This window comes from Gossypium hirsutum, chromosome A10 (genome assembly GCF_007990345.1).
Source record: "Gossypium hirsutum isolate 1008001.06 chromosome A10, Gossypium_hirsutum_v2.1, whole genome shotgun sequence".
Taxonomy (NCBI): Eukaryota; Viridiplantae; Streptophyta; class Magnoliopsida; order Malvales; family Malvaceae; genus Gossypium; species Gossypium hirsutum.
Window position 1 is genome coordinate 101,219,079 of NC_053433.1, and position 72,089 is coordinate 101,291,167.

A 72,089-nucleotide genomic window follows, 5' to 3' on the forward strand; every position below is an offset into this window, starting at 1 on the left:
GCTATGTGATGGAGATGATACTCGGCCATGGGTGTTGTCTTCTTGGTTGGTGTTTGATGTTATGGTGATGAGGCATGAAGATGATTGAATTTGAGTGCTTAATAAAAAGGATTGAATGTGAGTGTGTGTGAGAATTTGATAAGGATGGGTCTTAACAACTTCATGAAGTATTCGGCCATGGTGCTAAAATGTTGTATTGTGTTTAAACTTAGAGTTTTTAGTTATATGGATGTGTCTTGTTGTATGAGTGCTTGAACAAACTATGATTAAATGGATGCATAGATTCAAAGTGGGAAGAATTGGCTATTATGCTTGATACTAATGCCGAATATGGGAATGTTGTACTTGAAAAAAATGTAGGTGAACATGACAAGTGTATTCGGCTTAGGGCATAAGGATATGAAAATTTTGGGTATTTATTTTTGATTGTGTGTGCATGACTATGGATAGTTGGCTGCAAAAATATTATAAATACATGGTGTATGTTAAATTTATTAAGCTACAAAACATTATACATGTTCGGCCAAAGTAAATTATTTGAGTAAAGTGTATCTTGATGGTACATTTCGGCTAGTATAAAATGTATATGGATGTCGTATGACTATGTTTGATTTGGGAAGTAAATTGTTTGATTTAGCCCAAGAGCCTAGAGGATCAAAGTTGGATAAGGGGAAGGAAAAAGTGATTGAATAGCCGTCGAAATCGTTCGACAACATCCGAGGTAAGTCTTTGAGTAATGGAACTTAGTTTATGATTTGATTAAGTTATGACGTATAAGCATAACAAATAAACAGTGATATAATGATTTTACTTGAATTATATGTAGAGATAATTAGTTTATACCTATGATGGGTAGCCGAATGTGCATAGAGATCATGTCATAAAGCAAATCAATTTATGCTCTTTGTATGTGGCTATTGAGCCGAAATTGGGAATGATTGATAAGTGTCTTGTGTTTGAGTTCTAATGATGAAAATGAAATATAGATGTGATATGATTTATTGATATATGTGCATGAATATTCGGATGACAACCGGGCTAAGTACCGAAGGCATTTGTGCGAGTTACTATATCCGGGCTAAGTCCCGAAGGCATTTGTGCGAGTTACTATATCCGGGCTAAGTCCCAAAGGCAGTTGAACGAGTAGCTATATCCGGCTAAATCCCGAAGGTACTTGGTTTGGGAATGAGCGATCTTGCTGTAATAATTTCAATTAATACGCTCGTAAAATCCCAACGATGAGGTATGTTTCGTATACGCATTGGAATAGTTGATTCCTTTTAAATAGTATTCGCTCAATTGATTAATAAGCTTCCAGCCTTTTGTTTAGTTGATCCCTTATGTATGAATATAAGGGTTGGAAATGTGAAGTAGGTATGATTTTGAGAATATGTGTATATGAAACTATCTGTTTAGTCATATGAATGCTATACTTCAGTTGTGCCTAATTTCATTGCTCAAAACTTACTAAGCATTAAATGCTTATCCCGTTTCTTTGATTCTCTGTTTTATAGATTTTGATTCGTCAGCTATCGGACGCGGGAGTGTCAAAGTCAAAGTCGCCCACACTATCAAAGCCCTTTTGGTACTCTTTTAGTTGAACTCTAATAATGGCATGTATAGGGCTGCCCTTTTGTTGTTAGTCAAGTACTTTGGTATTGTATATATTTGGATAGCCATGCGAAAATGGCTTATATATTTTGAGCATAGCGTTATAATCATTTTGTATATATATGGTTATTGAGAGGTGTGGAAATGCTTGGCAATGATTAGCCATTGGAATGGTTAATCACGATCATATTTTTGTGCTATGTTTGTTAAAGGGCTAGTTGAATCATGGAAATTATGAAATAGGTAAAGTCTACCTTAAAAACAGATACCGACAGCAGCAGTGATGTGAATTTGAAAAATCACTAAAAATAGTAGGAATGGAATTAAATTGTGAATAAATTATATAATCGAACCTTGATGAGTATATTTTCATATGGAAGAAACGAAACGATCATATGAGTCGTAATTTAAGGGATGTTTAAGTTTTCGTGAAACAGGGCCAGAGTGATTTCTGGATCCCCTGATCTGACTTTGGAAATTCACTATAAATTAACCAGAGATAATTAGAAGTCATTCCCTATATGTACAGATTCCTATTCGAGTCTAGTTTCATTAGAAACAAACGGCATAAGTATTGAACACCTGTACAGGGAGATATCTAAGTCGTAATGCATGAAGGTTAGAGTAGTCGAACCCTGAAACAGGGGAGAATTTAACTAATAAACTGTACTAATTTGCTTAACCAAAAATTCTAGAAAAAAATTTGTAGATAGATATATGAATCTAGTTTCAGGAAAAATTTACGGAATCGGTTTTCGAGCTTTGGAACTCGAGATATGATTTTTAAAGTGACTATGATGCAGTTAACCAGCATGTCTAGAAATTTAAAAATGAACTGTGTAAGTAAATGAAATAAGTCCGTAAATACCTCGTGTTCGACTTCGGCAACGGTCTCGGGTATGGGGCGTTACAATTTATATATGTACAGCCAAGCTATCTCAAATTGCACACCAAGTGTCACTTTTAGCCGATGCTATTTCGAACCGCACACTAAGTGTCATTTTAGCCTTTAAGTCGTTAATCATAACAATACTCACGCATAGACAATTTATACAATACCAAGCATTAAAAGCATAAATTTAACAATGCTTAATACATACGAACTTACCTCGATCGTCAAAACGTTGAAATGGATCGACTAGTCCGAAACTCTGTTTTTCCCTCGATATAGACTCGTACGAGGCTTAACTTGATCTAATCAATCAAATTCAGCTATTTCAATTCATATTCTATTCATTTTAACTCAGTTTCATATTTTGGTAAAATTACTATTTTACCCCTACACTTTTGACTTTTTTACAAATTAGTCCCTAAGCTCGTAAAATGCAAATTTAGTCAATTTCATCATAGCCCAAGCTATCCGAATTTCATACATGCTCATATTAGCTCATATTTTTCATTTATTCACACTTTTACCACACAATTTATTATATTTCATAATTTAGTCCAAAATTGACATTTTTGCTAAAATTCACTTAACAAAACTCAATAATCTACCATCAAAGATTTATTTTCTATCATTAAACATCAAGATACTCAAATATTCAAAAATGGCATCATCCAAATACTTTAACAATTTTGAAATCTGAGGTACGGGCTAGCTAGAACACAAAGCAACGATCTCAAAAACGTAAAAATTATTAAAAACCGAGACGAAATGGACTTACATGCATGAACAACCATGGCCGAACCTTCAAAGCTTTGAGAACACTATTTTCTTTCTCACATTCAGCTATTGATGAAGATGATAGCATGTAATTTGGCTTTTATTTTATTTTATTTTATTATAATTACCAAATACCATATTTAACCTTAATATACATTAATAATTTCCATTATACCAAGCCATGGAATTCCACTATCAACAATTATGGAATAATTACCACTTAAGGACTCCCACTATTTAATTCCATAGCCATTTAATATCTTTAACTTATAGAACACAACTTTTACGCTTTGCGCGATTTAGTCCTTTTTGCTTAATTAACTATCGAAACGATAAAATTTTTCAACGAAACTTTAATATCATTTATTGCCACTCCGTAAATATTTATAAAAATATTTACGACTGGTTTATAGAAACGAGGTCTCGATACCTCAATTTCTAAACCCACTTAACCTTAAGGTCATACCACTTGAACTTAATAAATCGCTTATAAAAAAAATCACAATATCAAAAACCTTTTTTAAACTCACAATTAACTCGTAAATATTAAATATAATATTTACAAACCTACTTGTCGGATTTGGTGGCCTCGAAACCACTGTTCCGATTAACCCTAAAAATAGGCAGTTACAGGTAATTCGGGTAATTCCTTTAGAAACATATCTGTAAACTCACAAATCACTGGTACCAATTCAATTTTCGACTCAGACACTTGAGTATTCAGCACAAAAGCAAGATAAGCCTCATACCCTTTTCTCAAATATCTCGCTGCCAACATGGATGATATCACCACAGGCAAGTTATCCGTTCTATTCGATTCAACCTGAAGAACATCCCCGCTTTCACACTTCAACTCAATAACTTTTCTTCCACAGTCCACTAAAACACTATGAGAAGTCATCCAATCCATCCCAAGGATTACATCAAATTCATTAAACGACAATAACATCAAGTTAGCTGGAAAATAGTGACCTCTAATTGTCAAAGGACAATTTCTACACACTTGGTCAACTAACACATGTCTACCTAAAGGGTTCAACACTTTTATCACAAATTCTGTAGACTCTACTAGCATGTTCATACAAGGTATCAATTCCATAAAAATATAAGAGTGGGTAGACCCTGGATCAATTAAAGCAACAACAGGTATATCATGGATAGAAAAGGTACCCGTGATCACATCAGGAGACTCTGCCTCTTCACGGGCACGTATCGCATAGGTCCTTGCAGGTGCTCTGCCCTCGGACCTCACTGCAACATCTCTTGGTGTACCTCTACTGCTAGCTCCACTTCCAGGGTTCTTATGTGGTCTACCCCTTGAAGGAGCACTATTCACCCTCACATCTTGCTTTTTCTCTTTATCTTCTAATTCGGGATAGTTTCGGATGAAGTGGTCTAGTGATCCACATTTGAAGCAACCCCTATCGTTCCCTCGGCACTCGCCAAAATGATGCCTACCACATTGTGAACAGCCTGGCCTATTTGGCCGAGCACTACCAACACTAGTGATAGAAGTGGTTTGAGCTTTAGACGCCGTGTGCTGTCTGTTCTTGCTCTTGTTCGAGAACCCCACTGACGCATTGGATCGGGTAGGAAACTTTCCCGATTTCTTAGATGAGGTCAACTGTGATTTCCCCATCGATCTTTTCCTTGAGTCTCGGGACTCGATGTCAGCTTTTCTCTTCTCTTTGGCTCATTCCTCGGCCTTACATGCCCTATCCATGAGCACCACAAATTCTTTTATCTCCAAGATGCCAACTAATAAATGGATGTCTTCGTTCAAACCATCTTCAAACCTCTTGCACATAATGGCTTCTGTAGATACGCACTCTCGCGCATACTTGCTGAGTCTCACAAACTCACGCTCGTATTCAGTCACCGTCCTACATCCTTACTTCAGCTCTAAAAACTCTTTCCTTTTCTGGTCTATAAACCTCTGGCTAATATACTTCTTTCGAAACTCTTCCTGAAAGAATTCTCATGTTACCCACTCTCTCGATACGAATGACACGAGAGTATTTCACCACTGATAAGCCAAATCTCGTAGGAGTGACACTATGCACTTCATACACTCCTCCAACGTGCACGATAATTCATCGAATACCCTGATGGTATTTTCCAACCAAAACTCGACCCTTTCGGGGTCATCATCAATATTTTCCCGAAATTCTTCGGCCCCATGCTTACGGATTCTATCTACTAGAGGTTTCTCTCTCCTAGCTATCTCTACTCATTGACGAGCTATATGAACAGTTAAGGAATTGGGGGAGGTGGGAGAGGTGAAGTATTCGGATTCACATGAATGAACTCCGAATACCACTCGTCCATCATGTGGAGGTAAGCTTCCCTAGCTCTTCCGCCCTGACTCATCATCACGGGCCCACTATTTACTGGCGCGATCTATTCAGTAAGAGCCGGTGCATTACTCTCCACGTCATCCGCCGTAGTTACGTCAGGATCCATTTACTATATAAATAAAAACACAAGTTATCTCATCAGGAATCGTCACACTATCAATATACAGTTATGGCATGTATAGCTAGACTTGAACTCATGCTAGGTTAGTCCTAGAATCGACTAAACCATAGTTCTGATACTATTAAATGTAACACCCAACACTCGATCCCTACGCCGGGATGAAATACGAGGCATTACCACACTTAAACACATGCATACCAATGTTCAAAGTCACCAAGACTTGCTCAAAATTTAAAACTTTTTCGAATTATGTCCAAACTTCTTTAACATGAGCTTACGAGAGCCCAAACATCCATTGGAAACCACTTCGAACCAACTTGGGTCCTTAAACCGATTAAATAAAAATAACTCTTGAAACAGGGCACATGCCCGTGTGGAAGCGCAACACGCCCGTGTGGTATTATAACATGGCCGTGCTAATGGCCCGTGTGACACACACGGCTTAAGCATCTAGGGACACACCTGTGTCCCATGCCCATGTGAATTAAATTCTAAATTCGAACCTACAGGGGTTTTCACATGGCCTGACACACGCCTGTGTCTATGGCCCGTGTCCCTCACACGGCCATGACATGCTCGTGTATTATCCCGTGTCTAAAAACCTTGACATTCTATTTCTAACTTCAGCACCCAATTTGGGGCATACGGCTAATGCACACGCCCATAGCTAGAGGTCGTGTCCTCCACATGGCTGAGACACATGGCCATGTCTCTACTCGTGTGTTTACTACCATGTATTCTGACTTGCAAATTTTATGTGCAGGGGACACACGGCCGAACGACATGCCCATGGGACTGACCATGTGTCTTCCCGTGTGGACAATATAAGGCTATTGCCACCTTGAAACAAAATCTAACACCAACCAACCCATCAAAGATTAACTTAATATGATTTCTCGACCAAATAACCATAGTTAAGATCCATATACATTACATATATTCAACCATGCCAACAATTTCACATTCATGAAAGGCTAGCTTGCATTCACATAATAACTTTCAATATTAGCCATTTTCCATGGCCTTATACAAAATGAATCAAATGCTAAAGTAAGCCAACATATTGGCCAATTAACAATGACACAAAACTCAAAAGTCAGAGTCCTATACATGCCATAATCAAAATAAAAGATCTAATTATACCAAGTGCTTTGATTGATAGTGTGATCGATGCCTCTGACGTCCAATGATCCACGAGCTAATTAGGAGACACTATAAGAAAATGGAAAGAAACGGGGTAAGCATAAAGCTTAGTAAGTTGCATGATAATAAACAACAACTACTTATCATAAAGCACTATGCTCATAACCTTTCATAGTTTATTCATGAGTACCATAAATAAATGTAAGTACAACTTACTCATCACTATCCAATACAACTCATATTGCATACATTGAGCCCATATCTCATACGTTTCAATTAGGTATCTATACCACTCATCACATGATGATAACTTTTCTCATTTTGATATATATCATAAACCTTTTGTTGAACCATTTGGAATACTACCGAATACTCAATAGCCCTAACATGGGTTCATATGCCGACGCCATGTCCCAGACATGGTCTTACACTAGCTTTTATATAGCGAGACCGATGCCATGTCCCAAACAGGTCTTACACTGGCTCTCATCTATCGGTCTTGATGCCATGTCACAGACAGGTCTTACACTAACGCAGCACAAGCTGATGCCATATTCCAGACAGGTCTTACACTAGCTTGTATATCGTGAGGTCAATGCATGTCCTAGACATGTCTTACACTAGCTCTCGTCTCAATGCCGATGCATGGCCCAGACATGTCTTACACTGGCTTAAATATCTTGAGGCCGATGCATGTCCTAGACATGTCTTACACTGGCTCTCATGCTGTGGCTAATGCATGTCCAAGACATTTCTTACACTAGCACACATATCACCCATTATCACGGTACAAATATCCTAGTTTATTCCAAATGTTCAACGAAAGTCTTTACTAAGTAAATTTCTCAACATGTATTCTCATATTCAAAATCAAGACAATTTAGGCCATATCAACTAAATTATACATCATAAAGATATATTTGTATTATTAACATACAACTTACCTCGGTATTCAAAATATGGCGACTATTTTGGCTTAGTCCACTAGCTTTGTTTTTCCTCGGTCTAGGCCCAAATTTTGTAATTCTTGATCTATAATGATGAAAATTCACACATTTAATCATTTTGTTAACCTAGGTACTCAACAAATCATAATTGGGCAAAATAACCATTTTGCCCTTAGACTTTCACAAAATGACCATTTTACCCCTAGACCCGAAAATTAATTTTTATCGAATTTCCTTGTTAGCCAAGCCTAACTGGCCATTTATTGCTCTTATGAAAACCCCAAATTCCTAATATTTCACAACATTATTATTTATTTTACAAACTTTACAAAATGGTCCTATTAGGGTTTTCATGAGAAGTCCCTTCACAAAAGTTGCTTATTTCACAACCATGATTCATTTTCTTCCATAAAATTTAAGAAAACAACATGAACACTCTCATGATAAAACCTTAGACTTTCAACCATTTTACAAAATAGTCCCCTCATTTGAAAGCTTATGCAATAAGGGTACTAAAAATACAAAAATCATCAAGAAAGACCATCAAAATCACTTACTTGAGAGAGTTACAAGTTGCTGAAATTTTCAAGCTTTCAAACCCCAACAATGGCTGAATTTTCAGTGGAGAAGAAATGGTGAAAAGGGATGATATCATCTTTCTTTTATTTTATTTCTATTTTAGTCAAATAAGCTACCAAAACCCTACTAATTTGACTTTTTGACCATTCTTGTCCCTATGGCAGGCCAAAAACTATTTTTAGGGTCTATTTGCCCTTTAAATACCCCCAATTTTGGTTCTCTAGCTATTTGACACCCTTAGCTATCAAAATAGGACTTTTGCACTTTATACAATTTAGTACTTTTTCGCGATTAAGCCCTCAAACGCTAAAATTAATTCACCAAAATTTTCATGCACCTTTATAATCATATTATCACACATAAAATAATTTTAAAATAATTTCTATGGCTTTGGGATAGTGGTTTCATAGCCACTATTCTGACTAGCCCCAAAATCGGGCTGTTACACTATCCATCTCCTAATTTGGTAGATTTTTTAGCATTTGAACTCGATTATATGTTGCATGTACTTAGGAGTGGTCATGTTATCTTAAAATGTTAATCTTGATTTGAGGCATTAGTTGCAAATGAACTTTAGTTATAATAAAAAATTGTGTATGTTCATAAATTTGGTGTTACATTGTGTTGGATGTGGTTGGCATTTATAATTGCATAGTTGAGCATAAATAACTAAATGAAATGAATGGTTGAATGGAAAGAAATGGTATAAGTAGGTTGTTAAAAATTTGGTGCCAAATGTGGCATATTGGTTTAGATGTTTGGAAAATGTTTAATTGTGAGTTTTGGTATTACTTGGGTCACGCGGCCAGTCACACGTCCATGTGTCTAGCCCGTGGTTGAAACTGACTTGGCCACACGGCCTAACACATGCCCGTGTGGGCGACCGTGTGGATTGCCCAGGCTCATTTCAAACTGGCCCTCAAGCAACACGGCAGAGACACACGCCCGTGTCCCTGCCCGTGTGGGAAAAAATATGCCATTTGCAAGGCCAAATTGCCACCCATTATGGGTCCCCCTAAAAACATCAAAAACCACATTATTTTATACCAAATTCTCAACCATTTTACAACCAAAACATACATCATTTATACCAAATCATTATCAACATATTTCATGCTTGAAACACATACCAAATCATATCATTCCATAAGCAAAAAACATACCAAATTATATCATTCCATAAGCCAAAAGCATACCAAATTATATGATTTATAACCTTAATATCCATCATTCAATCTCATGCCATAATCTTACCTTTTCTCCAAATAAGTACAATTCAAAAACTTACCAATTTGACCAATTTCTTTGGCCATTCATGAACACATCAAACATACCATCATTGCATCACATATCATATACCAAAATCAAACCATAAATTCAACCATAATTAAGCCACATCACATGACTAAATATACACTTCACAAAATATATTCAACTGCCTCTAGCCTATACATGCCATACTTCAATATATACATTTTCAAAAGGTACCAAATTAAGGTTTGATAGTGTGGTGACAATCCTCGATGATTCCTGAGCCCCCGATAGCTACGATATCTATAAAACAATGCAAACACACACAAAGTAAAATTTCAAAAGCTTAGTAAGGCATATACAAATAAACTTATCATAAAATACAATTATAATTTAATTCATTTGCATGAATCATGGCATATCATAATGATAAGTTCACATTTCTCATTTAGCTCAAAGGCTTATAATCATTTACTCATATATGCATAATTCACTTATACTTAACATATTTCATTTTCACATCATACTTATTCAATAAGTTCATATATATACATATGCTTTGTACTTACCTTATTCTCAAGCATACTGTACATTTCAAACGTACCTGAATCGGATACATATTCACATAGTCATTCATTTCTCGGAATGCCCATTGAACCATTCGGAATCATAAGGATACTCTAATAACTCAAAAAGCTCGTACAATGCCAACGTCCCAGACGTGGTCTTACATGTAATCAAATATCGATGCCATTGTCCAGACAGGGGTCTTACACAAAATCAAATACGATGCCAACATCCCAGACGTGGTCTTACACGTAAATCATAAGTCGATGCCAATGTCACAGATGTGGTCTTACACGATAACATATATCGGATCCTATGTCATGACATATGTATCCTAACTATTCTTAAGGTTCGTACGGGGCTTTTCGGGCATCAGAACTTTGTCGATACTTTCTCGAATTTCTCATATTTAGCTCTCATATTATCATTCATCAAAATACAATGCCATATATATATATGATTAAATAAGCTCAAACACATTTATTTGTATATCGACTTACCTCGTACAAATTCGAATAAACATAATCGGCTACTCGACGACTTTCGACTTTCCCCAATCTAATTCTGTTTTTTCGAATAAACATAATCGGCTACTCGACGACTTTCGACTTTCCCCAATCTAATTCTGTTTTCTTTAGTTCTTGATCTATATAAATTCAAATTTAACTCTTTTATTCACCAAATCATTCAAATCAATCTACAAATACACATTTAGGGCATTTTACAAATTAGCCCTCATATTTACACATTTTGACAATTTAGTCCCTATTTCACAAAATACACATAATTTGCATATACTTATGCATAGCCGAATATTCATAACACTCATACAAGTCCTCATATTTCATTTATTTTACATTTTAGTCCTTTAAAATATCATTTTCACAATTTAGCCCAGATTACTCAATTTCATCAAAAATTCAAAAACAAAACTTAGTAATCTAAAACATATCTTTCATTTACTAACATCAAACTTCACAAAGCTCACAATTTCATCAATGACATATTTCAAAATCATCAATAAAATCAGAAATTAGAGCATGGGCTTGACAGATTACTAAGCAACGATTACAAAAATGTAAAAAATCATCAAAAACCGATCAAATTTCATACCTTAATCACCGAAATAAGTTGCCGAACCCTAACTTGAATTTTTATTCTTCTTTTTCTCTAATATTCGGCCATGAATGATAGAAAATAAGATGGTTTTAACTTTGGTTTTAACTAATATAACGTTAACATGCATTTTACCAATTTAACTTTATTATAAACATTATAAAATCATATATATTAAGGCCATTTATGTCCATTATCAAAACCAATGGTTTAATATCAACATAAGGCCTCTCAATTAATAAGCCATGTCATTTCAACACTTTTAACAAATAGCATACAACTTTTACATTTTATACGATTAGGTCTTTTTTATCAAATTGAGCACACAAACGATTAAATTTTCATACGAAACTTTCACACATGCTAATTCACATACAATAGGCACGAAAAATAATATTAAAATATTTTTCTGACTCGAATTTGTGGTCCCAAAACTACTATTCCGACTAGGGTCTAAACTGGACTATTACACATAGACTGGTCCTAATCACATAATTAATTCCTATTGGTATACCAATTGTATCCTAGTCATTTTACCAAGTTTACTAAGGCAATGCACATGATCTTTCCATGATGTACATAACATTTCTCATATATTAGTGCACATATATGTGCATTTGATAAACAAATCACATAATCATTTCACATTAATTCTCATATATCATATTTCACATATATGTGATGATGAGCATTTGAATATTTTCATTTGAGGCATTAACTTATTCTTTAAGCACTTCAATTACCATTACTCACATTTCATTTTTTTTCAATCTTATATTCACATATTCACATTCTTTATTCTTATCAATGTTTCAACAGTTTGTCAAATAATATGATTTTCATATTTCAATACACACTATCTCTCATCTCAATTCACATATACAATTTAATATTTATGTCATTCAATTCAAAATTATACAATCAATTTAAACAACTTAACATGGTTGTCTAGTTGTATACTAGTAACTAAACCATTTATATCTCAATCTACAAAATTTAAAATCAAGATCAATTGATATTTTGGAAACTATATTTAAATATTCAATACCCTTTTTTCCCATAAAAAATTTAAATTTTATTACCAAGTACATAAGTACCATCAAAAAATCGACTCAAAAGTTGTTGTGTGGCAGCTCGAGTCTTCTTCACTGAAATTTGATTTTTGTCTTAACTTATAAATTAGGCTCCTCTTTCATTTTCTCCATTTGAACCTACTAATTAATATTTTTTAGCATATAAAGGTCTTCTAATTCAATTTCTATAGTTTTTGACAAATTTTTAAAGATGTACCATTGTTGTTGTTATATATTCTTTTAATGAAATTTGTTTCACAACTAAAGTTTAAATTATTAACATTTTCATTCAATTGTTTTTAAACTAAATCAAATATCATTTTATATAACTTAAGTTTCACACAACATAACTTAATTTACAAAGCATCAATTTTTACAATTTTGTTCAATTCACTTTGCTTTATTGCTTCATATTAGCAATTTATTTTTAACAACATTTTACATATTAATATAGTTATTTAAAGTGTAATAGTCATTTCCACCTGGCCATTTCTATTAATTGAAGCTAATTAATAATACCTATTATAAGGTAAGGAAAATTCCATGAGTACTTACTTATTTGGATGAACAAAATAAGACAAAGTTCTATTTTTCCTTTTCAAATCTATAACTTTTCCTTTTTCTTTGCTTGAAACTTTCTTTGCCATTACTTTCTCTGTAACACCCATGCCCAACCTGAATCACTGAGCCCGGATCTTGGGTATTATATCACGATACTTAAATTTTCAAAACAGACAACGCGTACTTTTGATTTTAAAGCATATTTCTTATTTATTTTGTAAAAGGTCTCATTATTAAAGAAAAGTATTTAAAATAAAATATTACATCAAACTTATCATAATTTAATTACAACATAAAATTTTACTAAAGACTAACTCTAAAATGTGTAATCCTACTATACACTACTTTTCCAAATTGAACACTGTATGCATAATAGCCCAATTTTCCCCTTCCTTGGCGCATTTCTATCGTTGTCCTCTTGGCATAATCATTTACAACAATACCTAAAACATAAACATAAAATTTGTAAGTTATACAAACTTAGTGAGTTTAAGTACAAAATACCTTTAAACTTTTCTTTTTGAATTCTGTAGTCTGACTCTTTGGATAACCATTTTTGTCTTTGGCAGATACTTTCACAGCTTCAGATATATATACTTTATATATACTTACACGCCACTTCCCATTCTTTACTTATTATCTCTCACTTGACCCTTTGGTTATCTCTAGATCTTACCAGACAGTACAATCTCTTCTATTATCATCAAACAACTTTCAATGTTTATTCCATTGGTACTATTCTCTTGGTAGATCTACTCAGAGATCTTTCATTTGGTGAATACCCTTACTAAGTTTGATAAGCATATCATATCTTGTCTTAGGCCAATGAATAATCATACCGATGAAAATTATTCTAGATTATTTAGAAGAATTCCAACACATCCTTGTTACAGAAACCAGAATAAACCAAGATGACAAACAACTCAAATTCCATAAGATTTCAGAAAGAGTCATGATACCATTCAGATATGATGGATACCAGATACTTAAGTTTCAGCACTACGTAACACAAATGAACTTAGGTTGACAAATGTGTATATCTTTCTTGACTACAAATATGCTCATATTCTAGACTAATAAATTACCATGGTGGATACTCCTTTTAAACATACAGATAGAAACTTCTTTTCAAGAGACTTCCTTTAAGACTTATTCGATTACATCATGAAACTAATTCAACCAAATTAACTTCAGACGTATAATACACTTACCATATACTTTTTTGTTAAAGAATTTTCAAAACTTATCCAGAACTTACCATAAGGGTGGGTAATCACATTTTATCAAACAGATATCATTAAATACTCCATTATGATGATACAGGACTTGCCTCAAAGGCTTAGCAGATCACGCCACACAGTCAAACATACAAAATCATGTGTTTATTTTCCTGGAAAACTTCCATAGAAGGTGCCATGGGTTTCTCCCTCATGGATTTGAAATTAACTTCATGTTGTGATCTGTCAGTTCGATATACACATTACCAAAGGCATCACCATGGATATTCATACAGTCATATATTTCCATAGGTCTCAGCCACACGGGCTTACACATTCTTATGTTGTGATCTATCAGCTTAGCCTTCATCTTATTGGAGGCTACAGCATGAGTGTTTTCATATCATACATTGCTATGGGTCTCAACCATATTGTCTTACACTTTTTGTAATGCCCCAAAATACATGTATATGTACCTGTATTAATTTGACATAAGTGTGTATCTACTTCAGTGGTTAAGTGTTCTAGGTGTGTGTGTGTGAGGTCCTAAGTTCAAGCCACAACTTGGGTAAATTTTGGTATTTTAATGAATAAATCCTAAACTTGGTCCATTAGGCTTATATTTTATTGATTGTAAAAATATGTCAGAATGGGCCTGCTGGTCTGGTGGTTAAGTGGAATGTTAAGTTGCTTAAGGTCTTGTGTTTGAAACCCTGTGTGGGAAAAATAGGGATAATTTTTGCTCCCTGTTCGGAAAGAGTTGGTTTTGACCAGGGTTCTAAGTAGTAGTGGTATGGTGGAGGACTGCTGGAGCGATTCCAAAAGGAAAATAAGGGATTTGAGATATCCCAATTGTTGGGGTAGCAAATTTTGACCCTTCCCTTTCCACTCTCTGATTTTCTGACGCCTTTTCCTTTTCTTTTTCTCTCTAGTAGCTGCCATTTTTCCCCTTTCTTTTATCTCTTTTTGCTACCGTTTTGGTACTGACATTTTAGCCATTCCCTACTCACATTTTTCCTTAATCCATTTTTTCTTCTAATTCTTTTCCTTTTTCACAAATTGCACGTTCGGTAAGTGTGTAAGTAGTGTTTTGGTTTTGGGACTGTAGAATCGTTGTTTAATGAGTTTAGTTCATGTTTAAGAGGAGGCGGTGAGGCTGGAAGTCACGCTTTTTTAACCTAAATCGGGATTGAGTTCTGTTGTTATCGGTAAGCCGTTTATGTGTTTTTGGAATTCTCTGTTTCAATTTGGTTTTAATACGTATCAAGTGTTTAATCTGGTATTTGTCGGTCATTAATAGGTTTTGGAGTGTTCGGGGTTATCTTAGCTTTGAATTGATACCAGTTGTGTACCCGAACACACAGAAAACAAGAATCGACGAAAGCCAAAAAACTAAACTGTCGACACCACACGGATGTGTGGTCACCTGTGTGGTAGGTCGTGTGGCAGTACACGATCGTGTGGTCAATGAACTAGGCCGTGCGCACGTGACACGGGTGCATGACACAGCCGTGTGATGGGCGGAGAAGCCGTGTACAAGACACAGGCTCGATCAATTAGGCCGTGTGGGCTACACAGGCGTGTGAGCCCACATAGGTGAACTACACGGGTTTGTGGGATTCTGGTCTAGGTCGTGTGACCCATACGGCTAAGGCCAATTTGGGCTGTGTGGGCTACACAGGCGTGTGGGCCCATACCGGTAGGCCACATGAGCTTGTGAGCTTATTTTTTTAAAATGATCTGCAAGGTTACACGAGTCGCCCAAGTCGACTGTGGACCTACTATAGGGTCGGTAAGCGTTACTTAGACCCCTAAACGAGTATTTTGACTGTCTAATTTCGGTACTAAGCATGAACTGTGATATCTGAATTGATTGTATGATCTGATAAATTGCATATTAGCATGTCATATTGTATGTTGCATTGCATCGGGATTGGGTTGATGTTTTGAAGAAAGTATTCTGAAAGGCTCTTAAGCCTGAGATCTAGCAGCTCAGCTGCAATTAGCTGATTATGTGCCGCATTTGGTACAGCATGGTGTGTAGGGATGGGTGGTTCGATTTTATCCCCACATAATGTGTAGGGTTGGACGGAGTTGGTGTGTAGAGGCTGGTGGGTAGGACTCTGTTATTCTATTATGTTCTGCATGCTATATCTGAGATGGGTTAAGGCCCTAATTCATATCTAATACTATATCTGAGTTGGCTATAAGGTCCACACTGATTCTGTAAAGGGCTCAGGCCCGAACTATATGTAAATATATGACTGATTTCGGATATTGTGCTCTGTGTATATTTTTCTGTGGGGATTACACACTGAGCTTGCAAAAACTCACCCTTTTCTGTTTAATCTGTTCAGGTAATCCCCAGCATTAGACGGATCGGTGCAGCGGAGGACTCGATAGTGACCATTGCTTATGCCTCACGATAAATTTACGATTTTATGCTTATCATGGTTTTAATTTTTATTTGGTGAAATTTTGATGTAATTATGGCCATTACGGGTTTTTGTTTAAATTTGGGTTTTGCAACATTTTATGGTTTTACTTCTAGTAGTAGAAAGACTCGGGTTTTCAAAATAAACAAACGGTTTGTCAAAATATTCACGACCACTCAACAGTGTCGAAAGCTTCCGCGTAGGTTAACGTTTTGATGATGATAAACTAAATAGGTTACTTGGTTTGAAAACCAATGTTAAGATAATGAAGTGTTTTAAAATGGGAAATGAGGTGATAGCAATGATACGATTTCAAAAGCACTATCATGTGACATCGCCAGATTCAGCCATAACATTTAGGCCGGGTTTGGGGTGTTACACTTTTTTTCGTATTGTGAGCTGCCAGTCTGGTTAACAATATACCTGCCTACCAAAGGCATCATAAAGAACACTTTATCTAGAATTTACTTATCCAAATTTGTTCACACGTAGCTATTCAATTTGTATATTCCTATATTAGACTTTACCTACATACTTACCAATCAGTTTCTATTCATGTAATAGTTCTTACATAATATCATTACACATACATAGCATCTTTACTATGCTTCACCCACTTACCTATTATCTGCAATACTATCATTATATATAAGTTTTTACCTAAACAATTAACATGCAGAAGCCAAAATTGAGACTCGCTTAAACCACTGTTCAAAGCTCCAAACTCAGACATCCATCTCGACCCAGCAACAACAACTGCTTAAAGAACACAGATTCACCATAAAAACCCTTTTTATGCAAATTGCTAATATCCTAATCATAGATAATCTCCATGCAAGACATTGTATTCATAACTTACTATTCCTATAATTTTTAACATCTTTAGTCCTTCAAAAACTTGACATGTAGAGATATAATACTTACCAGGAGGTAGACCAACCATTGATTAAATCAAGAACCTTAGCTTCCAACTTTATGAGAAAAAGATAACATTAAGATTTAAGAAAAAGGAAGCAGAGAATAATACTGAAAGAAGAAGAAAAATTCGAATTCGATTTGGTAATTATCAAGCTGAGCTCGAGTAGCTTGAGCTGAATTCGAGCTTAGTAATATTTGACTTGAATAGCTCATGAGCCTTATTAAACTTTTAATATTTTTATATTATTAAATTACATTATTGCTCTTAATATATCTATTATTAACCCCAAACTTAATTATCAAGACTAGCTTGAGCTTGAGTATAAAAATTGGTAAACAAGCTTAATCAAAAGCTTGAATAGCTTGAGTAGCTTAATCAAATATTATTTGACAAAGTTTCAAAGATTTTTCATAGATATTTCTAAAAAATTAATTTTTCAACTAGATTAAAAAATTTTATATGGTAAATTTTTTGAAAAATATTTTATACATATCAATTTTGAATTATTTTCACTATTTTAAATATAAAAATTTTATTTTATATTATAATAAATTAAAATTAATTATAAATTACCGTTCGATTTTTTGGTAACCATAATTTTTTAACTTACATTTTGATAAATCGTCTAAACACTTCGATCGAAGATTCTGGTAAAAAATTACATATGAGGTTGAAATGATTATTAATGACCATCAATACTGCCCTTTGTTTCATGGACAAGTGAAGTACACAAAAGGTTAGAGAAACTTGTTCTCACATGAAAACTAAAGCTAATTATGTTCAATTATTAGAGAGAAAGCTAATAATTGTTCCATAAATATGTATTGTATGAGATTTAGTATTTATGTTAACGAAGAAGAAGAAGAGTAATACTGCATATGGGGAATATGAGAAATTTTCATATTTTGCCTTCTTTTATTTCATTAAAACGAGTTAAAGTCAATCCTAATAATTTGGCCCAAAATGCACCCTTGTTTCTAATACTAATCCAATTGTTCAAATTGCTTCCCAATGCTCAACACATCTTAATTTTAAAATCCAAAATATAATCTTATGTGGAAAGTCCAAAATACCCCTTTTAATAATCCTCACCCTCATTTTACCACTAAAATCTTTTTATGGAAAAATACTTAATTTCATGAACTTTTCACTTTTATCCAATTTAGCTCATACCTAAAATTTTCAATTCCACATTCCAATATATTCTCCATTTCTCATTTATGCAAAAATAATAATAATTATAGAACTACCTTTTCCTTTATATGGTCAATTTGCACTTTAGTCCTCATATTTTCACTAAATCTTTATTCAATTCCTTTTCTAAATTTCTAATTGATTCTTTTAAAGGAAACCATTTAATATCCTCATTTCAATTTCTTAGGAATGTTATTATATACATTCTTGGAACAGTACCATTTATTGTATTGAAAATTTGAGGTGTTACAATTGTGCCTATATAATCTTGTAAACTGCATGTTATATATTCCATTGGAACCCACTCTAATATCTATATGATTCTTAAAGTAGCTTAGAAAATCAAGCATCTACCTATTCTTCCACATGATAGTTAAACCACCATATTTTTAACACAGTCAACAACAAAGCAACCACTCATATCACATTACCTTCAGATGCGATTTATTTCATTATTCACCAACCACGTCTCACAAGGGAATACAATATAGGGATCTTTAGCGAAGATCATTCTCCTTAAGGCCTGAACTATTTAAGGACTCCCAAGCCATTAGCATCTCTAACTTAAGAGTCTCATGACAATCAGACAACCTCCATCTCTTCATCACTAGAGCTGGACATTTCAAGTTCACAACACTACCCCTTTGCTCAGCTTCTACATTATCATGCCCAACCTTTTATTGTTCTCTCTATGCCTATCCTATTTAAACTTTAAGGTGACCTTGTGGTTGCTCTTCTAATTCCTAAATGGAGCCATGTTCATATAAAACTAACATGTTCCATTCTAAACTCATTATGCAAACGAATCCCGAAAGCCTTTCCCTTTGCCACCTTAGGTTGCCTATTAATCAAATGCAAAGTTTTAACACCTTCTTAGGTAACTAATTTACATTTGGTCTTCAACCTTGAGGCGAATAAGGAATTAGTACCAAAGTCAGCTTTCGACCTCACTTGTCTTGCATTAAACACTTCAATGCCCCTGCTAACTGTAGGCTTGTCCTCTTTACTCTGCCTCTAAACCCCAATAGCCCTCAACTAGTTCTTAAAGTGTAATTCATCCTCAGGTGTTTGCACATGGACTTTAACTATAGAGCAATAACCCACTAAATACCCATAACAAAAATTGAGAACCCTTTCATAATTAAATAGAGCTAATCATTCAACTCAACCAAAACCAGAAAGCCTAACTACTCCATGCAAATGTTTTGAAATATCCATTCTAACTCTGACCCAAATATACTCTCCCTATCCCCTTTTACTATCTCTCCAATCAATTGCCAAAACCTCACCAATAGATCCCTAAAATTGAAGGGCAATGGCTCGACTCATCCTAGTGAGAGGGACATTGTAGAACCACAACAAAAAGGAACCTTAGCAGGTCATATTCAGCCATAGAGAGACCATCACTATATTTAGTCATCACAAACAATGATTTATAAAAAATCCAAGGGCCTAGATGGAAAAATTTCTTCCTATCCTCCATAGAGTCGAACTTGACTAGAATCAAAGAGGGAGATAAAAAGGAAAACTACACCACATGCTCTTGAAAACATGAAAGAGAGCAGTTTTTATTATAAGCACTACTAGTGACCAACTTGTCTACCCGTCTAAGCCTTAGAACACATGTAAATAATGTTAGATTTGTAAAATAAATTTGAAACTTAATAAACCAGTATCTATCATGCCAAAACATCAAGAATAAATCAAGAATAAAACTAAATGCGGAAGCGTACCTGAATCCATGAATTCCTTGAAGCTTTTCCTGATCTTGGGGATTTGATCTTCCAAATTAGTACACAATAAATTTAAAGAATATTTACTCTCTCTTTCCTAAGCATGAGATATTAGAAAAGATATCTTGTTGTGTAATTTGGGGACCATAACCCTAATATACCTTGGCATATTAGTTCTAATCAAATTCTAATTAGCCTATCATTAATTAGAATTTGATTAGAACTCAATTACTAGAGTATCTACACATATTTGACTCATACTTTATTTAATAATTAAAGCCCAATAAAATTATAACCAAAGTATATCATTTTTAATTTTAACTAACCTATCATGATACTAAATAATAACATATAATTACCCTTATTTTCTTCCGTAGACTTGAACTTAACTAGAATCAAAGAGGGAGATAAAAAGAAAAACTTCAACACGCAATTTTTATTATAAGCATTACTAGTGACCAATTTGCCAACCATCTAAGCCTCAGAACTATGTAAATGATGCATCATTTTTTGAGACCACAACCCTTATATCTTTTTTTTTTTAGTAAATTTCATCTGTCACATCAATAATATCTTAAGCAAGAAGGAAACATAAAAGTTCTACGTAAGAGGATAAGACAAGATGATCATACAACAGAGCAAGAATAAGGAAAGAGATCAAATTCACAAACACTTGGTTCTAGTTCGAACTTAAGGCCTCACGACACAATATTTAGTTTGGGGCCTTATTTTCTCTCAGTTGGGCCACCCAAACACGCACAAGATCGACCCTGTATTGCCTGTATCCGCATAAAGATATGGCATCAATTTTTAAATTAAAAGAAAATGGATGTAAGTTAAGAGAATTTAATAAAACCGCTTTATAAAAGTATCGCCTAGATTTATGCTAGCTATGCAAGTATTCAAATAGCACACCATACATGCAATCATATTAAATTATGAATTATCCAGGCTATGGTTGAAAATAACAAAACCGGATGGGTCAGTTTAATTCATTGATTTATATCTTACTTGCTTTGATTATTCAATATTAAAATGGGAGAATTGTCCCAACCCAATCAAAACCTGAAAGCTACAAATCAATTAAAAATCAGCAAAACCGATTGTTTAAAAACAAATTTCTTTTTCTTCATTATGTTTCTTCTTTTTATTGAGTTTTCACCTTTTATTATTTTATACTTTAATTTTTCAATGAATCATTTGACCCATTTGGTTGAATTGGAAATATAATATCCATTGCTTTGGTTTTTTTAATCTTAACACAGTTTCAACCACATTTAATTAAAAAAAATTTAATTTAAGCAATCAATCATTTTGATCACTTTCGTTAAAATAAAAAACAGTAAGCTGATGTGACAGTTAAAAAATCGATTTCATAAAAAATTTAGTTTTTAACTTTTACATGTTATATTGATTTAGTCATAATTTTAAAAAGTTAACTCTCAAAGTTTACAAATATTATCAAATTGATCCTAATTCTAAAAATTCAAAAAAAATATAAAAATACATCAATATTTTCAAAAAAAATTTTTAAAATTTTATATTAATTTTTATATTAATATTAAATAAAAACAGTTATATTAATATTAAATAGAAAAAGAAACCCTCCCCTCCCCCCCCCCCCCACCCTGTCCCTTTCCCACTCCCCCCTCGCCCACCACCATCCCTCTCCCTCTTTGCTGTTGCTGCAATATACTCAAAGCTATTAGTTGGAAATCGTAGGAAACAGTGAACAAAATAATATCAATCTTTAGTCTGAAAAAGAAAAGAAAAGAAAAGAAAAAAAAAACATAAGTAGGAAAGACAATACAAGTCATGAAACATAGTTGAATGTTTATATACGAGAATGAGGACGCACAAAGACAAATCTTGGTTGGTTTTTCATGAAAGGATAACTATTTTTAAATTGTCAAATGTTTGAATGCCCAAAAATCAAATAAAGTAAAATAACCATACTTACAACCAATTATGTCTCACTTTGTTTTTTCAGAACAAATATAGAGAAAATCTAGTGAGAAAGCTTTAGGACCACATGTGCCATTGGATAACATAATCTTCATCTTATATGGAAATGCACATATTTAAATTGGGTATGTTTGGGAATTTGAGGCAAAGAGATATAGGAAGAAAAAATTTCCCATGACAGGGCGGGTAAACCAAGGATAAGCATAATGTAGACACAATTCCAGTAGCACACAACGAGAGAGAGGGGGATGGTAGTGGGGGAGGTCCGGTGGGGGGAGTGGGAGAGGTCCGGTGGGGGAGGTTATTTTATTTTATTTTATTTAATATTAATATAAAATTTTAAATTTATTATTATATTTTTTAACATATTTATGTATTTATATATTTCTTTAAATTTTTTAGAATTAAGATTAAATTGAGATTATTTGTAAATTTTAAAGATTAATTTTAAAAATTATGAATAAATTGATTTAATATGTAAAAATTGAGGGTTAAATTTATTATTATACTGAATTTTTTAATTATCACATTAACTTACTATTTATGATTTTGACGGGAGTGAATAAAATGATTAAATTATGTAATATGATGGTTTAAAATGTAAATTTTTTATTTTAAATGCTAAAAATGAAAATTTTTTATAATTAGATGTCTGTTTATATAGTTTATCCTATATAATAAATTATGTGACGCTTATAACAACACAAAAGATTAAAGTCACAAACAAATCTTAAACTTTCAAATTTATCATTAATCCATTTTAATTTTTTTTAAAATTGTAATTTAAATTATTTAGTGTAAAAAATCATAAAATTAATGAATGACATAAACACTCTTTATTATTTTAATTTTAAAATATTTTAATGTGAACAAACCGTGGCTGAATGGATGGGTGTGGGGATGAGATGAGGTTAGGTGTTCCGTATTCCATGTCAATTTCTCATTATTATTTTTGTCAAAATCATGTGGGTTTTTCATTTATTATATGAGGACAATGCCAATGGTTTCCCAAAGCTTTGGACTTTACCCTTTTTGACATTCATGGAATAACCCTTTCCCATCCTTTTTAGATTAATTCCACAAACATCCATATATTATCCTCAAAATTCTAAATTCATCCTTCAAGTTCAAAATAGTTTGATTAAATCTTTAAAGTATTAATATTATATCAATCATATCCTTCTACCAACTTAATCATTTATTTGGGTCTTAAATAGTAGTATCATATCTTTCAAAGCCTTCCAACAACTTAATCCTCTATTCAGGCATTAAATAGTAGTTTAGACTTGATGTGAAACATATTTAACATATGGAACCAAATTACAAACTTTTCTGCAACTATCAAATAAACTGTTTGGATTTAATGTGTTGATAAAATAAAATTTAAGAGGGCAATTTTTTAAAATATTAAATTCAAACTATACATACGGTAAGTGGATACATGTTTTCAATTTAATCTATTGTGAGGATGTTTTTAAGTTGGAGACCAATTTAAAATTAGATCATAGTTTAAGGATGGTTACGTGAATTAACCCCTTTTTATTAAAGAAAACTATAGCTTTAAAAATATCTTCTTATACACAGACATCTGACTAATGAAAATATCTAACATAAAAAAGTTAGCCGCTTACCAACCGAAACAGAGAAACCGCCCGGAAAGAAAATATTCAGTCTTTTTAAGTCTTAGAGTTTGACCTGTTGAAGAGGAAAGTTTGTAACACGCACAGAGAGAGGTTGAGAATCTTTATATGCTATGAAAGATTTGAAGATCCATGCTTTGAACTCGATTGTTTGAAGGGAATATGGAAACCCCTTCAGCAGAGGAGCTTTTGAAGAAGATCCAAATACTTGAAGCGGGACATGCCGATCTCAAGCAAGAAATTTCTATTTTAAAACAATCCGGTGGCGATTCCAAGGCCAATTCAACTCATCAAAGATCTCACTCTACTTCCCCTCGACGTCCGCGCTTCCCGGGGAACGCGGCGAAGCTTGCTGCTTGGAAGAAAGATTCAGCTTCGTTTCGGCACTCCTCGCCGTTGCGAAGAGAGAGCAGAAACAATGACACTGTCAATGGCGACAGCGGCACCGGAGGAGATTTAGGAGTAGGAGGAAGAGGAGGAGCTATCGAAAGAACCGGGAACGTCGGGCCAGCTGCCGTCAATTTCACTAACAGCCAGTATTTGAATATATTTCAGTCTATGGGGCAATCTGTTCATATATTTGATCTTAGTGGCCGTATAATTTATTGGTAAGCGAAAAGGGTTTCGTTTTTAAGATTATTCAGTTGCAAACACCAAGTTTTTATGATCTAAATTAGTAATTAGTGATGTGGTTTAACATTGTTTATTAACTACTTAGTAGCGTCATAGAGAATGGGGCCTTTCGCTTAAAGGCAAGGAGGTTAGGGAACTTTGAGGTCCAAAGTTCAAATTTCACTGGGTTTGATCTTATATTTATTCTGATGAGTTAGTTTGAGTTGATTTAGTTATTTTTTGCTTTTAACGATTAATTATGGTTGTAATTAGAAGTAAATTGTAACTTAAACAGAAAAAAGTATTAAGTAAGCGTCATCATTTGAGCATAGTTTTTCATTTTTTAAAAAAAAAAATTATGCTTTTCTTTTTTGCAGGAATAAAACTGCCGAAAAACTTTATGGTTATTCAGCAGCAGAGGCTTTAGAGCAAGATGCCATTCAACTTCTTGTTGATCATAGGGACTTCGCTGTTGCACTTAATATTGTTCATTGTGTTATGACGGGGGATAGCTGGACTGGGCAATTTCCTTTCAAGAATAAAATGGGGGAGAGGTTTTTGGCTGTTGCAACTTATACTCCTTTTTATGATGAGGATGATGACGATGATAGTTCATTGGTTGGAATCATTTGTGTATCCAGTGATACTCAGCCTTTGCAAGAAAGGAGAGCTGCAGTGTTGGCTGGAAAGCAACCTGAAGGAGATTCAACCTTTAGCCGGTCTAAAAATGCTGTCTCAGCTAAACTTGGTCTGGATCCTCAACAACCTATGCAAACAGCAATTGCATCAGAACTAACAAATTTGGTATTAGTTCCTTAATTTTAATGTGTTGGAAGTTGGATTTTAGGATTACTATATATATTTGTAGTTTGGCTTGGATTGATTGTTAAGAGTTATGCAGGCGCTTAAGGTGAGCAACAAAATGAAGTCCAGAATTAAGATGGGAGAGTATTGTGTCGGTCGTGAAGGAGAAAGTGGAGATGGTCATTATTTGGACCATGGTTGCGCCATCGCAGCTCATTCTGATCTTAAAGAAGATGCAGTTTCCAGTGGAGCTTGTACACCTAGGGGAAGTATTTACCCATCTGCCTTTGGTGTCTTTTCTCCGTTGGATGAAAAGTCCCCCATGAACACCTCTCACGATTCTGGTGATGAGAGTGAAGGAAAACCTGCAATCCAAAAGATTATGACCTTAGTGGGTAAAAAGGGGATATCGTGGCCTTGGAAAGAGACTGATCGAGCAGGATCAGAGGCAAGAACTAATCGTTTTGTATGGCCTGGATTGGCAAATGATCAAGAGAATGATTTATTTGTACAGAAAAGCTCATATTCTGCTGCAAAATCTGAAGGCCACGTTAATGAAAATAATACCCCTGTCAATAATGAGCCATCGGGCTCGTGGTCATCCTCTGTTAATGTTAACAGCACCAGCAGTGTTAGCAGCTTTGGAAGTACTAGCAGTAGTGCAGTTAATAGAGCTGAGATGGATGTCGATTGTTTAGATTACGAAATCTTGTGGGAGGACTTGACAATTGGAGATCAAATTGGGCAAGGTAATTTTTTTCAAGTGAGCACCTAGGAGTCATGAAGGAATTATGAACTTGTTCCTAACTGGAGCCACTACTTTTAAGCGTAGAAGTATTGAACTTTACACTGATTCACCACTGTTTCTCCGTTTTTGATTTGGGTAATATCAAAGCACATGAATGAAACCCCAAATGCCCACTGGATAATCATTTCAATGGATGATAACTTCGTCTTTGACTTAAAGCTTGGTCCATGCTTTGCTTTGTTTCTATGTTCTGTAGTATTTATTTCTGGGTGATGTTTTCCTTAGATATAATAACATTTACTTTGTCTTCCTGCTTTCCTTACAGGTTCTTGTGGAACAGTGTATCATGGTCTGTGGTTTGAATCCGTACGTTCTACTCCGGTGCCTTCACTTTCGGGAAGACGTACAAAACATTATAGATGAATATACATTAAAAATTTTGGGATAAGATATATCATGATTTGCTTTTGCTTTTTTCCATCAAATCATATTTGATACACTCATGTAAATAAGAGTGTGCATAAAATGGAAAGATGGTGACAAGGAGTTCCTCAGCCAGTTTTCCATATGTTATTGTATGATGTAGGCTCATTGAACCTACATATGATGCCCAAGTCTAATATTTACCATGCAATATGAAAAATGCTGAATCCTTTTTGAGGATCTTATGCCATTCTTGTGGTAAATTCCAGTTCATGAAACTGCTCTGTCATTGCAATAAATGAGTCCTTGTACTCTGTAGTTATTTGTTGGTTTTAAATGGCAAATGGTAGGGTGCATGAAAAAAATTTTAATAATCTTATTCGTGTAAATTGCCATGTTCACATTATTTCAGGAGGTTGCAGTCAAGGTATTCTCGAAGCAGGAATATGCAGATGATGTAATAAATGCCTTCAGAGAGGAGGTGTGCTTTACTGTTAAATTTGTTTTCACTGTGTTCACATACTTAGTCATATGTTATTTTCTCTTTGGTGGTAATTGTAGAATCATGTGATACATGCACCATCAGCATTTTCCATTCGCTAACTGACCGAAGTCACTGCATTTATTATTGTTTTGAGTTTCTCTCTTCCTCTTCCAAATGCTGCTGTAACTATTTTGCTTTTGCTTTGAAGGTATCTCTTATGAAAAGACTTCGGCATCCAAATGTTCTGTTGTTCATGGGAGTTGTGGTTTCATCTCAACGTCTCTGCATTGTCACAGAGTTCCTTCCACGGTTCAATCTCAACTTTCTTTTAGAAGTTCTTTCTGTGCTGACACTTTTTTCTTTTTAAAAAAGAACTTCACTTCTATATTTGTTTCTCTATGGGACGTTAGTTTTATATGTTATATATATTTTTGGGTTGATGAATGATTAAATTTTATATTTTATTGCTGCAGTGGGAGTTTGTTTCAGTTACTACAAAGGAATACTACCAAATTAGGTTGGAGACGGCGTGTCAGTATGGCTTTGGATATTGCAAGTATCAAGTAGATTTTATTTTAACCTTCTAAATTTTATGATGGTTTTCCAGTTATGATGGATGTAACGCCATCATATGTTGGTCTGCATTCATTATTATTTTATTCTTGCTTGTATCACTGCAGTAGTCATTCCCTCTTTCAGTTCATCTTACTGATTGAACTTTCACAGGCACGAGGCATGAATTATCTTCACAATTGCAATCCACCTATCATTCATCGTGATTTGAAGTCTTCAAATCTTCTAGTGGATAAGAATTGGACCGTGAAGGTTTTCCATTAGTTCATCCTCTTTATCTGCAAATCTAGTTTTAGCTTATGTCAGGGTGTTGAGAATATTTTGTGTACTTGAGGTAAAAGGTAATGTAGTTCTATGTGATCAGGTTGGCGATTTTGGTTTGTCACGTCTCAAGCACAAAACATATCTCACAACAAAGTCGGGGAAAGGAACGGTATTTACTTAACCCTTCATTAGCTTCATCAATAATATTAATCTAACAGAGTCTAAATCATTTGTAAGGATGCATAACTTTATTCTCAGTTGACTTACAAGTACCGTGTCTTTTTTAGCCTCAATGGATGGCGCCTGAAGTTCTTCGCAGTGAACCCTCAGATGAGAAGTATGTTGATCCCATTCCGCACCCTTTGAATTGCACAAGCAAGTGCCCTAGCCCTCAGCCCTATCACGTTTCCCTTTCTTTCACTGCTGACCTTGTATTTCTCGTTCTTTGTGGGCTTAGGTCCGATGTTTATAGCTTTGGTGTCATATTATGGGAGCTAGCTACGGAGAAGATACCTTGGGAGAAACACAACGCAATGCAGGTATAGTTTTCATTAAAAAGATTTTAAAGTCATTTTTATCTGAAGAGTTCAAAATCACCAAACCAACTGCTCTCTTCTGAAGACAAGCTATGTTAGGTTTAAATGGAATATTCCTTATTCACCATTGTATCTCTGCATATATGAACAACAATTTGTTTAGAATATTTGCAGTTGGTTGCAGCGGTAGGATTCATGAACCAAAGTCTAGAGATTCCAAAGGAACTAGACCCACGGTGGGCTTCTATAATTGAGATTTGCTGGAACAGGTGCTCATCTCCTTATACTGTTTGTATGTTTTCTTTTATTTTTCTTATAAATTCACTGCTAAAAGTTTAGCTGTAGTCTACCAATATGCTAGTTAATTCAAACACAGCATTTGGGAGTGTCATTTAGGAGTCTCAGGCCCGGCATTGTGTTAGTCAAATTCGAAACATGTGCACTAAGTGCATGATTAAAGTTACATCCACAAGTAGTATGGACTAGGACTTCAAATTCGATTTGCAATCATCATGATGGCCTTATACTCAAGTACCATTTAGGTTAGTGGCATCTGTAGCACTTTTAGTCATTAATTAAGAAGGAATTATCTTCAGAAGTAAAGCCAGTTTTCTTTCTACGTCTCGTCTAGTCATTATGTTTGCCAATTATGTTATAACTTACAATTTTGGTGTCTGATATATGGAACTACAATTTTGCAAAAACCAGTGATCCAAAGAGCCGGCCAACGTTCCAGGAACTCCTTAACAAGCTTAGAGATCTTCAAAGACAATATACTCTCCAACTTCAGCAAGCTCGTAACTCGGCCGAAGAAAAGGAAATATGAATCAGATGCTTGTGGCATTGGTTCCATATTCTTTCATTCAAACAAAAGATGTAGAGAAGCATGGGCAGTGAGCCACACGAGAAAGATAAAATGTAGGTATTTAGTTGGCAGTATGTGAGAGAAAGCAGCCCAAATTTGAAGGTGATGGGTTGGTTCCGGCAGGGGATTTGGAGATGGGGATGATGTCTCCTGTGATTTTGAAACATGTCAGGACGACTAAGGAAATTCGTACGTAATGCACAATCTACGTTGGAGTATATAGGCTGAGATAAATATCATGCTTTATTTGCTATTTGTTAAACCACTCTATAATGGGGTCCCTTGTCTGCTATTAGTTACTCTGTTGTTCTCGGAGTCCATTATTATTATTTACAAAAAGCTTGCAGCTTGAAATTTATAACTAAATTTGTCGGATGTCAATATTTTTTTAATGCTTGTTACTCCAGCTTATTGTACCTCATTGTACTAAATTTAGTGAACTATATCGCGATCGGTCCCAAATGTTTCATTTTGGTTACAAGTAGTTTTTAATATTTTATTTCGTCACGGTCCTTGGACCGTAATTCCATTAAGAATAACATACATATTCAACACTTAGTGAATCAAAACATTAGAGATGATAAATAAATTGGTTGGTTGGGATCAGGTTTACTTTGGAGTTGGATTTTCTCAGGCTCGGATCAGTTTGGGTTCGTTTTCTTAGGTTTAGATTTTTTTAGACTTGAGCTCTTATGAATTCGAATTCTCAGGTTCGGATTAAGCTAAGTGTACTTTGATGGATTTAAATAAATTTGAACATTTCAAGTTATAAATATTTTCATTTCGAATCTAATAATTTATTTTATTTTTATATAATGAAAACACAATTCAAATTTGTTATATAAAAAATATATATTATATATTTTAAGTAGAGTTTTTTTATATAAAATAATTTGTATGTAAAATTTATTATTCTATGATATTATATGATTTAATGAAAATATTTTTTATTGTTTAATAATATATTATATTGACAATTGAATAACTTTTTATCTTTTTTATTAAATTTACAAATCTAATACTCATATTCTAAAATATTTATTACAAAGCTCAAATATATTATACTAAATCCAAACCCAAGCTCAAATAATATATTCGTTATTACACAAACTCTAAATAAACTAATTATAACTTGTATCTCAAGTCCAAAATAAAAAAAAAATTTAAACCCAATATCCAAATACATTTTGTAAAAGTTAAAGTCCAATTCAAAATCTAATTTAATAAATATAATATTTTATTAAGATATTAAATTTTTAATAATATTTTATGTATTGCTAGTTATAATTATAAACATTTATATTAATATACTAAATTACACATAATTATTGATGTTATATCTTCTATTATAACAATAGTCATATATATTAATACTTATAAAATATATTATTTCATTATATAAGATTATATCACATACTATAACAGTAGAGTAGTACATAATATATTAATTATTATTATTATAGATTGTTTTTTATTATATTGGTTGAAATATGCTCTAAGTCTCTACACTTTTCATACATTTGAAAGTTAGTCCCACTATTTTATTATATAATATTATATCATATTATATTATATATAATATGGGGAGGGATTGGAACGACAGAAATGTGCAAGTGTACACAATCGCAACAAGTAAAACAGTGACAAGTAAATGTCGAGTTATCATACCCACAGGGATTGTGAAAAGATCCATTTATGAATGCTATTTAAAACACTTTGGTGAAGAAAAATATTTTGTTTGAAGAGGGTGATTAAAAACTCAGACTTTAAACTAAGTAAACTAAATAAATAAATCTCAAATGCATGATTTCAAATACAATTTTAATCAAGATGACATAATTGTGTAGATTAATTACATTTCATCACTTAGAATTATTAAACTCATGTTTATATTGTTACGAATAAATTCACGGCAACTCAGTAATTTGCTAACTTATGATCATACTCACCTACCAAAATCCATTCATCTCTTGGACATATCTCTATGTCAATTCAATCGATTAAACAAATCTTAATAGGCAAATATGTTATAGCACATACATACTTATTAAATTGAAATAATCTCTTAAACATATCCCTATGTCAATTCAAACAATTGACTTGATTTAATAAGCACATAAAAGACTATGTGAGGTAACAAAGTATTCTTACCTTGAAACGGTTTAATCACAATAATCTTGCAAGTTATGCAAGGCAATTGTATCGTCAGATACTGTTGCTAATTTAACCCTCAGCTACCTTAGATGGTTAAACATGCTCTGATTAAGTACTGTATCTATTAATTACAATTCCAATCCGTTTAAATAATTAATTCACTAGTTACCTAACAATTGTAATGCAAGAATAACTTAGTGATGGTTTTACTTAATCAAGCATCTTACCGAGGCCTATAACAACATAAACACAATTCTAACAAATTAAGAAGATGGAATGCAATCAACCTAACACGAATTAAATTCAAGCTAAATTGATTAAATTAACCATTTCGACAACATAAATATTCATAGATATTTTCAGCATAACAACAAAAAAAATTAAAGAGATAGGGAACAAGAATCAAATCCGGTGTTTTTCCGTGCTTGATTAGCTTGCTCTGTTCTTCGTTCTCTGTTGTCCTCACTGATCAAAGCTGCTACGAACACTTCAATGTTGCTCCAAAATGGCTGATGAACACCGCTTTCCAAGGGTGGAAATTGGCAAGAGAGCAAGAGAATTTAAAATGGCAAAGAAGAGAGAAAATGGAGAGAAAAGAGAAAAGATGTGAATGAATTGAGATGCGTTTCAAATGATCAGCTTAAGTGGGTTTTTATAGTTGAAGAGGGCTGCTAAAAATAGCTAAAATTAGTAGCCAAAGAGCCCTCCCTTGGCCTGTAACACACATTAACCCTAAACTGGCATCAGAATAGGGTTATGGCATTACCAAACATATCAGACAATTTACAAATAATTCTTAAAAAATAACAAACATATTATAATATAATCATAAGTTCATATATATATTTTTTGTTAATTGACTTCAATTTTTTTATAAAAAAAAATTCAATATAACCCTTTTATAAATATTTAACCTTCCCTACAAATTTCAAATAGCAACCAAACCAATTCTAGTATTTCAACCAATGCATTTATATACTCAAATATACTTAAATCATACTTGATAGATTGACTTAATAACTTAGTTAATGAAACCCTATTATCATTTCTGATTAGCTTACAAAACTATTCAAACCATTTCAATTCAATACCAATGCCATAAACAATTTTTACCATTTCACTAATTTAATTACCAAAACACCAAATACCTTTCTTTACAACAAAATTTATATAACATATCAAAATAACCATTATAATCCCTATGTACATGCCAATTTCACTTAAAGGAAGAAAACATCACCAAAATCATGATGCTGGAGTCAGGATCGTTCGGATGCTGGACCGGGACATTGGACTCCTATCAACCTGCGCACAGAAACAACCGTGTGCTGAGTATTCCTTACTCAGTGGTATTACCATAATTCAAATTATAATTGCAATAAAGAATTATAACTACCATGCATGTAACTATCCAATTTCTCAAATATCAATTCATTCTTAAACTTTCACTAGTTAACAATAATAATACAATTTTTAGCTATTCTTCAATTTCCATCACATATCACATGTACAATTTCAATCACCACATGAACATTAAGTTCATGCCTTTCATTTTCAAACTCAATTTCAATACATAATTTAACTTTCTCATTTCTTTCAATATTTTCAATAATATAATCAATCAATTTATTTTAAATTTCTCATGTTAGTTGTTCACCCTATTAACAAACCCGGACTTTGACGGATACACGGATTCCAACCCAAACACACCAGCATGGCACGTTGTGCCTGATTAGTATAAGACACATAAGTGCCTGAAATGACACACGAGGTGCCTAATACGACACACAAGGTGCCTGATCGGCAAAGCTGATAAATCCCGTATTCTTCCAAATCATATGGCATGCCAATTATATCCGACTCAGCCTGACTAGTTAATAGGGTATTCTATATTACTTTTCAATTTCAATTTCGTTCTCAATTTAATTACAAACCAATTGAATATGCTTTTCCATTTCAATCCACATACAATTCAATTTCAATACATATTCACCATTCAACTCAATTTTCATTCAATTCAACAATAAGACTTACCTTATAATTTAGTTACCATATACATAGATCAATTTAACATTTAATGAATAAATAAACAATTTGAATTATAGTAATACAAACCCGAATTTCGCAGTTACTCATCAACAACCTTCTCCTTCCCTTTTTGTGCCAATACCTCGAATTCTTTATTAGCTATGAAAATTAAATAATTATACTATTAATTACAACACTAATTTTACAATAATAATTGAATTTCTATTCAATTTATACCCTAATTCTAATTTAATCCTAATTAACTCATTTACTTTTCTAACTTAATTCATACTTTATTTCTATTCAATTTCCTTCCATATTCTACTTATTTATCTAATGTTCATAATAAAACTCTGATTTAAAATTTCTTTCAATTTAATCCCTACAACACGAAACTTATAGTCTAATTTACAATTTAATCCTTTAATCAATTCTAACTTAAAATTCATTCAATTAAATCCCTAATTCATTATTTTCTTCAACATGAACTATGTTCAAAAACCTAAAAACTTCCAAAACCTCAACTTAATTTCAACAAAACTTTGTTCTAAAGCTTCTAGAACATCAAAATTAAAAGAAAATGACGTAATTAGCTTACCAATTAAAGCTTAAAGCTTCCAAACCTGAATTTTTCCTTTTTCTTTCATTTCTTCTTTCTTTCCTTCCCCTGTTCGAATGCTCTCTGTTTCTTTGTTTCTTTTGTTTTATGTTTTTGTTTCTTTTATTTCATTTACTTTATATTATTTTAACGTTTAACTAATATGGATTTTTATTAATATAATAATATAATATATAATATATAATATATAAATATCTTTACTTAAAATTTAAGAAAATATATCATTGTAATACAAGTGTTTAAATACATATTTTACACATTTACTATTCCATCATCATACATTTGTCATATTTTTATTTATTCATCCTATAAAAATCTCATAATATAATTAATATAAATTATAATTTAATAAATTAATAATAATAATACACTATTATAAATATCTATTTAATAATAAGTATAAATACTACAATTGTACACATATATTTTTATACATTTGTACAATATCATCACCATCCATTTGGTAAATTTTTAATTTACTTATCATACAAAAATCTTATAATATAGTTATTTAATTAATAAATAAATATCTTTTAACTTAATAATTATGATAAATAATAAATATCTTTTTACTTAAATAAAAAGTAATTAAGTATTTAATTTACAATTGTACAAATATGATTATTACACATGTATATTTTATTACCATACAATTGTCTTCATTTTATTTATTTCCTATAATATAATATATTAACTTTAATTAATATAATTTATAATGTTTTAATTAAATAATATTTTTATAGTATAAATCAAGAAAAATCTAAGATTTTACCATGTATTGCCGCTTCATCTTCAGTCATTGGCTTATTTACCTAATTTGTCCATCTTATTTTCTTTTACTTTATACTTAAACTTTTACACCTTATTCTATTTAGTCCTTTTTCATAATTATTCTTAATTAGACTAAATTCATCTAATTAAATCCTAATTAAGCACTCAACTAAACTCATAGTTACTTTTAATAATTATTTATAACTCGGTTTACTAAGACGGGGGCCCGATATTGCACTTTTTCGATGCCCGTGAATTTTGGGTCATTACATGGCCGGCCACACATGTGGCAAGTTTGATGATTTCAAACTTGCTAAATTAAGCTTGGGGCAAATCTAGAAGGCCACCAATTGTGGAGGGGTTTGAATGCAACTTGAACAAGTCTTCGAGGGCCTCTTTGCAAGCTTAAATAATCAGCTAATAAGCTGATTTGGGTCAGCTCTTGGGACGGTTTTGGACTGTCCATTTCTTGGGCGGTTCGGTTCACTCGGTTCGGTTCAACTGGAACACTTTTTTATAATTAATTAATAATAATTTATTAACCCAAATTAAATTGGATATAAATTAAAATTAATTATATTATGAATTAATGCATATAATTTTGGACCGTCTTAAGCTAAAATTTAGTTCACCTCGGTACTTCAAATTGCTTCTCGGTTTTGTGCTTCTAGCAGTGTCTGTCGAGCCATTTTTCACCCTTTGCACAAATTTGTCGAATATAACCAAAATTCATCAAAAATAATTATAAAATTAACTAAAATTTAACATGTTCATATTTTAAGTGCACTTTAATTATTTTATAAAAATTAATTATTTTTCGACAAGAATTTTATTGAAACTGTATGATTTTAAGTTAAAAAGGGTATGTAAAAATGCGTAAATTTCCGTGTTTCCACGCCCACAAACTTAATTCGTTGCTCGTCCCGAGTAATGCACAAATTTAAAGAGAAATTCTCAGAAACACCTTTGAAAAACTCCTTCAGAACAACATTCTTCCCAACAATCATGAATTTGGTATACTTATGCTCAAAAAACAAGAAATGTGTTATTTATGCTACTTGTGTGTACATATCATTCAAATTAATCTCAGTCATTCTTATGATAGCAAAAATTAGACTAAATACTTCCTAATAAAGTCATGTTAAACCTTACCAATTTAATTTTATTCCTTTATTCAAGATTAAGCTGCAATCATTAAGTTTAATTTATGCCTTCATATGTTGAACGTAGCAATTTCTCTCCACTAATGTAGGTAGCATTTGAAACTTGAATCAATAGGTCATTAACAAGGTTGTAACGTGGCTGGGCTTAGGGGTAGGTAGAAGATAGATAATTTTAGGCTAAAAACCCTAAACTCAGCTTGCATCAGACCTTCAAAATAATTACCTTCAATACATCAACTTTCTTTGCTTTCACATGCTCTTTTGTATATCTTATTTTAAGAACTCATGCTTTTTTTTTCACACGAGCATTTTACTGAATGTACTACAATTTTAGAGCATTTGATACTTCTTTTCAACTCTCCCAAACTTAATTTCAAAGAATACTTTGAATAGTACTGAATCTAATGTTTGAGACAATTTTTAAGATAGTTAAGAGAGAATTGATGGCTAAATTTGCGAGGGTTCAAATAAAATTAGGCCATATAGTCTCAAAGTTGGGTTTCAAAGGATAAAAATTTCATTATGGTTGGCTTGAAAAGCTCAAACGGTCTTAACAACTGTTGCCTAAATCATTTTCAACATTCAATGCTTCCTAGGATTTCACCTCAAAAAACTACTAAGTCAATTCTAAAGACTTTAACTTTCATGCATGCCTAACTTTCCTAAGGAACTAAAAATATTATGGTACGATTTGCATGCTCTATTAAAAATACATTTATGTCATTATTAAGCTAACATAATAATTATTAAAATATTCGAACTTTATTTATACTGAAGTTTAGCATACTTAACAAAATTTCAAATTTATTGAACAAAATATATCCTAATCATAATTAAAAGAAAATTTTATTCTGAGTGGAAATAATTTCAATTTTTCGGTCCCCTCTACTTAAGATGAACAATGTCCTCATTGTTTAAAAGTGAATAGATACTATACACCAGGTAGGATTCTAGAAAATAGGAGGTGAGTCAAATTGTCTGCTTAAGTACTAAGCTCTTTCTAGATCTAATCCTAGACATGTATATACCTATTGCCACACTTTATGCTTTGCAACTTGTTCATTTTTATCATGATTTCCATCTCTTGCTTTATTATGCGAAAATAAAAATTCCTAATTAAACTTAATCTTAAAATGACCTAAGAACAGAAATAAAATAATGTCAAGATCCCCCATTTATTTATATGCAGATCCTTCCGAATTCGACTCATCTTTTGCTCCATCATCTTTGTTTTTGCATGAATCGCTTCACTTCCTTTTCTATAGTGGACTCTATGGTTCAAATATGAAATCTGGAAACTCAGGCACAAAAATAAACGGGTCATTGTATATTTTTGTAAAAGCACTTCTCATGGAGTCATCCCTTATTTTTGAATATCTCTAATGAGCTTGTTGTTGCCACTGCATGTGTTGCATCATAGCCATTATACCAAACTATTCACTTTGTGGAATGGTGCTAGATAAAGGGACTCTCAGCGTCAAAATTAGGAAATTTGTTAAGGGTGGTTTCGGTTTTGGGCAGGTGGGTGAGTAGCTGAGGGTAAGGTTTAGAGCTGAAAAGGGTGGTGATTTTAAGGATAATTTAGATGCGGTAGTTGGTGACTTCGAATGAAAGTGTTTGGGGTGGTGATTCAGGGAGTTAAGGGCTACAACATTAAAGGGTTAAGGGAGATGCACTATTGGGCTATTTGGGAGTGGTGGTGCAGCAATGTAAGGACTGTAGGTTTGAGTGGAAAAGGGTTGAATATTTCCCTTCTTAGCAGTGTCTTAACCCCAATAGCAGCTCCTTTTTGGATCCTAGGCTCCTATACTGAAAATAAACTAAAAAAAACTCAAAGAAATTAGTGCTTGGGTTAAAAGTTGACCCTTTATTTAACAAAACAAATACTTAAATTCTTTGGGCTACTTAGAAATTTTTTTTTGAAAAATTACATTAAATTAAACTCCCAGGAAAGACTAGAGGGGTCACGGATGGTCCCGCTTAAGTCCTAATCTCCTAGACAGAGTTTTAATTAATGTAATGAACTAAATTTTTTTTTATCTAAGTCTACCATTTTATTCAGATGAGAAAAAAAACTAAAAATATAAAATAATGATAGAGAAAGTGAAGAGAACTCTCTCCATTTTATTTAAGATCGTCATTGACCATGGTGGTGTCAAATGGCCATTAGTCATACCAACCATAATCATCTAGAAAGTAATCATATTCTTTCCCATCAAATCTGCCCAACATCTTATTAGGGAAAGAAAACCCGTAATGACCATTCCTAGTAGCCTTGTTTAACTTCCTGTAAGTCCTACAAATCCTTCAACATGTGACTCGAATATGTGAAATAATCCATCCAGTACCCTTCTTGTGCCTTTCCAAAATCACAAGCACCTCTTCTTCTTGATATTTGGTGAACTCAACTGAAATAATGATAGGCAAATTCGAGATAGACCCAAATAATCATATTTCAAATGAGAAGACAAAATATTCAGTTCCAATTTAACTTGCTCTTCAATCAATGACTTTGGTTACATATACTCCTGAGATGATAACTCTAATGAATCGAGTGGAACTTCTTAAGTGAATTCCTTCGAATTAACTTCTAACTAAGCCAAACATTCCTTGTTTTCATCATCACTTGGTGAATCCTCCAATAGAATATGTTCTAATGGATCATCTAAAGAATTGAGCTCTAATTCTGTAGAAGCCAGCGATTCCATCTTCAAAATAGCAGAGCAGTCTTCAACTATATCTTGGGATTTAGCAGCATCAAAGTCATTAAAAGTCACCTCATCATCAAACTCTTCTGTGGAAATTTTTCTATATCCGACAAGGGTGTTAGGTAATCAGAACTAATTGGTTTAGAGTTTACCTTATCAAGGATCACAACATCTGACTTTTTTGGAGCAGAAGTTTTAACACTCAGTTAAACTTTCTCTTTGCCTTGAGCTACAATAGGCTTATCTTCAACCTCGATAGCTTTGGGTTCCCATGTCTTCCCACTTTGTAAAGTGACGGTTTTCCAATGCTCTTTTCTCGTGCTTCTCAGATTTTCTATATCACTCAGCCAAATACCTTGGGGTCTGCTTTTGAGCTCATTGGCTAGTTGTCCCACTTGGTTTCCTAAATTCTTCAATGTTGTTTCTTGGCTTTGGATTAGTTCATCATTCTTCGCTATGTACGCCTTCAGAAAATTCTCAAGATTACTTGAAGATTCAGTTAGTGTGGGTTGTTGCACTTGTTGAGAATATTTTGGCAGATAATTTGGTTGAAATGGCATAGAAGAGCAGATATGGTCATCCCATTGATTACTCCATGGAGAAATTGGATGATTCTGCCATGAAAAGTTGTAATAATTGGAACGTTCTAATTTTGATTTCCCATGTAATATTTTGACTCTTTATTTGATGGAAAATTTTCAAAGGAATGGCCATCTCCATAGTATTCACAAGAAATATCCTCGAACTGGTTCAATTGCTGACTTGTCAGGTTACCATTAAAACCATTAACAGTTATGTTCTTAAGCATAGAAGACATAGAGGATACCTGAGCTGCCAAAGAAGCAAGTGTGTCCGCTTTATGTACTCTAGCTGCTCGTCTTTCTGATGCTGCTCAGTTGGTTGGCCACTATAGTTATTGCTGGCAATTCTTTCTATAATCTTGTAAGCATCGTTATAAGACTTAAAAAGAAGGGCTCCATTTGCTGAAGCATCCACCATCATTCTAGTATGAATATTGAGACCAATATAGAAAATCTCCATTTGAACGCAACAAGGAAAGCCGTGATGAGGGTACTTTCGTAATAACTCCTTGAATCGCTTCCATGCCTTATATAAAGATTATTTATCAAGTTGTTAAAATGAAGTGAATTCATTTCGAATCTTGGCGGTTAAAGATGGAGGGAAATATTTCATTAAGAACCGTTCAACTAACTCTTGCCATGTAGTTATGGAACCAGGCGGTAGGGAGTTCAACCACGCTCCCACTTTATCTCTTAAGGAGTATGGAAATAATCTCAGTCTTAAGGCGACCTCAGTCACCCCGACTAGTTTAAATGAGTCACTCACTTCCATGAATAGTCGAAGATGAAGATGTGGATCTTCAGTAGGAATCCCACTAAATTGACCCATATTTTGCAACATTTGGAACATGACTGGCTTCAGTTCGAACTGTTGCGCCTTGATTTTGGGTCTCCTAATACTCGAATTGAGCTCGTTGAGTAGAGGAATGGCATATTATTGAATGGCACAGTTTCTATCATCGGCAACAATGATCGGATTGTTAGTGAATGTTCCTCCTAAATTTTGGTTTGGATTTTTGACATTCATATATTCGGTCCTTCTTTGGTTCGCTTGTCTTCTTCTTTGTCAGAAAGTCCTTTCAATTTTAGGGTTTACGAAAAGTAAGTAAATAATTTGATTAATACTCATAAACACCTGAAACAAACAAAAAAAATAGAATTAAAATTTAACAAAAATATAAAAAAATGCAAAATTAACAATTTCACAAATAATGTTTTTTAAAATAGTCCTCGACAACAGCGCCAAAAACTTGGAACGATAGAAATTTACAAGTGTACACAATCGCAACAAGTAAAAAAGTGACAAGTAAATGTCGAGTTATCATACCCACAGGGACTTTGAAAAGATCTATTTATGAATGCTATTTAAAACACTTTGGTGAAGAAAAATATTTTGTTTGAAGAGGGTGATTAAAAACTCAGACTTTAAACTAAGTATACTAAATAAATAAATTTCAAATGTACGATTTCAAAATACAATTTTAATCAAGATAACATAATTGTGTACATTAATTACATTTCATCACTTAGAATTATTAAACTCATGTTTATATTGTTACGAATAAATTCACGGCAACTCGGTAATTTGGTAACTTATGAACATACTGACCTACCAAAATCCATCCATCTCTTGGACATATCTCTATGTCAATTCAATCGATTAAAAAAATCTTAATGGGCAAATATGTTATAGCACATACATACTTATTAAATTGAAATAATCTCTTAAACATATCCCTATGTCAATTCAAACAATTAACTTGATTTAATAAACACATAAAAGAATATGTGAGGTAACAAAGTATCCTTACCTTGAAATAGTTTAATCACAATAATCTTGCAAGTTATGCAAGGCAATTGTCTCGTCAGATACCGTTTCTAATTTAACCCTCAGCTACCTTAGATGATTAAACATGCACTGATTAAGTACTGTGTCTATTAATTACAATTTCAATCCGTTTATATAATTAATTCATTAGTTACCTAACAATTGTAATGCAAGAATAACTTAGTCATGATTTTACTTAATCAAGCATCTTACCGAGGCCTATAACAACATAAACACAATTTCAACAATTTAAGAAGACGGAATGCAATCAACCTAACATGAATTAAATTCAAGCTAAATTGATTAAATTAACCATTTTAACAACATAAATATTCATAGATATTTTCATCAGAATAACAACAAAAATTAAAGATATAGGGAACAGGAATCAAATTCAGTGTCTTTCCGTGCTTGACTAGCTTGCTCCATTCTTTGTTCTCTGTTGTCCGCGTTGATCGAAGCTGCTACGAGCACTTCAATGTTGCTCCAAAATGGATGATGAACACCCCTTTTCCAATGTAGGAAATCGACAAGAGAACAAGAGAATTTAAAATGGAAAACAAGAGAGAAAATGTAGAGAAAAGAGAAAAGATGTGAATGAATTGAGGTGTGTTTCAAATGATCTACTTAAGGGGGTTTTTATAGCTGAAAAGGGCTATTAAAAATATCTAAAATTAGCAGCCAAAGAGCCCTTCATTGGCCGGCCACACATGTGGCAAGTTTGATGATTTCAAACTTGCTAAATTAAACTTGGGGCAAATCTAGAAAGCCACCAATTGTGGAGGGGTGATGATCGTTTTATGAAACACTAAACTAGACTATGATCACGACTAAGGCAAGTGCACCTATCGAATGGTAGTATAGTTATGGTGAGTCTAGAATATCGTATCCACAAGGAATAAAAATTTTTTTCTATTATTTAACCTAAAATATAAGAGATTTGTTTTATTCTAATATTAACTAACTAATTAACTATTGAATGCGACAGAGAGTGAAGAAAATAATCGAATAAACCAATAATAAAGACAATACCCAAGGAAGAATCCACCTAAACTTCACTTATTATTCCGAATCTGAACCAAACGATTTATTCACTTGTCTTGATCCGTAGAAATCCCTAAATTATGTTAATATCTCTTTCGAGACTAAAAACAAGTGACTCTAGGTTGATTAATTGAAATTTCTTTCTAATTAAAACCCCTATTGTCGCATTAACTCAAACTATAGATTCCCTTATTAGATTTGACTCTAATCCGGAAGATTTATGTCGCCCTATTTCTAGGGTTGCATGCAACTCTACTTAATTATGCGAGATCTACTCCTAAAGAGGGACTTTTGCTCCACTGAATAAGTTCATCAAACTTGGAATAATATCCTGAAAATATTAAGGCAAGAATTAATAACTCATAATTAATAATAAGAATAAGTATTTATCATTAAATTCAGAACTTTAAATAATAAGATTTATCTTAGGTTTCATCCTCCCTAGGTATTTAGGGAGTTTAGTTCAAAATGTAGTAGGAAAACATCTCAAAAATAGGAAAATAACAAAACATAAAGAAACCCAAAAACTTCGAGAGAGAAAGTGAAGGGAGATCTTCAGTCTTGAAGGAGATCCTGCTTCCAAGCTGAATCCGTTGGCGTTCTTTGAGTAATTCCTGTGTTCTACTCTGCATGTCCCCTTTAGGTCCTCTTTTAGTGTGTTCATATAGACTTTAGAATGCTCAGAAACCCTAAAATTTGGCTTTTTCTGCGTATTTGGGAAACAGGGAGTAATATAGACACGGAATGCCACACGGTGAGTAGCCATCCCGTGTGGCTCACACGGGCATGTGCTCCACCCGTGTGGAATTTGTCTTGGCCTTGTGGGTCCTTTAATCAGCCCGTTTTATCCATTTTTTACTTGTTTTATGCTCCTTTTGTTCCCCTATGCTATCCTGAGTATAAAATATGAAATTTAGGGATTAAGAGCATCTAATTCACTAAATTATATGATAAACCATCCAAAAATATGCTAAGTATGGGATTAAAATGTGTTACTTTTATGGTTGATCAAATATCCCCACACTTAAGCATTTGCTTGTCCTTAAGCAAAATCCTCAACTCACAATTAAAATTAAACTTCCTTGATTCATAATTCTCATCAATACTGTTTTATCATAATTTCACAAATAATCATACATTGATAATTCAACTAAAAGAGCACTAAATGCACAAGCAATCCAAATCTAACATTTAAAGCATGAATACATAGGTATTCCCCTTTATATAAATAATTACCTTTAATTCAAAAATTAACAAGAATTGACATCCTCACTAAAGATTCACTCAAATCACTTAAAGTGTTTAAGTTTCAAAATTTAAGCACTCAAGAGTCAAATATGAGAAGTTACTACCATAAGCTTGCATGAAAATCAAATCTCCACCACTATAAAATGATGTGATACACAAATCAAAAAGTCTTTAATGGGTTGTAACGAGGCTTGGGTTAAAGGTGTTGATAAATGCTGGAAAAGAAGGTTAGAATCAAGATCGATTTGATAAATTACCTAACTAGAAAAATACTTAAATAATTACACCAGTCGAGTTTACTAACAAGAAACATGAGCTTCTTCTCAGAATATGGAATTAAATACTTAGCTCATAACAAAGAACTAATAAGAATCAACATAAATGTATATATATATTTCACTTTTTTTTTGAATGAATGAAAGAATAATAAGATAAATTTATAAAACTAAAATAAAAGAACATAGTTAAGCATTTAACCAAATCAAATCTTGACAAAAAATGAGTCAATAAAATAAGAAAAATTCTCAATGAATCAAAAAGTATGATGTATGGGTTAGTATTTAAGGTAAATTAAGAAACAGATTGATAAGCTCAAAGGGGTTCACTAAAGGTTAATTATGAAGGTAGGCTTTTTATGGGATAAGTGGGTTAAAACCTAGGTGCCTTTATCATCTCAGTATATCAAATCAAAGGTGTGGTCTCGACATGTATAATCGAAGCAAGTTCTAGAATAACAATTCAATATTGACACACTTATAACCAATAATAAAGTGAGCACGAAAAAAATGTATGCTCTAAAGGCTCAAAATCTAACAAAAATTATGGCTTTTGATGTCAATCTTACAAATTTCAAACTTTAAAGTAATACCTTAATTTAGGGAAACAACCTAGAAAATTTTAATTCTGAAAATAGACTTATCATGCTTCATTCTCTAATGTCTTAAAGTTTAAACAATCAATGCAAAATTACCTATGAATTTAATCTAAAGCATATCAATAAAAATTACAAACCAAAGAAAAATCCATTCTAATAGTAATACGAGAAAATTACTTAAGCACAAGACATAATTCAAGGATTTTTTGATCATCATATAAATAACCTCCCCACACTTAAGATGTACATTGTCCTCAATGTACAAACAAATATAAATCATAATAGAAATAGAATATCATAAGATAGGGAGATAATTGAAACTACCCTGAATGGTGGATGAATTTCTCAGAATAGTGAAAAGCGGAATTGTAGATAGATGTAGGGGTAGTGCAGAATTCTGAGCAACTGATAAGAAAATAAACACATTGCTGAAAAAGATTAAAGGGTTACTCGTTGAGAAACAACCATAATAATTAATATAAAGTTAAAAATAGGAAAATAAAATAGACATAACAAGAAGAATAAAAATAAAAATAAAAATAAAAGATAAAAATAAACATAAACATGAACATAAAAATAATTGGACTCAATGGTCCTTATCATTAGACTGATCAGTGTCACGAGTCGGTGGTGCTGGAGGAGTGATGTGAAGGTACTGACAGATCTACTGTAAAGTTGCATCAAAAATGTCGAACCTCTGAGTACAGTACTAACAGAAACTAGTGAACTCCTCGGAGGATACTCCTAGGGAGCTAGCAGCAGAGGGAGCATGTCGATGACTCGATGCTGAAGGCTGTGGTGGGTCCTTGTGATAGGGAGGAACATCATCAGTGAAATTCTCTGGGTCATGCTGAATGTCAGACTAGACTAGTCTGTACTGGGGGGGTCCACTCCACGTCGCCGCTCGATCATCCTCATATGTATCCTGCTCGAGATGCCCTGGGGAGACATCTGACCAACTAGGGTAAGTGTCGAGGACTGCTCCGGTATGTCGAGTAAACCAAAATGTCGAGCGAGATGAGTTACATAAGGGCCGAGAAAGATGGGGCCCTTCTTATGGCATTCCATCTGATTGCGGCAAGCGAGAGCGATGAAATACGCCAAATCAAATACATGTCCGGTAGTCATGCTCCACAGAAAATATGTGTCATAGGTACTAACCACTCCAGTGCTCTCTCTCTGGCCTGTCAAAGTGTGAGCTAGGAGGGCGTAAATATACCGTAGGGCCGGAGAGAGGTGCGTAGCCTTCGAGCGACTCACGTCATAGTTAGTCAGGCCGCTTCTGAGCTCAACCCAACATCGTGAGGGCGAGTAATGAATATGTCGATGAAGGTGGAGAAAGTCCTCAGCGCTCATGAACTCCTTTGTGTAAAGTCCTAAAGCAGCATCGAACTCTGGGACACTTATGTGTCGCATTAGCTCGCCAAGGTGAAAGGTGATGGTACCAGGCTCGTCATGGACGGACATGACCTGCTGGACCGAGAATGTGGCACCGAATTCTACGGTGAGCTCCTAGTAGGTGGGCACGATGATGGTAAAGAACCTATCCCACGGGGCTGTGGCAATAATTGCGCACACATCATCAGCCAAACGGACTTGTTCCAATGAGGCCCAATCCATGCAGTGGCCTACGCCGAGGGGTCATACTCAATGAAGCTGGTACAGTTCCTCCTGGGGGCCTGTCGAAAATCAGAGATAGGTGTGGTGAGCCTTGGCATATGCGCTCAAAGAAGAGGTTGAGCCTGGGCCCTTCCATTTTTTCGAAGCGGGGACGGCAGTCTTCTTGCCTTGTGTGTTGGTCATAATGTTCTTGAAATAATAAAAGAGTGTATCAATAAAGAATATATTACCAAATAAAAGCAAATAATCCTAATTAACAAGTTACTCCTAAAACCTAATATTCGAAATTGAGATACGCACACTTCATATAATGATTCTAAAAAAAAGTAAATAATTAAATAATTAAATAATTAAATTAAATCCAAACTAAACATGAAGTAGAACTAAAAGATAAAGTGAATTATACTAAAAATTATATATGCTGACAATAGTTACTAAGAATAAAAAGAAAAATTGGCAGAAAACAATCATATTAGACAAGAAACATAAAAATGAAAAATGCATGGTTACAAGAACAAATTCAATGTGAAGATATAAGTCCAAATAAAAATCGGAACAATGGCTAATCATGATAATGATAATAAACAATGAAAGGAAAATATAATAGAATAAGAAGAAGAAATAACTAATGTAAAATAACTACTATAATAATGATCAAAATAATAAATGTTAGGGGTGAACGGAAAAATCGAAAGTGATCGATAGTGGCCGGAGTTTGGTCAGACGGTCGTTTCGATAGGGAGACATGCGGTAATGCTTGGTGGTCCGTGCAAGGGGCAAGCCGAGAGGGGGCTGCAGGTGGACGGTGGTCGAAGGGAAAGAAAAAAGAGTAAAAAAAGAGGGAGAAGGAAAGAAGAAAGGGGAAAAAAGGGGTAGGGGACGGAGGAAAGAAAAGAAAGAAAAAAGGGAAACAAAAATACGAAAGAGGAGAGGGATGTCGTGGCTAGTCGATAGACGGTGAGAGGGAGAGGGGAACGACGACGTCTAGTTGAAGAAGATGGGGGAGAAAAAGACAAAAAATGGAAAGGGAATTTAGGGTTTGAGGGGTTTTATGGGGACACGGTCATGTGAGTCCCGTGTTGGGCCACACGGCCGTGTCACACGCCCGTGTAGCTTGAAATCTGGTCCGTGTTAGTCGAGGAGAATATTAGCCCACTCATCATACGGCCTAGGACATGCCTGTGTGTCCAGGCCGTGTAGTTCACACAACCTTATCCCACGGCTGTGTGCTATGTTGTTCGCTTCTCCCATACCCGTATGGTCTTTCATACGCCCATATGTCTGAACACACGGCCATGTGCTTCGCCCGTGGAGCTCTCTGACTTGTTTAAAATTTGAAAATTAATCTTCAGTTTTCACATGGCCTAGGACACCCCCGTGTGTCTAGGCTGTGTAGTTTACACGGCCGTATCGCACGGCCGTGTGCTACGTCATTCGCTTCTCCCATGCCCATGTGGTATCCCACATGCCCGTGTATCAGAACACACGGCCATGTACCTCACCTGTGGAGCTCTCTGACTTGTTTTAAATTTAAAAATTTAGCTCCAGTTTTCACATGGCCTAGGACACACCCGTGTCGCCAAGCTGTGTTCTCTATACGGCCATATCGCACACCCGTGTGACCTCTGTTAGGCCGTGTCTCTCTCGATATTTGGGTAAATTTAGCTACAGGGTCAACACGGGCAAGGACACGCTCGTGTGGTTTACACGGTCGTGTCTCTGGGCTGTGTAGCTCACTGTCGAATTTTTAAAATTTTAAAAATTAAGTCCCAAAAACTATACGGCCTAGGACACGCCCGTGTGTCCAGGCCGTGTGTGTCACACGGCCACATCGCATGGTTGTGTAACTCATTATTGTCCCCGTGTGAAGTCACACGGCCTAGGACACGCTCGTGTGTCCAGGCCGTGTGGGTCAAAAACTGCATAATATGATGTAGAAATAAGAAAATTAATCAGGTTAGTACTCGAGTTGCCTCTCGGGAAGCGTTTATTTAAAGTCTAAGCTAGACTCACCTTGTGCGAATGGTTACGGAGGTTCAAGAAGCTGGAGCTCCTCTCTATTGTTTTTGAAATCCTCACCATTATAAAGTTTAAGTCGATGACCATTTACCTTGAATGTGCCAAATTCTGGGTGAGTTACCTCTATCGTACCATATGGGAAAACGGTTTGCACTACGAATGAGCCTGACCATCTTGATTTCAGCTTTCTGGGAAACAATTTGAGCCTTGAGTTATACAATAAGACAAGATCTCCGACTTCGAATTGTTTAGGCTGCTTTAAACGAGTGTCGTGGCGTCGCTTTGTCGCTTTTTTGTATAATCGTGAGTTCTCATAAGCCTTTACTCGCCATTCTTCTAACTCGTTCAGCTGTATCAATCTCTTCTCACCTGCGTGTTTGAGATCAAAGTTTAGGAATTTTATAGCCCAAAATGCTTTATATTCTAATTCGAATGGTAGATGACAACTTTTCCCATAAATGAGTTTGTAAGGAGAGGTTCCTATGGGAGTTTTTAAAGTAGTTCGGTAGGCCCATAAAGCGTCATCTACTTTTGTCACCCAATCCTTCCTATTTGATTCTACGGTTTTCTTTAGGATACGTTTAAGTTCTCGATTGGCGACTTCGACTTGTCCACTGGTTTGAGGGTGATAAGGGGTAGCTATCCTATGATGCACTCTATATTTCTTAAGTACTTTATCAAATTGAGCATTACAAAAATGTGTACACCTATCACTAATGATCGCTCTAGGTGTTCCGAATCGAGAAAAGAGCTTTTTTGAGAAATTTGACTACCACTCTAGCATCATTAGTAGGTAAAGCTTGAGCTTTTACCTATTTCAACATATAATCGACTGCTACTAGGATGTATTTATTGCCATATGAACTAGGGAATGGGCCCATAAAATCGATACCCAAAATATTAAATATTTCACTTGAAAGCATATATGTTTGAGGCATTTAATCACGTTTAGAGATATTACCTGTTCTCTGGCATTTATCACAAGAAGTAACATACTTTCCAGTGTCTTTGAATAGTGTGGGCCAATAAAAAACCTGATTCGAGCGCTTTATGTGTTGTCTTAGTTCTACTGTAATGTCCTCCTATTGGGCCTGAGTGACATTGTTCTAGGATCTTACTCGCTTTTGATTGTGTAACACATCTTCGAATTACTTGATCTGCATATACACGAAAAAGAAAAGGATTCTCCCAAAAATAATTTTTCATATCAGTAAAGAATCGCTTCTTTTGATGAGGTGTTAACCTTTTCGGAATGATGTTAGCAACTAGATAATTCGCCATATCTACAAACCAAGGGCTTTCAGAGTCAGTTATAACCAGGAGTTGTTCTTCAGGAAACGAGTCATTTATCTCATGTTCATCAAGCTCCTTAAGATGTGGGTTTCCTAATCTGGATAGATGATCTACTGCAAGATTTTCTGCTCCCTTCTTATCTTGAATTTCTAAATCGAATTACTGCAACAATAAAATCCATCTTATTAGTCGAGGTTTTGCATCTGATTTAGAAAGGAGATATCGAAGAGCTGAATGATCAGTATATACGACAACTTTAGATAATATTAAATAGGGTCTAAATTTATCGAATGCAAAAACCACAGCCAATAATTCTTTCTCAGTCATCGTACAATTTTCTTGTGCGGCTGTCAATGTCTTGCTAGCATAAGAGATCGGTTGAAAATGCTTGTCTCTTTGTTGTCCAAGAACCCCACCTATTGCAAAATCACTTACATTACACATTAGTTCAAAGGGTAAATTCCAATCAGGTGCAACTACAATCAGAACATTAATTAAATTATCTTTCAGAGTATTAAATGCTTCTAAACATTCCTGATTGAAATCGAAAGGCACATCCTTTTCTAGTAAATTTGTTAAAGGCTTAGCTATTTTAGAAAAATCCTTAATAAATCATCTATAAAATCCAGCATGTCCTAAAAAGCTTCGAATAGCCTTAACTGAACTAGGGGGAGGTAATTTCTCAATAGTTTCAATTTTTTTTTGTCAACCTTGATCCCTTTACTAGAAATTTTATGGCTTAACACAATCCTTTCACAAACCATGAAGTGACATTTTTTCCCAATTTAGTACAAGGTTCGTTTCCTCACATCTCATTAGAACTCGTTTTAAATTTTTAAGGCAAAGATGAAAAGAGTTACCGAATACCGAGAAGTCATCGATAAATACCTCCATAATGTCTTCTACGAGTTCATCAAAAATGGCCAACATGCATTGCTGAAAATTAGCAGGAGCGTTACATAATCCAAAATGTATTTTTCAATAAGCAAACGTACCGTATGGACATGTAAATGTTGTTTTCTCTTGGTCCTCAGGAGCTATTGGGATTTGGAAGTAACCAGAGAGTCCATCTAGGAAGCAATAATACATATGCCCAGATAATCTTTCCAACATCTAATCAATGAATGGTAAAGGAAAGTGATCTTTTCTCATGGCATCGTTCGACTTCTTATAGTCAACGTAATCTCTCCATCCCGTGACTGTGTGTGTTGGGATCAATTCATTCTTCTCATTAGCCACAACAGTCATGCCTCTTTTCTTAGGGATAACCTGCACAGGACTCACCCAACAACTGTCAGAAATAGGATAAATAACTCCAGCATCTAGAAGTTTAATTACCTCAGCTTTTACGACTTCTTTCATGTTAGGATTCAGTCGTCTTTGAGCTTGTACATAAGTTTTATATTCATCTTCCATTAAAATTTATGTGTGCAAAAAGAAGGATTGATCCCTCTTATGTCAGAAATCTTCCAAGATATAGCTCTTTTATGCTCCTTCAACACTTGAAGTAACTCGTCCTTTTTGGTTGGCTGTAAATATGAAGCAATAATCACTGGTAATATGGAATTATTTCCAAGAAACGCATATTTTAGGTGATTTGGTAATTGCTTCAATTCCAATTTAGGAGGTTCTTCAACAGAGGGTTTTAATTTTAATTCATTGTTTACCTCAATACCCTTATAATTGTTCTGTCTCGGTGAAGACTCATTAGAATTTAATTCAGCTTTTGTCTTACCTAACACAAAATCATTGTCACTTTCCTCCTCTCCTTGGGCAAGACACAGTTCCAACGTGTCCTTATGAACAATTTCCTGTAAAGAATCTTGATTAGAATGATCAATAGAATCAATAAAATAGTAGGAGTCATCTTGTTCTTTAGAAAATCTCATGGCATCCTAAATTTTAAAAATAATCTCTTCGTCACCTACCCTAAGCACAAGTTTATCGTCACCCACATCAATAATAGCCCTAGCAGTGGCTAAAAATGGGTGACCTAAAATTAAAGGCACTTCAACATCCTCATCCATGTCAAGCACAAAAAAATCAACAGGGAATATGTATTTATCTAATTTTACTAGTACATTTTCAATAATACCCCTAGGATATTTAATAGATCTATCAGCTAGTTGAAAAGTCATCCTAGTAAGTTTTGGTTCCCCAAGGCCAAGTTGCTTGAACATTTTGTAAGGCATCAAATTAATGCTAGCGCCTAAATCAGCTAGTGCCTTCTCAACATTTAAACTACCAATTAAGCAGGGAATAGTAAAACTTCCTGGATCTTTCAATTTGGTTGGTAGTTTATTTTGGAGTATGGCTGAGCACTCCTCGTTGAGTTCTACTATAGACAGCTCTTTAAACTTCCTCTTATTTGTTAGAAGCTCCTTCCAAAATTTTGCATATGTAGGCACCTGCGAAATAGCTTCAACAAAAGGTAAGTTAAGTTCAAGAAATTTACCGAATTGTGCATCCATGCAGTCTTTCTTCAACTTTGATGGATATGGGATTGGTGGTTTATATTCCTTTAGCATCATTTTTCACTTATTTTGGGTTTTACGTCCTCATCATTCTTCCTATCAGATTCTTGTGTTTTTCAGATTTAGTTAACACTTTTCCACTCCTTAGGGTAACTACTTTCACGTGCTCTTTTGGGTTGGGTTCGGTGTTACTAGGCAGGCTCCCTTGTGGTCTCTCTAAAATCATCTTAGCCAGCTGCCCTATTTGGTTCTCGAGCCCTTGAATTGATGCTTGTTGATTTTTAAATGCAGTTTCAGTGTTTTAAAAACTGGTTTTTGCCACTAAAATAGACTTCGTCATCATCTTTTCAAGGTTCAAATTTTTCTCTTGCTGGTAAGGTTATTGTTGGAAGCCTGGAGGGCGTGGTGGTCTCTGATTTCCTTGGCCAACCCATGAGAAATTTGGGTGGTTTCTCCAACCTGCATTGTAAGTGTTACTATAAGGATTATTTTGAGGTCGAAGATTATTACCCATATAATTTATTTGCTCGGTATCCATGCTAGAGCCAAAGGGTAAATATTTTGAATTGCCCATTCCACCTCCACTCGTGTCACACTGCATTACCGGATGTACCTGCACCGTATAGACCGTCAATCTTTTTATTCAAGAGCTCTACCTGGTTTGATAGCATGGTGACTACATCTAAGTTGAAAACACTAGCTGATTTCGTCGGCTTTTTTCTCATGACTTGCCACAGGTAGTTATTCAGTGACATCTCCTCTATAAACTCGTAAGCCTCCTCAGGTGTTTTGTTATTTATGGTTCCACCGGTAGCTGCATCGACCATTTGCCTAGTTGAGGGGTTCAAACCGTTGTGAAAAGTTTGAACCTGTAACCATAAAGGTAACCCATGGTGAGGGCACCTTCTTAGTAAGTCCTTATACCTCTCCCATGTGTCGTACAAAGTTCTAAATCCATCTGCACAAAGGAAGAGATATCATTCCTCAACTTTGCCATTTTAGCCGGTGAAAAATACTTTAGTAAAAAATTTTCGGTCATTTATTCCCAAGTAGTGATGGAACCTCGTGGTAATGAGTTCAACCACTATTTAGCTTTGTTCCTCAATGAAAAGGGGAATAATCGAAGGCAAATAGCATCATCAGAAACACCGTTTATTTTGAAGGGATCACAGAACTCTAAGAAGCTGGCCAAATGAGTATTCGGATCTTCATCTTGCAAAACATCAAACTAAACATACTATTGAATCATTTGTATAGTGGTAGGTTTTAGTTCAAAATTATTTGCAGTAATTGCAAGTCTAATAATACTCGATTCAGCCCCCGCTAAATTAGGCTTAGCATAGTCATACATAGTACGAGGAGCAGGATTCTGATTTACAGGAATTGCTGCAATCACAGGAGCTAGCGAATTATTATGATTTTCAGCCATCTCCTCGATAGTATTGGTATCATCTTTGTGCCTTTTCTCTATATACTGTAAACTTCACCTTATTTCTCTATGATTTTTGCAAGCTGTGCTTTCAATTTTGCTGTAAAAAAGTAGAGGTCCTGACGGGTTTCTTCTAGTCATAAACTACAAGAACCTGCCAGAAGCAAACAAAAGAAAAATTAGTAATTAAAATAAAAAATAAAAATAAAATTCAATAAAAAAATGGCTAAAATAATAAAAATTAAGCATTCCTAATATCTTAGTCCCCGATAACGGCGCCAAAAACTTGATGATCGTTTTATGGAACACAAAACTAGACTACGATCACGACTAATGCAAGTGTACCTATCGAATGGTAGTATAGTTATGGTGAGTCTAGAATATCATATCCACAAGGACTAACAGTACTAGTATTAACTTTCTTTCATTATTTAACCTAAAATATAAGGGATTCGTTTTATTCTAATATTAACTAACTAATTAACTATTGAATGCAACAGAGAGTGAAGAAAATAATCAAATAAACCAATAATAAAGACAATATCCAATGAAGTATCCACCTAGACTTCACTTATTATTTCGAATCTGAACCAAACGATTTATTCACTTGTCTTGATCTGTAGAGATCCCTAAATTATGTTAATTTATCTTTTGAAACAAAAAACAACTGACTTTAGGTTGACTAATTGAAATTTATTTCTAATTAAAACCCCTATTTCTATGGATTCCTTTATTAGATTTGACTCTAATCCGACAGACTTATGTCGCCCTATTTCTAGGGTTGCATGCAACTCCGCTTAATTATGCGAGATCTACTTTTAAACAGAGACTTTTTCTCCACTGAATAAGCACATCAAACTTGGAATAATATCTTGAAAATATTAAGGGAAGAATTAATAACTCATAATTAAGAACAAGAACAAGTATTTATCATTAAATTCAGAACTTTAAATAACAAGATCTGTCCTAGGTTTCATCTTCTCTAGGTATTTAGGGAGTTTAGTTCATAACGCAGTAGGAAAACATCTCAAAAATAGGAAAATAACAAAACATAAAGAAACCCAAAAACTTCGGGAGAGAAATTGGAGAGAAATCTTTAGTCTTGAAGGAGATCCTGCTTCCGAGTTGAATCCGTTGGCGTTCTTCGAGTAATTCCTGTGTCTTACTCTGTGTGTCCCCTTTAGGTAATCTTCTAGTGTGTTCATATATACTTTAGAATACTTAGAAACCTTAAAATTTGGTTTTTTCAGCGTATTTAGGAAACAGGGAGCGATATTGACACGGGATACCACACGAGCGTGTGGCCATCCCGTGTGGCTCACACGGGTGTTACTCTACCCGTGTGGAATTTGTCTTAGCTGTGTGGGTCCTTCAATCAGCCCGTTTTGTCCATTTTTTTGCCTTTTTTACTCCTTTTGTTCCCCTATGCTCTCCTGAGTATAAAACATGAAATTAAGAGATTAGGAGCATCTAATTCACTAAATTATATGATAAACCATCCAAAAATATGCTAAGTATGGGATTAAAATGTGTTACTTTTATGGTTTATCAAGGGGTTTGAATTAAACTTGAAAAAGTCTTCGAGGGCCTCTTTGCAAGCTTAAATAATCAGCTAATAAGCTAATTTGGGTCAGATCTTGGGACGATTTTAGGCTGTCCATTTCTTGGTCGGTTCGGTTCACTCGGTTCAGTTCAACTGGACCACTTTTTCATAATTAATTAATAATAATTTATTAACCCAAATTAAATTGGATATAAATTAAAATTAATTATATTATGAATTAATGCATATAATTTTGGACCATCTTAGACTGAAATTTAGTTCGCCTCACTATATAACACCCCTTACCCGTACCCGAGACAGGGAAAAGGTACGAGGCGTTACCGGACACATAATCAGACATTTCAAAGAAATACGGGTTATAAAATTTCATTCTAATTTAAAACCAATCAAACAACATCATAGTGTCTATTATGGACCTATAAGGTCCAAGACATATATTAAAATTGATCCGGGACTAAATCGAGAGCTATTGAAAATTTTAAGGGTTATGCTTCACACGCCCGTGTGGAGGCAAAGCACAATCCTTGTGCTTAGGGACACGCCCGTGTCCCTTACCCATGTTGAATTAGTTGAATTTATTTTTCATTTCGAACCTACAGGGGATTTCACACGGCCAAGCACACGCCCGTGTTCCTGACCCGTGTCCCTTACACGGCCTAGACATGCTCGTGTCATCGCCCGTGTCAAAAAACCCGAGCATTCTTTTTATGACATCATCATTCATTTTGAGGCACACGGCTAAGGCACACGCCCGTGTGCTTAGGCCGTGTCCACCACACGATTGAGACACAAGGTCGTGTCTCTGCCCGTGTGTTTACTACCATGCAAACTGACCTAAAATTTTTGGTGCAGGAGACACACGGCCAGGAAACACGGCCATGGGGGCTGACCGTGTGTCACACACGGCCTAGACACATGCCCGTGTGTCTACCCGTGTGGACCTTTTTAGGGCTATTTTCCAAACCTTTGGTCACCCTCTATTATCCATACACATTTATAGACTTCAACGGTACTTAACATGGCCTAATTATACTCTTAAACAACCTTAGTATAATTCATTGCATGTTAACCTCATCTCATCGGTTTAGTACATGCTAAATTATCCTTTTCATGTTAGGGATTATCATAGCACATTTTACATTGTACCCTTAGGCCATATTATAACCATATACCATTATATGCTATGTCCACTCTCAAATTATTAGGTTCCATTTCAAATCATTCATCCATGATAAACCTCATCATCATATCTCATGAAGCATTTAAACATAAACATGCATCATTAGTAGGTTAACAACCTACTTTAATATGACCCATATCTCATGGCCATATACAAAAGAATAAGTATACAATTTAAGCCTTTACATTGGCTAGCCAAATGACACATATAACAAAATAACCAAAAGCCCTATACATGCCATTAAACAAAATAAAAGTATCTATATATCAAAGCGGGACAAGTCGACAGTGTGTTGATTCTTCAACCTTTTTCCAATCTTCACGTGCACACAAGCTCTGTAAGACAGGAAAAAGAGAAGGGGGTAAGCATTTATATGCTTAGTAAGTCTAGATAACTGGAAAGTAAACTTACCGGTTAATTAGAACTTACCGGTTAATTAGCATACAACCATATTTGGACAATAATTCCAACAAGCATCAAATAGTTTCCTTATCACATGCACTCAATCATCAAGTTAGTCTCATAACAATACATCATGTTATTAGCCTTAGATGAACTCATAAATTCAATATTTCTATTCTTTATTTCTCATGTTAATCCCGTTGAATTTCACAAAAATCTCAATGGATAGCCCAATAACCGTTAAGTCATACAAGTGATCATCTCAAGAACGCACTCCCACGAACCTTACATCTTACGGCGGGATTACCAGTCCAGGCTAAATCCCGTTTAGCAATAACTCATAAAGCAATGTCGGAATTACCAGTCCATGCTAAATCCGTTTTTACGACAATTACTCTCATAAGCTCGGATCTGAATTGCCAGTCCAGGCTAAATTCAGTCCTCAATCGGATTTTCTGTCCGGACTAAATCCTTATTGCATCCATATTCTTCGGGATGCTCGATCACTCAAGGAACACCGTTCGGGCTACATTCTTTCTATTTTGAGATCATCGGATTACTCGTCCGGGCTAAATCCTTTTCTGCAGCACATGGAGGATCTCATATCATGTAAGCCATAATTTATCAATCAGATTTCCCTTTCTATTTCAACCGGGACATTTATCAGCCTTTTTAATTACACCACCACATTTCATGGATTTTTATGCAATGAATATCTAACTTTTCATAAATTCAAGAACATACATATTTATGTATATTAAGAGTTTACTTTGGGTTATACGAACTTACGCAGTAGTCGTTTCGGATTCGTGTCTCGATTATTCCAAAACTTTTCATTTTCCACGGTCGACCTCCGAAATTGGTTCCTCGGGGTCTATATCAGTAAAAATAAATTATTAATACCTCACATTGTTCATTTTCGGCTTAAGACTCACCCCCAGGCAAAATGACCAAATTGCTCCTAACCTTCCACACTTTTACAATTTAGTCCTAAGGCTCGTATAATGAAATGCATGAAATTTTTAAGTTACCCAAGCCTAGCTGAATGTTTTTCTTTCCTATAGTAGCCCACGTTTTCTTCCATTTCACATTTCTACCCCATATTTTATACCTTTTTCAATTAGGTCCCCTTTTGGTAATTTCATGGAAAATCACCTAGCAAAAGATGTTTATATAACATCTAACTTTCATAACCCTCCATAAAACATCAAAGAAAAACCATCTCATGCATGGGTCAAATTTCTAACATGAACTCTAGCTTGAAATATGGGTAGAAATGGATAGAGCGTGTTACGAGGGTTTCAAAAATACGAAGAACATTAAAAACGGGGCTAGGGAACACTTACTATTGAGCTTGAAATGTTGGAAAACCTTAGCTATGGAGACTCCTTCAAATTCGGCAGCATGGAGAAGAAAATGAGTGAATTTTTGCTTGATTTTCCCTTTTTTATTTCATTAATTAACCAAATAACCAAAATGCCCTTCCTTACTAACCTGTCCAAATTTTCCATGCATGCCCATTTTTGTTCAAAAACTTAGAAATTAGGCAAATTACTCTTTAAGGACCTCTAATTAACATTCCGAAGCAATTTCATATAGTTGCTTCTATAACACAAGTTTTGCAACTTATTCAATTTGGTCCTTAATTTCCAGTTAGACACCTTACACATAGAATTTCTTCATGAAACTTTAACACATGTTTATTTTCATATCCTAGACCTCATAATGATCATGAAATAATTATTTTAGCGTCCGATTTGTGGTCCCGAAACCACTATACTGAGTAGTCTATTTCAGGATGTTACATTTCTCCCCCCTTAGGGACTTTCGTCCTCGAAAGTCTTACCAGTAAATAGATTCGGATATTGACTTCTCATGGTTTCTTTGGGCTCCCATGCAGCCTCTTCTACCCTGTGTCGATGCCATAAAACTTTCACCAAGGCTATATTTTTGTTCCTCAACTGTCTGACTTCCCAAGCCAAAATCTTAACCGGTTCTTCACCATAAGTCAAATTTGGTCTGATCTCAATTTTCATCGGTGAAATCACATGAGAGGGGTCAGACCTATATCTACGTAACATGGACATATGGAATACATCGTGAATCTTTTCCAATTCTGGTGGTAATGCTAAACGGTAGGCTAATGATCCAAGCCTTTCGGTGGTCTCATATGGTCCGATAAATCGCAGACTCAGTTTGCCTTTCCGGCCAAATCTCAATACCTTTTTCCATGGAGACACTTTTAAGAACACTTTATCTCCAACTTGAAATTCAATCTCCTTTCTTTTCAAATTAGCTTATGACTTTTGTTTATCCGACGCCACTTTCAAACAGTCGCATATCACTTTAACCTTTTCTTTAGTTTTCCTCACTAAATCAACTCTGTGCATCTGGCTTTCCTTGAGCTCCGTCCAATATAGCAGAGTCCGGCACTTCCAGCCATACAATGCCTCATAAGGTGCCATCTTTAAACTCATATGGCAACTGTTGTTGTGGGCAAATTCCACCAATGGTAAGTATTTTTCTCAACTACCCTAAAATTCAAGGACGCAACACCGCAACATGTCCTCAAGAATCTGAATTGTCCGCTCAGATTGACCATCAGTCTGCGGGTGAAAAGCCGTGCTAAAACTCAACTTTGTACCTAAGGCTTCTTGAAGCTTCTTCCAAAATCTCAAAGTGAATCTCGTGTCCTTGTCTGAGATAATCGATGTCGATATCGGTACCCCGTGTAATCTCACAATTTCAAATACATACAAGTTAGCCAATTTATCAAGTGAGTAGTCAGTTTGTACCAGAATAAAGTGAGCCAACTTCGTTAGCCTATCAACCATAACCCAAACAACATATTTCTTTTTCAGGGTTAACAGGAATCCAGAGACCATCACAGGCTGTAACAAACTTGAAGGTACTTGGTGTTCAGCCTTGATTAACTGACATATTAAGTATTTCGATATAAATTCAGAAATGTCTCTTTTCATGCCATTCCATCAGTACATTTTCTTCTAATCATTGTACATCTTGGTACTTCCCGGATGAATAGACAAACGGCTATCATGCACCTCTTGCAAAATTTTTTGAATAAGCTCGTTGTCTCTCAGTACACAGATCCTTTCTCTAAACTTCAAGCAACCGTCAGGACCAATCCAAAAATTTGAGTCGGCGTTTGACTCGTATTGAGTTCTCTTGGCTTGTAAATCACTATCATTGACTTGGGCTACATAGATTTCTGGTAGAAACATTGGTTTGGCTCTTAACTCTGCCAAACCTGAACTATCATCTAATAAGGCCAACTGTGTGTTCAAGGCTCTTAAAGAAAATAAGGATTTTTTGCTTAGTGCATCTGCGACCACATTCGCCTTTCCCGGGTGGTAGTCAATGATCAGTTCAAAATCTTTAATCAAATCTAACCATCTCCATTGTCTCAGATTCAATTCTCTTTGAGTCATCAAATATTTCAAACTCTTGTGATCGGTGAATACACGACATGTCTTACTATACAAATGGTGTCTCCAAATCTTCAGGGCAAATACAAAGGCTATTAGCTCTAAGTCATGTGTTGGATAATTTTTTCTTATACGGCTTTAGTTGCCTCGAAGCATATGCTATTACTTTCCCATCTTCCATAAGCACACAACCCAGTCCATTTAAGGACGCATCACTATAGACCACAAATTCTTTTCCCGGTTTGGGTTGCACTACAATTGGAGCTCCGATCAGTAATGTCTTTAATTTCTCAAAACTCTGCTGAAACTTCTCTGACCACTCAAACTTAACATCTTTTTGTAGCAATCTCGTCAAAGGATTCGCAATCATCGAAAACCCTTTTACGAAGCATCGATAGTAACTAGCTAAGCTTAAAAAGCTTCTAACCTTAGTTACGTTCTTCTGTGGCTTCCACTCAACAATAGCAAATATCTTATTTGGATCAACTCGGATGCCATCACCCCACACAATGTGATCGAGGAATCCAACCTCTCGGAGCCAAAACTCACTCTTGCTAAATTTAGCATACAACTGTTTGTCTCGTAAGATCTGTAAAACCGTTCTCAGATGTTCTACATGCTCAGTCTCATCCTTGAAATAAATCAAGATGTCATCAATAAACACAACAATAAACTTGTCTAAGTATGGCCGGAATATCCTATTCATCAAGTCTATAAATACAGTCGGTGCATTTGTCAACCCGAAAGGCATCACAAGAAATTCATAATGGCCATACCTCATTCTGAAAGCAGTCTTAGGTACATCTAACTCTTTTATTCGTAATTGGTAATAGTTGGATCTCAGATCTATCTTAGAAAACACAGTGGCTCCCCTCAATTGATTATACAAGTAGTCAATCCTAGACAACAGATACTTGTTCTTGATGGTTACCTTGTTAAGTTGTCGAGAGTCTATACATCGCCTCATTGAACCATCTTTCTTTTTTAAAAATAATACTGGAGCACCCCAAGGTGAAAAGTTCAGTCTTGCAAAACCTTTATCCGTCAGTTCTTGTAACTGTGCTTTAACTGTTTCAGTTTGGTCAGTACCATCCTATACGGAGCAATAGAGATAGGAGCTATCCCTGGCACTAGCTCAATACAAATTTTACTTCTCTAACGGGAGGTAATCCGGGTATCTCTTCCGGAAACACATTTGGATACTCACATACTATCGATACCGATTCCAACTTCAACTCAGATTCTTTAGTATTCAACACAAAAGTAAGGTAGGCTTCATATCCTTTTCTCATATACCTTTGAGCCATCACTGAGGTAATCACAACCGGTGGAGTATCCAACTCGCTTGAATCAATCCGGAGAATCTCACCATCTGAGTATTTCAATTCAATATACTTGCTACCACAATTTACAATCATATCATGCACAGCTAACCAATCCATGCCCAATATTACATCAAACTTATCGAATGGAAATAACATAAGGTTAGGCAAGAAACAATGACCTTGAATCGTCAAAGGACAATTCTTACAAACTTTATCAACTAGGACTGACTTGTCTAGAGGATTTGACACCTTAATCACGAATTACATAGGCTCTACAGACATATCCATTCTAGACACCAATTTCATGCGAACGTACGAATGGGTTGACCCTGGATCAATTAAGGCAACCCGTGATGACATCAAGAGCAGAGGCTTCCTCTCGAGCGCGTATTGCATAAGTTCTTACCGGGGCTCGAACCTCTGATTTCGTAGTAGCATCCTTAGTAATAGTTCAACTGCCACTTGTACTTTCGGAATGTCTTGGAGGTCTACCTCGAGAAATAGAAACATTCGGTTGTAGAGCTAATTCAACATCTTTATTAGCTTACTCCGGCCAATCTTTGAGAAAATGGTCAAGAGACCCGCATCTAAAACACGCACCACTCTTCCTTCGGCATTCCGAAGTGAAATTTGTTGTAGCTTTTACAATTCGGCTTTTGATCATCCACACTTTCCATACTAGTTACCATAGGGAAAGAAGACTTTGGGTTATGCCGCTTGGAGCTTTTTGCTCTACTCGAATATCCTGCTGATGAAGTGGAGCGTTCTTGATGACTTCTCGATTTTTTTATGGGAAAGGAGTGTGCTCTGCCGCTAGATCTCTTACTCGAAACTCGAGCTTCTCTCTTAGCTTTCTTTCTTTCATTATTTAGCTCTTTGGCCTTCTTGGCTCGATCAGCTAATGCGGAAAATTCTTATATGTCAAGAATCCCTATCAATAATTTAATTTCCTCATTCAAGAATTCCTCAAAGCGCTTACACATTCTGTCTCTAATTGGACCCACTCTGTTGCATACTAACTTAACCTTACGAATTCCCTTTCGTACTCTGACACAGTCTTATTTCCTTGTTTGAGTTCCAGGAACTCCTTTCGCTTCGAGTCTAAAAACTTTTGATTGATGTATTTCTTTTTAAACTCTGCTTGGAAGAACTCCCATGTAATGTCTTCCTTTGGTACCACTAAGGATATTGTCTTCCATCAATTGTATGATGTATCTTTCAGAAGGGGCACAACACACTTCAAGCATTCCGTGGGTGTACATGACAATTCGTCCAAAACTCGCACAGTGTTCTCAAGCCAGAACTCAACTTGTTCAGCATCATCCTCAACCCTAGCCCTAAACTCTTCAGCACCGTATTTCCTAAGTTTATCCACTGAGGCCTTACCAATTTTTATGGATGCCATACCTTGTGGCATTTCTCCCTAGGGGGTGAAGGAGGTCATGGTATATTGAGGTAGTTTTTCAAGTAATCCCCAAACCATTCATCCATCGTCTCAAAGAAGGCAGCTCTTGCCTCTTCCTAGCCTTCAGACATAGGCTGTCTACTACTACTAGCTCACTGAACGAAAGCTGGAGCATGGCTCTTGACTCCCTCGGACTCATTTTGAGCTTGACTGGAAGACATTTACTATATTCAAATACAATTAAGAATGGTTAGGGGATGTCACACTATCATAACTTGTGTAATGGCATGTATAGCTATACTCAATACATGCTATGTTATTCCTAGAACCAACTAAACCGTAACTCTGATACCACTAAATGTAACACCCCTTACCCGTACCCGAGATTGGGACAAAGTACGAGGCGTTACCGGACACATACTCAAACATTTCAAAAAAATACTGGGTATAAAATTTCATTCTAATTTAAAACCAATCAAACAACATCATAGTGTCCCTATTATGGAGCTACAAGGTCCAAGACATATGTTAAAATCGATCCGGGACTAAACTGAGAACTATTGAAAATTTTAAGGGTTATGCCTCACACGCCCGTGTGGAGGAAACGCACATGCCCATGTCCTCGCCCTTGTTGAATTATTTGAATTTATTTTTCATTTCGAACCTACAGGGGTTTTCACACAGCGAAGCACACACTCGTGTCCCTCACATGGCCTAGACACGCCAGTGTCATCGTCGGTGTCCAAAAACCTGGACATTCTTTTTATAAAGTCATGATTCATTTTGAGGCATACGGCCAAGGCACACACCCGTGTGCTTAGGCTGTGTCCACCATACGGTTGAGACACACGACCGTGTCTCTGCCCGTGTGTTTACTACCATGTAAACTAACCTAAAATTTTCGGTGCAGGGGACACACGGCCAGGTAACACACCCATGGGGGCTGACTGTGTATCACAACGGCCTAGACACATGCCCGTGTGTCTACCCATGTGGACCTTTTTAGGGCTATTTTCCAAACCTTTGGTCACCCTCTATCATCTATACACACTTATTGGCTTCAATGGTATTTAACATGGCCTAATTATACTCTTAAATAACCTTAGTATAATTCATTGCATGTTAACCTCATCTCATCAGTTTAATACATGCTAAATTATCTTTTTCATGTTAGGGATTATCATAGCACATTTTACATTGTACCTTTAGGCAATGTTATAACCATATACCATTATATGCTATGTCCACTCTCAAATTATTAGGTCCCATTTCAAATCATTCATCCACGATAAACCTCATCATCATATCTCATGAAGCATTTAAACATAAATATGCATCTTTAGTAGGTTAACAACCTACGTCAATATGAGCCATATCTCATGGCCATATACAAAAGAATAAGTATACCATTTAAGCCTTTACATTGGCTAGCCAAATGACTCATATAACAAAATAACCAAAAGCTCTATACATGCCATTAAACAAAATAAAAGTATCTATATACCAAACTGGGACAAGTCGTTAGTGTGTTGATTCTCCAACCGTCTTCCAATCTTCACGAGCCTACGGGCTCTGTAAGATAGGGAAAAGAGAAAAGGATAAGCATTTATATGCTTAATAAGTCTGGATAATTGGAAAGTAAACTTTTCAGTTAATTAGCTTACAATCATATTTGACCAATAATTCCAACAAGCATGAAATAGTTTCCCTATCACATGCACTCAATCATCAAGTTAGTCTCATAACAATACATCATGTCATTAGCCTTAGATGAGCTCATCAATTCAATATTTCCATTCTTTATTTCTCAAGTTAATCCCATTGAATTTCTCAAAAATCTCAATGGATAGCCCAATAACCGTAAAGTCATACAAGTGATCATCTCAAGAACGCACTCCCGGAAACCTTACATCTTACGGCGGGATTACCAGTCAAGGCTAAATCCTCCGTAGCAATAACTCATAGAGCAATTTCGAGATTACCAATCCAGGCTAAATCCCTTTTTATGAAAATTGCTCTCATAAGCTCATATCTGAATTGCCAGTCTAGGCTAAATTCAGTCATCAATCAGATTACCCATCCGTGCTAAATCCTTATTGCACCCATATTCTTCGGGAGGCTCGATAACTCAAGGAACACCCGTCCGGGCTAGATCCTTCCTATTTTTTGATCATCGGATTACCCGTCCGGGCTAAATCATTTTCTGCAACACATGCAGGGTCTCATGTCATGTAAGCCATAATTTATCCATCGGATTTCCCTTTCTATTTCAACCGGGATATTTATCATCCTTTTCAATTACACCACAACATTTCATGGATTTTCATGCGATTAATATCTAAATTTTCATACATTCAAGAACATAAATATTTATGTATATTAAGAGTTTACTTTGGGTTATACGAACTTACTAGGTAGTCGTTTCGGATTCGTGTATCGATTATTCTGAAACCTTTCGTTTTCCATGGTCGAACTCCGGAATTGGTTATTCGGGGTTTATATCAGTAAAAATAAATTATTAATACCTCACATTGTTCATTTTCGGCTTAAGACTCACCCTCAGGCAAAATGACCAAATTGCCCTTAACCTTCCACAATTTTACAATTTAGTCCTAAGGCTCGTATAATAAAATGCATGAAATTTCTAAGTTATCCAAGCCTAGCCGAATGTTTCTCTTGCCTATAGCAGCCCACATTTTCTTCTATTTCACATTTTTACCCCACATTTTATACCTTTTTCAATTAGGTCCCCTTTTGGTGTTTTCATGAAAAATCACCTAGCGAAAGATGTTCATATAACATCTAACTTTCATAACCCTCCATAAAACATCAAAGAACAACCATCTCATGCATGGGTCAAATTTTGAACATGAACCCTAGCTTGAAATATGGGTAGAAATGGATAGAGCATGTTACGAGGGTTTCAAAAATATGAAGAACATTAAAAACGAGGCTAGGGAACACTTACTATTGAGCTTGAAATGTTGGAAAACCCTAGCTTTAGAGACTCCTTCAAATTCGACAGCATGGAGAAGAAAATAAGTGAATTTTTGCTTGATTTTCCCTTTTTATTTCATTAATTAACCAAATGACCAAAATGCCTTTCCTTACTAACCTTTCCAAATTTTCCATGCATGCCCATTTTTGTCCTAAAACTTAAAAATTGACCAAATTACTCTTTAAGGACCTCTAATTAACATTCCAAAGTAATTTCATACAAATTGCTTCTAAAACCCTAGTTTTGCAACTTATTCAATTGGTCCTTAATTTCCAATTAGACACCTTACACATAGAATTTCTTCATGAAACTTTAACACATGCTTATTTTCATATCCTAGACCTCATAATGATCATGAAATAATTATTTTAACGTCGGATTTGTGGTCTCAAAACTACTATTCTGACTAGACCTTATTTTGGGATGTTACACGGTATTTCAAATTTCTTCTCGGTTTTGTGCTTCTAGTAGTGTCTACCGAGCCATTTTTTGCCCTTTGTGTAAATTTGTCGAAAATAACCAAAATTCATAAAAATAATTATAAAATTAACTAAAATTCAACATGTTCATATTTTAAGTGCACTTTAATTATTTTATAAAAATTAATTATTTTTCAACAAGAATTTTATCGAAACTGTATGATTTTAAGTTTAAAAGGGTATGTAAAAATGCGTAAATTTCGGTGTTTCTAGGGATCCATTTACACGAGTGTAAAACAAAAATTGTTTTACACCCTTTCCATATCTTTTTATATGATTAATATTGTAATGACCCAATCATTGAATTAACCGATATAATTGTACTTGTCATACATGTAAATTTTCAAACTAGTCCAATATCTCTATTATATTGATCTACAATTCTCAATATATTATTATATATTCAACGATTGAATTTTTTTTATAAAAAAATAGTTGGAAATTTTAAATTTACATCAAATTTGACATATATGATCTATATGAATGAAACATTAAATTTAACAGTTAGATCATTAAAATATTAATCATATAAAAAGATAAGAAAATGTGTAAAACAACTTTAATTTTACACTTCGTAAGCAGATCCCTCCCCATATAATAAATTATTTGCTTATATATATGCATCAATAATTAAGCAGTACAATATCATGTAATCCTATATCTTTTATTATAATATTTAATATAATAGTAGTACATTATATATTAATTATTATCATATAGTATTATTTATTATTATACTGGTTGAAATATGCTCTAAATCCTAATACTTTTTGTACATTTGAAAGTTAGCCCTCCTACTATATTATTTAATGTTATCATATATTTTATAGTTATTAATGGCTAAATTTGAAAAAATGTTGATTTTAAAAAATATTTAGGGAGATATACTGTTTCTTTCGATAATTAGGAAAATAGGTCGATTTTGGAGAGAAACAGAAAACATTTCTTGCAACAAGCATTTTATGCTAAAAATGCGCCCCGTAGGACTCATTTTCACTGACGATTGAACGTGTTCTAGAAGACGTGCTTTCTGATTTCTTTAATACATTAGCTCGTTTAGTTAAGTGGTTAATAGATTGAAATTTTATGATGTTCAAAAATTTATAGATCCCATGTCACATTCAGTGAAAATTTATGATACATGTATTGGGTGTACTCAACGTATTTGAACCTGCCCCACCAATGTGTTAGAAATGATACCTAAGGATGGATGTAAAGCTAAGCAAATTTCTTCCGCTCCAAGAATAGAAGATTGTGTTGGTTGTAAGAGATGTGAATTCGCTTGTCCAACGGATTTCTTGAACATTAAATGTTAGTGGTTTTTTCTTTAAGTTCTTCGATTGATTCTTCCCCTACTTACACTTGTATTTTTATTTCAGCTTGTTTCAAACTTTACTTTTATTTTTAATTATTGTTTTCTGATTAAATAATAGTGATTTTATCTTTGATTCCTAAGTTCGATTCCTCTTCCAAGCACATTTGTATTTTTTATTTTATTTTTTTCAAGCTTTTTTATTTTTAATTAATAAATATATTGTTTTCAAGTTTTTTATTTTTAATTCATCTTTTAATTAATAACTCTTTTATTTATAAAATCAAATAATTATTGCCAATTATATAATAAAAATATATTTTTGATAAATTGATATTTATCTTTATGTTAAATATATTTTATTTTTTAAAAACATCAACTAAAATTTTTAATATACTTTTTTCTTTATATATAATATTTATGTCAAATATTTATTTCTCTAGCTATATTGTGGGTATGGTGATTTCTAATATTACAAAATCAAATAATCATTTCAAATATCATTATTTACTAAAAATAAATATTACACATAAAAAAGTTATATTTACTAAAAATAATAATATTTGACAATAATTATTTGATTTATCAAATATTATTTGATTTTATAAATAAAAGAGTTATTAATTAAAAAGTGAATTAAAAATAAAAGAACATGAAAACAATATTTTTATTATTAATTGAAAAAAAACTTGAAACAACATGAAATAAAAAATACAAATTTCTTTAGGAAAGGAATTGAACTTGGGACTCAAGAATAAAATCATTATTATTTAAACATCTAACAAAATAAACTCACGTATTGTGTAACGCCCCAAGTTTTAAGTTTATGTTCTGATAAAATATTAGATACAATTGAGTATCTGCTTCAGTGATTAAGTGTTTTGAGTGTGTGTGTGAGGTCCCAAGTTCAAGTCTTAGCTTGGGTAAATTTTGGCCTTTTTATGAATAGAGCCTTAACTAGATTCAATGGGCTTAATTTTAATTGTGTGTAAGCTTATGTTAGAATAGGCTTGCTGGTATGGTGGTTAAGTGGAGTGTTATTTTGCTGGAGGTCTTGTGCTCGAATCCTTACGCGAGCATGGATAATGTTTTTACTCCAAATTTCGGCTAGAGTTGTGCTGAGAGGGGATTCTGAGTAGTGGGTTGTTAGTGGGATAGGGGTGAGAGATTTGTGGATATAATGGGGGAACTTAACAGAATATTTGCCTATTATGATTGTGTTCCAAATTTTCGGCACCGCCTCTTTTGCCAAAATTTCTCTACCGTTTCCCTCTCCCTATTTCCCTTTTTGCTGCTGCCGAATTTTCCTCCTCTTACTTCTTTTTGTGCAACGTTCTTGTCACTCTTCTAGTAAGTTTAGTTTTGATTAAATGTTATTTGCGCTTTAGATAAGTGTTACTAAGGATTCGTATGGTGATTAGGGGTTTATCAAGGGGCTGATTATCATTCATTATCATTTTAAGGGCGGGGAATTCCTATTTCGATAAAAGGTAATGGTTTCGTTGTTCGAATGATGTTTATCTCATTTCGAGATTAGTTTAGTTTTGTTGGTTAAGCGATTAATTGAGTGTTATGTTGGTTAATTAAACGTACTGGAGTGCTCGGAAGCGTGTAGGCATAAAAAACAACACAGGTGTGTACCCAAAACCACAGAAAATGAGAAACGGGGAAAGCTAAAAAATGTTTCTGTCGACGCCACACGGGCTTGTGGTCATCTGTGTGGTAGGCCCTGTGACGGAACACGGGCGTGTGATCAACGAGCTAGGCCGTGCACACATGACATAGCCGTGTGATAGCCAGGTAGGCCGTGTGTGAGACACGGCTAGGGCAATTTGAGCCGTGTGGGTCACACAGGCATATAAGCCCACACGGGTGAACCACACGGGCGTGTAGAATTCTGGGCCAGGGCTTATGATCCACACGGCCAAGAACCAATTTGGGTCGTGTGGGCCACATGGGCTTGTAGATCCACACGGGCTTGTAGACCCACACGGGCAGACCATATAGGCATGTGAGCCCAATTTTCTAAAATAACTCGTAAGGTTGCACAGGTCACCTAAGCCGACTGTGACCTACCGTAGGGTCTGTAAGCATTACTTAGACCCCTGATTCTATGATCTAACTATGAGATGTATGTATTAAGCATGTTACTCTTAGCATGTGTATCTGACCAATTGCATAATCTGTTAAGTTGCATTATAGCACGTCATATTGGTATGTTGCATTGCATCGGGGACTGGGTTGATACTATTTCGGAAGAAGTGTCTGAAAGGCTTTAAGCCTATTATCTGACAGCTGAGCTGCATTATTCTGTTTATGTGCTCATTTTGGTACAGTGTGGTGTGTAGGGTTGGGTGGGTTTATTATATCCCCATATTGTGTGTAGAGGTTGGGGGTAGGATTCCGATATTCTTATCTGCATTTCGTGTCTGATTGGGCTAGGGCCCTATTGTATATATCTGATTCTATATCTGAATAGGCTAAGGCCCGAATTGATTCTGTGATGGGCTCTGGCCCCGGACTGTATTCTGATGTATGTTTGTATGCATGTTTATTTGTGGGGATTAAACACTGTGTTTGCGAAAACTCACCCTTTTTTTATTTTATCTGTTCAGGTAATCCCCACCATTAGATAGATCGGAGCAACAGAGGACTCAGCGGTGGCCACACAGTTTTCTTTTCACTTGGACTATTTTCTGTTTACTTATGATTTAATTTTTTGTTTGGGGAGAATTTGATGTAATTAAGCCCACTACAGATTTTTGCTTAATTTGGGATTTTGCAATGTTTTATGATTTTCACTGCTATTGGTAGGAAAACTCGGGTTTTTCAAAAGGATCAAATGTTTTACTAAACTACCTTGTATATAAAAATGGTTTTAAAGCTTCCACGATGTATGTTGTTTTGGAATATGGTTAACGGTATGGGAATGAATAACACGATTTAGGAATTGACATAAGACAATGAAAAGTTGTGTAAACGGAGGAATAGTTTTTCTTTTCATCGCTACGATTTCAAAAGCACTATCATGTGACATCGCCAGATTCTGCTATTACGTCTAGGTCGGGCTTGGGGTGTTACATTTAGTGGTATCAGAGTTAGGTTTCAAAACTCGACTGTGAATTTTGGGTTCTAAAATTAATTTTTAAAGAAATTACTTCCAAATGTTTTCAAATATTCTGGTTAAGTGTGTGGTTCACAGAATCTCCAGCGACGATCCTGTAAGTTTTCTGAAATTTGTACTGTTTATTTTGCAATACTGTAGATAGTATATTCTGAAACTATAGGTAGTAAACCGTACTGAAAAGACTCTAGTTAGTGTATACTGAAAACTGTAGTGAGACAGCAGCTTACGAAAACAAACTCTGAACTTTTGATACAGTATTGCATAAAACATCTATTAATAAATACTAAAACTATAACTAATCCCTAAAATTAGTAATACAGATAAATTCATTAGATAATGAGCGCACGAGGTATCTGCGGACGTTGTCTAGAGGCCGAGGTAGAGGCCGTAGAAGGGCTTGAGCTGAGTCCTCTTCCATGGATAATATATCGAATTTTGACACCAGTGAGACGCCAATGTCATCTGCTACTAAAACTGGTCTCATGATCGTACGGCTGGGGACAACGCATTGTCCCAAGCTATGCTCAGGATTTTGGAGAAGGTCGTTGGGCCCAATGCTAAATTTGAGGGCCGTGGGCCGGTTATAGAATAACTCTGGTCCAATAAGGCTAAGTTATTCAGGGGTGTCACGAAGTCGCCTCTAACATGGCTGAGTGATCGTATTATTTCGTGATAGGTTTTAAATATTTATAATTAATCATTCTTGAAACTAACTATTATTGCGATGTAGGCAAGTGTACCTATCGAACAGTAGTATAGTTTTAGCAAGACCAGATTGTCGAACCCAAAGGAACTAAAAGTACTAGTAATGACTGCCTTTTTATTATCTAGCCTAAGAATAATGGGGTTTTATTTTTAACTAACTAATTAACTAAACTAAGAACTCACAGAGAAAAGAATTGGGGAATTGCTTTTGGGAAAAATCGATTGACTTAAGACAATACCTAAGGAAAAATCCACCTAGACTTTACTTGTTATTCTGGCTCCGAATCGGACGTTTTATTCATTCAACTTGTTCCATAGAGATCCCTAAGTTATGTTATTATCCCTATTCAAGACTAATAACGTCTAATCCCTAGATTGAATAACCGAGACTTTTCTCTAATTAACACTCTAGGGTTGCAGTAACTCGATCTATGGATCCCCTTATTAGGTTTCACCTTAATCCGGCAAAATCTTGACACTCTATGTCTAGGCACGAAATCAACTCCGCTTAATTATGACAATTGTACTCTTAGACAGGGTCTATTCCTCCTCTAAATAAGAGCTTGTCTTGAATCAATATCCTAGGACATCAAAATAAGAATTAAGAACAAGTTAAATATTTGTCATACGATTCAGAAAATAATAACAAGATTCGTCTTAGGTTTTATTCCCCTTAGGTATTTAAGGGATTTAGTTCATAACTAAATAAGAAAACATCTCACAATAATAAAGAATACAAAACATAAAGAAAACCCAAAACTCCTGAAGGGGAATTGAGGAGAGATCTTCAGTCTTGATGATAAATCCGGCTTCTGAGATGAATCAATTGGCTTCCTCGGAGTAATTCCTTACTCCTTATTCTGTCTCCTCTTTTCTCCTCTTCTAGGGT

The 72,089-nt window shown here is 34.7% G+C and overlaps 1 protein-coding gene and 2 non-coding genes across 7 annotated transcripts; all 3 read left to right on the top strand.

Moving 5' to 3' along the window:
* Positions 1–24,045: 24,045 nt before the first annotated feature.
* Positions 24,046–29,882, top strand: LOC107896596 (uncharacterized). 5 transcript variants are annotated; one of them, XM_016821793.2, is made up of 13 exons: positions 24,046–24,703; positions 25,085–25,511; positions 25,609–26,260; positions 26,585–26,625; positions 27,095–27,163; positions 27,375–27,475; positions 27,640–27,718; positions 27,893–27,991; positions 28,104–28,172; positions 28,291–28,340; positions 28,461–28,542; positions 28,714–28,808; positions 29,248–29,882. In XM_016821793.2, exons 1-13 carry the CDS (start codon positions 24,258–24,260, stop codon positions 29,363–29,365), a joined length of 2,328 nt encoding a protein of 775 aa, XP_016677282.1. In that variant the 5' UTR covers positions 24,046–24,257; the 3' UTR covers positions 29,366–29,882. The 5 variants fall into 5 exon arrangements, with proteins under 5 accessions (XP_016677282.1, XP_016677283.1, XP_040935074.1 ...); XM_041079140.1 differs by lacking the exon at positions 29,248–29,882 and having other exon boundaries at positions 24,060–24,703; positions 28,291–28,378; positions 28,703–28,808; XM_041079139.1 differs by lacking the exon at positions 29,248–29,882 and having other exon boundaries at positions 24,060–24,703; positions 28,291–28,378.
* A 10,022-nt stretch (positions 29,883–39,904) lies between these two features.
* On the top strand, positions 39,905–40,011 carry LOC121208925 (small nucleolar RNA R71). The gene has a single exon (XR_005904046.1). It is a non-coding gene; the product is annotated as a small nucleolar RNA R71 (small nucleolar RNA).
* Positions 40,012–52,713: 12,702 nt separating this feature from the next.
* LOC121208645 (small nucleolar RNA R71) lies at positions 52,714–52,819 on the top strand. Its single transcript, XR_005903776.1, has one exon. It is a non-coding gene; the product is annotated as a small nucleolar RNA R71 (small nucleolar RNA).
* Positions 52,820–72,089: the final 19,270 nt, after the last annotated feature.

Coding starts and splice junctions, on each gene's coding strand:
- LOC107896596 (XM_016821793.2), top strand. CDS start 24,258: ATGGAAACCCCTTCAGCAGAGGAGCTTTTGAAGAAGATCCAAATACTT. Junction 26,261..26,584: donor TGGAGATCAAATTGGGCAAG/GTAATTTTTTTC, acceptor CTTTCCTTACAG/GTTCTTGTGGAACAGTGTAT. Junction 28,809..29,247: donor ATTGAGATTTGCTGGAACAG/GTGCTCATCTCC, acceptor TGCAAAAACCAG/TGATCCAAAGAGCCGGCCAA.